This window comes from Haliotis rubra, unplaced genomic scaffold (assembly GCF_003918875.1).
Source record: "Haliotis rubra isolate DU_JTF1 unplaced genomic scaffold, ASM391887v1 Scf41, whole genome shotgun sequence".
Lineage (NCBI taxonomy): Eukaryota > Metazoa > Mollusca > Gastropoda > Lepetellida > Haliotidae > Haliotis > Haliotis rubra.
In genome coordinates this window covers 942,783-996,574 of record NW_025767091.1, presented here as the reverse complement: position 1 = coordinate 996,574, position 53,792 = coordinate 942,783, and the positions used below count along the sequence as shown (strand labels likewise).

At 42.0% G+C, this 53,792-nt stretch overlaps 3 protein-coding genes and 1 long non-coding RNA gene across 30 annotated transcripts in view; all 4 read right to left on the bottom strand.

Annotated features, from left to right (window-relative positions):
* Window positions 1-414: 414 nt before the first annotated feature.
* On the bottom strand, window positions 415-2,797 carry LOC124288020. Its single transcript, XR_006901360.1, has 3 exons — window positions 2,737-2,797; window positions 2,147-2,223; window positions 415-859 (listed from the first exon to the last, which is right to left on the bottom strand). It is a non-coding gene; the product is annotated as an uncharacterized LOC124288020 (long non-coding RNA).
* Window positions 2,798-12,091: 9,294 nt separating this feature from the next.
* Window positions 12,092-26,826, bottom strand: LOC124288000 (carbonic anhydrase 1-like). Its single transcript, XM_046724511.1, has 7 exons — window positions 26,530-26,826; window positions 25,953-26,117; window positions 21,438-21,583; window positions 19,954-20,046; window positions 19,074-19,146; window positions 15,514-15,662; window positions 12,092-14,262 (listed from the first exon to the last, which is right to left on the bottom strand). The coding sequence occupies exons 1-7, from the start codon at window positions 26,768-26,770 to the stop codon at window positions 14,149-14,151; spliced, it is 981 nt and encodes a 326-aa protein (XP_046580467.1). The 5' UTR covers window positions 26,771-26,826; the 3' UTR covers window positions 12,092-14,148.
* Window positions 26,827-47,471: 20,645 nt separating this feature from the next.
* LOC124287970 lies at window positions 47,472-49,564 on the bottom strand. Its single transcript, XM_046724474.1, has 6 exons — window positions 49,266-49,564; window positions 48,792-48,848; window positions 48,547-48,549; window positions 48,011-48,067; window positions 47,697-47,777; window positions 47,472-47,546 (listed from the first exon to the last, which is right to left on the bottom strand). Exons 1-6 carry the CDS (start codon window positions 49,335-49,337, stop codon window positions 47,472-47,474), a joined length of 345 nt encoding a protein of 114 aa, XP_046580430.1. The 5' UTR covers window positions 49,338-49,564.
* A 1,188-nt stretch (window positions 49,565-50,752) lies between these two features.
* LOC124288024 (glutamic acid-rich protein-like) overlaps window positions 50,753-53,792 on the bottom strand; it is a 9,533-nt gene continuing 6,493 nt past the window's right edge. The window contains exons 2-10 of one of the 27 annotated variants that reach the window (XM_046724560.1): window positions 53,624-53,792; window positions 53,381-53,392; window positions 53,318-53,347; window positions 52,809-52,865; window positions 52,563-52,574; window positions 52,026-52,082; window positions 51,781-51,792; window positions 51,208-51,264; window positions 50,784-50,974 (exon numbers count right to left, since the gene is read on the bottom strand). The exon at window positions 53,624-53,792 is cut by the window's right edge and continues 119 nt beyond it. In XM_046724560.1, coding sequence (XP_046580516.1) covers window positions 50,895-50,974; window positions 51,208-51,264; window positions 51,781-51,792; window positions 52,026-52,082; window positions 52,563-52,574; window positions 52,809-52,865; window positions 53,318-53,347; window positions 53,381-53,392; window positions 53,624-53,693 — 387 coding nt within the window. In that variant the 5' untranslated portion in view covers window positions 53,694-53,792 and the 3' untranslated portion in view covers window positions 50,784-50,894. The other 26 variants (XM_046724563.1, XM_046724565.1, XM_046724562.1 and 23 more) reach the window with 26 other exon arrangements.

The following is a 53,792-nucleotide window of genomic DNA, read 5'->3' as shown; positions in this document are numbered from 1 at the left end:
TGAATGATGACAAATAGCGATGTAGGTTTATACCACCTAACACGAGGTTACAACAAGGGAGTATTAATTGCTGTATTGCATGTGAAAACTTATGGGCCGACACTGTTTTGAGAATACAAACAGATTTTTACATGACATGCTTTAAATCAATATTTTTGGGGGTCTGTAGTAAATTTAGTATTGTTTAACACATAGACTCTAAAGTTAATTTGAGAAATCATTTCATAATTTATGTCAAGATAACATTTTTATGTTTATTTTATTTTAAAGCTAATCTTTCATCCAAGGAGAAGAGGGATGTAGTGTTATAACGCTATTAGCGATATTATTGTTTAACGGTATGCAAAAACAATTAAGAGCAAGGGAGTTACCTCCCTGGAGAATGTAAAAAACACTGGAATAAAAGCACGTGAATTCCAATGCACGTTTTGATTTATTGAAATCAAGTGCCCTGATAACCCATCGGTCATCAAAAACAGTACAATGTTCTCCACCGTCTAGTAATCAAGTTTAAGACACACAACACACAAGAAGTATGATCACAGCCAGGAACGCATTCTTGTACAATCATCTCAGTTCCTGAATAACTTGTCACAACATCAACAAACCAACTGATGGTATTCCCTGATAGACAAAGACAGTTAGACCTAGCAGTGAACTAGGGTTGTTTAGTTCATATTGTTGCATGGTGCTCCTTGATCATTCTTGACAGGTGGGTATCTGCACTTGTCCTTGTAAATCTCGACCTCGAATGGATGTGACTCTTCTGATCTCTCTTCTGTGAGTGAGGGAAGTTTCTCACCCTGGGAGATTCATCAGCAACTACAGCGAGTAACTTCCGTGTCAAGCACCAGCTCATCTGGACAGGTAGGTACAGAATTAGTTTTCTTTGATATTTAGGAGTGAGTGAGTGAGATGGGTTCAATGCCACTTGGAAAAGTATTTCATTTAGTCTGAAGTGATGCACGTTTTAGATGGTCATGACTTTAATGAAAACCCACAAGCACAGAAATATAATCAGGATAAAATGGGATTTCAATACAAGATTCCAACCCATGATAATAGTTTTCTGGTTTGTAAAAGGGAGAAAACTTTTCACAGTAGATTGTGGCACCTCAGACAACTCTCAGACACATATTAAGATACAAAAAAGACACAGACATAAATGCTCCTAATTTAGAAAAATAAACGTAATATTCACAAAATACCCATGTAAATATCAACTGTAACATCCCGAAGATTTTAACCCATTCTTGATCACAGTACTATATTATCAAGACCACGTGGTAGTCCTATCTCTCAGGTATATCTAGGTTATCTGTGACCACACTTGACCATAGTCACACTATCTACACACTTCCCAATTATGAATTAGATATACTCTTCAACTCAAGCACTATAAGCAGATATCATATTCTCTGTATTAAATGCTCTGCTACCACAAGTGTACCATGACAGATTTTTAGACCGAACTGTCAGAAATCTTTACAAGTACCCCTACAAAGGCCATATTAACATGACAGCATATATATACTTGTGTACAATTTACAAAAAAAACCTGTTCAGCTGCTCAGGGTGTATCTGCCTCCTTTTAACTAATGACAAAAGGGTTAATTTCACCAGTGCCTATTCCTAAAATACCCCACCACAAATCCCTGTATTTTCTTTGTGTCATGTGTGTCATTATGGTGAATACTGTATGATTTTATTTTCATATGTGTATGCATTATTTTACATATACTCAACTCTGATATAGGGGCGGTGGGGTATCCTTGTGGTTAAAGCATTGGCTCGTCACGCCGAAGACCCGGGTTCGAATCCCCACAAGGGTACAATGTGTGAAGCCCATTTCTGGTGTTCCCCACCGTGATGTTGCTGGAATATTGCTAAAAGCGGCGTAAAACCAAACTCAGTCAGTCAGTCAACTCTCATATATCGAAACATAGCTCTGACTCTGCAGACCCTGAGATACAGTGGCTTGTCCTTATTAAGGGCGGTGGGGTAGCCTAGTGTTTAAAGCGCTCACTTGTCACATCGAAGGCCTGTGTTCGATTCCCCATATGGGTACTATGTGAAGCCCATATCTGGTCTCCCCTGCCATGATATCTTTGGAATATTGCTAAAAGCAGCGTAAAACCCAACTCACCCAATCAATCATAAGGGACCCCATTTCTGGGGAGAACTCAGGTTCTTGCTGTGTCTCTGGCTAGTACAATCTGACATCTGTAAACGTGTAATAACAAAAAGATGTTGATGAATGGTAGCAGCTATATCCCACACAACATTTGCTAAAGATTACATATTTGATGAAGATGACCATGGTCAGCAAATGTATTAAAGTCACAAGTGGTTTATTTTGCAGCTGATACTCTGCTGAACTAATTTATTCCACACAAGATTCCATACACCTCAAAGACGTCATAATATGTTTGTGTGATCTGACAACCTTCATGTTTTACTCTAACTGCTGTTGGTATTCTTTAACACTTATTTCTATTCATTCTTATTTCGTATATTTTCCCAGAGCATATTTCGTAAACACCACCCCTTTCCGAAATGACAAGCCCAAGTCCTTGTGCCCGATATGTCCCGTTTGTGAATCAAATAATTTGCCGAAATGGAATCTTTTGTCGCCATGTTGGACTAACACCCTTGAGGTACATCCTTGCATCTTTCTAACCGTATACATGCATTTGTGTGACAACACATAGCTTGAACATTGCACCCAATACTTACTGACAACAACGTAGATTTCTGAGGCAACTAAACATAGCAACCTGGAAATGAGAGTTACCTCCCTTAGATCGAGAAAGCCTATGGCGCAAGTTGAATAGTAAGATCCAGCCTCAAATCCGCATTGAAGTACTGTAGGACAAAAACCTGTTTTTAGGCTTTTACTCTGTATCACTCAAATTTACACAATTGCAAATATCATATGTCGAAATAACCCACATCGACCTAACTTGGTGTTCAGTGAGATGCGTAATAGGATATCCAGAAAAGCATGTTTACTTGTAAAATCGGGCAAAACCTAAGGGTCCTTCACACTTATTTCGAATTGACAGGAATCAAGGAGAATCAGCCAGAAAATATTTTTTACCAAAATTCGACGAGCATTTAGGAGAGAATGTCAAAATAAACAATTTTTTCAAGCTTTGTAAGAATGCTGTTGGAGTACTTAGAACGCACTTCGAACCCGCTTCCAAATGTACTAGATCACGAATGCAGCTCGAATGAATCGGAATACAGTAGGAATAATTAGAATGCCGTTAGGATACACTAAGAATACTTAAAATGCATTTCGACTGCCGTACGAGGCCGGTTCGATTGCTGCGTGAATAGCACTCGAATTCCAGTTGGAACGTACCTCGAATGCTGCACGCATTTACATAGAATGCATTCAGAACTCTCTTGGAATGACCCCCAAATATGGATCGAATATTAAGGAATTAAAATAGAATGGAGCTCGAATATTTCAAATGTCCTTCAAATGCACTTAGAATGTAACACGAATGTCCGGTATGCATGAAGAATGCTGCCGGAATGTTCCACGATGGGGTATAAAAACCTGTTGAATCTGGAATATTCATCAGTCAATGCCCAACTCACATAGAGTATGGACCACCTGGATCATGTTGCGTTGCTGCAGATTGCTGTCCTCCAGCAAGCCCAGACTGAAAGAGATGTGGAGAAGACCAAGAGAAGAAACAGGAGAAGACCCAGGAGAAAACCCAGGGGATTCCAGACCAGACCATGGCTGACAGAGGAAAGGAGGAGGCTGTATGGACATTACGAAAGACTGATGGAGGAGCTCAGAGTTGAGGACACGCAGTCATTCTTCAACTACCAAAGGATGGAGTCTGCCATGTTTGATGGGTTGGTGCAGAAAGTAACATTCGGGCATGTTACAAGAATTGACACGAATAGTTGGAGTGCATTCGGAATGGAGTAAGAAGTTTTAGAATGCAGTTCGAATTTCCAGGAATCTCCAGAAAGTTTCATTCCGACGGCATTCCGGCTCATTCCGCCTCAAGTGTAAAGGGGTATTAGAAAAAATACGAACAGCTGCTGAAAACAATAGATCAGACTATAGATGGCAATTAGGTCGCTCAGCCAGGTATGACGATGAACCGTTGACTCACATGGCATGAAATGCACGAGCTGCCCGCAGGCACAAGGGGTCATTTCAAAGATGTGTATTGAATATGTCTCATCTATTGATTATCTTATCATAGCTAATATCTCAGTTCCCCATCCCGACCCCAACCACCGTCTGCGACACCCGTCCTGGTTTTGCTTTTGAGACGACCCCTCCTTCCTGTTTCTTTTTATAGTGATGGTGAGACGCCATGGTAGCTACATCCTTAATAGTTTCAGTATTAAAGTTATTATTTTTTACGTCTGCTATCGTTTATAATAAAGCTAAGTCTAATTTCAAAATGATCATTTAAAAAGTGTCCTTTGTAATACAATATCATCGCAAACTAATTTGCATGAAGCCATGGTCTGTTCTAAATAAGTCGCTTTGGACTTCTCATTTCTGCCCTAATCTCTCCTCTGTAAAGACCCTGTAAAGACCCCCCACACTGCGACTGTAGTTAGGCCGAACTTAGTTTAACAGATATTTCACACTTTCACATATTAACTACCTAAATTGTAGATATAAATGTGAAAAAAACAGTTTTTTTCTATTTCCGACGGTACTTTAGTGTGATACTTTGTCGGTGTGTTTTTGTTCGTCTTTGCTAGTTTGTAATTAGAAGAAACTTTACCAACCTACGTGGTCGAGCCTATCAGACTGTATTAAAAAAAAGATGTAATAAAATATATATATATAATTTATCATAGAAACCAGAGACCATATACCGATCGGTATATGGCCTCTGTAGAAACTGAACAAAACATGTCAAATATGTATTACACTGTCAGACACTTATGTGTATGTATGCATTCTGCCTCCTGACAGATCCGTTGTTGTAAAACCGGAAAAGTTTGAATAGCTCTTTTATTAAGTCATCATCTGATCAAACCACGAACACAGGATACAAGACAATCAGTCCGATGTATTGTCTATGATATTCTGACACATTCTTTCAAAGACTGTATACTATTCCTGTGTTACCTGTACACATTTTTAGTAGCCCCCAAAGGCTGTATTCGGCATGGCAAGGATATACTAGTCAACTCATGTGACTCACTGACAATGGCAATGTGACTCACTGATGGTGGCAGTGTGACTCACTGATGGTGGCAATATAACTCACTGATGGTGGCAATGTGACTCACTGATGGTGGCAATATGACTCACTGATGGTGGCAATGTAACTCACTGATGGTGGCAATGTAACTCACTGATGGTGGCAATGTAACTCACTGATGGGACTCACTGATGGTGGCAATATAACTGACTGATGGTAGCAATGTGACTCACTGATGGTGGCAATGTGACTTACTGATGGTGGCACTGTGACTCACAGGTGATGGCATTTTGACTCACTGATTGTGGCAATGGGACTCACCCTTTCAAATCTATTATAATGCCATTGCACTTATCAGTGACATTTGAGGCAATTCATCTAGATTCCCACTCTCGCCGCTCACTCAGTCACTTGTTAAAGTGGCACTGAACCAGGATATGCAACAACCAAACCCCCAATCCTCTACCCCCCATCCTCGACCACCTCGTTAAAACTATGTTTGTGCAATATTGTGTTTTATTATGTGATATTCATATAATCTTATTGTGCTTGATAAACTCCAATGATATTGGCTAAAGTGAAGACGACATACAGTACCACAGAGGCCATATCACAGGTCTATTATATGACCTCTGCTTACAGTTACAATATGTCTAGACAGTGACGCTCACCATGCCTGCAGCAGTCTACACTACAGTATATTTAATTATTTCAATTATAATGCTGCAGTTCTATCGAACAAACTCCCAAATGAACTCAAAGAACTCGAAACACTCTCTTCAAGAGCCAGCTGAAAACATATCTCTCACGACAGCCATACCTGGACAAAAATTACTGCCTTGAGTTTAAATTGACATTGTAGTATAATTGTAGCGCTATGGGCATACACAAAGTGTAAGGTGTTGACGCCATACAAATTGACTCATTATTATTATTACTTATGGAACCAGTCCTGTCCCTATTGGGCTGGGGATTATCTCGGTCTGGGGATTTTTAATATGAGGACAGTACCTGCCAGCAAGATGATATGACGCCCATACATGTCAGCCCTGTGTATATAGGCGGGTCGTCCTATTGGAATACTACACTCAAGATCTCTGGTGTCATTCACTCCTACATCTTAACATAGGCTCAATACAATCGTAACACCATGGTCGCTTTGTACCACATAGCAGATCGTATGTGTCACCAGACAAATCTAACATCCATATATTACTGGAATAGTTAATATCAACAAATTGACCATCTGCACATTTAACTTTAAGTAAGTGCTTGAGTGAGTGCTTGAGTTATTGAGTGGGTGGGTGGGTGGGTGAGTGAGTGAGTATGTGAGTGAGTGAGTGGGTGAGTGAGTGAGTATGTGAGTGAGTGAGTAGGTTTTAAACCACTTTTAGCAATATTCCAGCACTAAGCCAGGGTACACCAGGAATGAGATTACACATTGTTACTAAGTTCAGAATCGAACCAGGGCTTACCCATGAAGATCAGGGTTAGAAATGATCTTCAGTAACCCATGCTTGTCGCTAGACGCGACTAATGGAATCGGGTGGTCAGGCTTGCTGAGTTTGATTGTCAGACGTCATCGTATCCCAGTCGATGGACGCGGAAGATCAGTCACGGGACAGTGTCTTCCAGACTAGTAAACTCTGTCAAAAAAGAAACGCAACCCCTGTCCTCAGATATGAAAAATTCGTTTGAATGAAGTTATTGCTTCCAAACTAAATTTTATTCGAATGTATTGAAATGATACACGTAATTAATGAAGATTACCATCCAAACAACTGCATTTGTACGCATAAGTGTATTTTATTGCTTATTCCGTCACAACGCATGAAATGACCCTCATGGTGACTTCGCACAAAAAAACCACATGCAAATCATGAAAATGGCAGTTAATGTAGGGGTGTATAAAAGCCCATGTGCTTCCGTATTATATTCATTCATTTGTCGCCGAAAAGCTGTGTTAAAAATGCCACGATTGAGTGCTGCCGACCAAAATATTGCCATTGGTCGTGTTCAAGCCGGAGAAAGTTTTGGAACTGTTGCACGGCACCTAAATGTTCACAAAACAACGATATCCCGACTTTGGAGCCGCTACAACAACTTCAATTTGACCAACGATCGCCCGAGAAGTGGAAGGCCAAGAATCACGACCCCCCTTCAAGATCGGTACATCCGGGTCCATCACCTGCGTAATCGGCATGCCCTACCAACCGTGACTGCCACACAAATACCAGGTTTGAGGAGAGTGTCAGCTCAAACGATTAGGAACCGTCTGAAAGAAGCGGGTTTACGTGCCTGTAGACCAGTTGTTGGACCTGTACTACGCCCCCTACATCTCCGCCGACGACTCAGGTGGTGCAACAACGTAAGGATATGGACTTAACAAAACTGGAGGCGCATCTGGTTTTCTGATGAATCCCGTTTTCTTTTGCAACATCACGACGGAAGAAAACGTGTGTATAGGAGACGTCATAAACGTTTTGCGCCCATCTGCGTCCGACAGGGGGACAGATTTGGCGGAGAAAGCGTCATGGTTTGGGGAACCATCTCATACAACCAGAAATCAGACTTGGTGATCGTTCCAGGGAACCTGACAGCCCAACGTTACATCAACCACGTGTTACAGCTTCACCTTCTCCCGATTATTGACCAACAGACACAGATTTTTCAACGGGACAACGCCCGGCCTCATACTGCACGTGCAACAATGAACTTTCTGCAGAATTCCAACGTCAATGTCTTGCCATGACCCTCTAAATCACCAGACCTCAACCCTATTGAACACCTGTGGGATACTCTGGATCGACGCGTACGTCAACGTCAGCCGCCGCCACAGACGCTGCAACAGCTCGCCGTTGCACTGCAGGAGGAGTGGAGAGCCATTCCCAGGAAAGAATCCGGCGTCTTATCCGTTCTTGTCCAAGGAGATGCCGTGCAGTGATTGCAGCGCGTGGTGCTCATACGAGATACTGAGAAAGACGCCCCCCTGGTGACAAACTGGTGTCTGTGAGATGACTTTTGAAATGACAATTTTAAACATGCCCATCTGGGTTATTATTCTGCCAAATTTCAGACTTCTGTCTTAAATAATAAAAATGCCGTGTCGTCCTAAAACTTCAGGTCAAAATCTCTAAAATACAGGGGTTGCGTTTCTTTTTTGACAGAGTTTATTTACAGACCGTTGCTGAGTGAGACGTTATACACCAAACAAACGTTCAGAATGATGGGCTACCTTTCCGCCATGTGGAATATTTACATACCTTGAACGGCTGCAAGTGCGAATGATTTCAGTATTTGACAACCATTTACACCCTTCGGGTTACTGGAATAATAACACCCGAGAAGATCCGGGTTAGAATTGATCTTCAGTAACCCATGCTTGTTGTAAGAGGCGACTAATGGGATAGGGAGGTCAGGCTCGCTGACTTGGTTGACACATGTCATCGGTTCCCAGTTGCGTAGATTGAAGCTCATGCTGTTTATCACTGGATGTGTCTGGTCCAGACTCGATATGATACAGACTGCTGTCATATAGCTAGAATATTGCTGAGTGCGTCGTAAACAGCAAACCAACCAACCAAACTGGAATATTGAATGGTGCAATATCTTGCGCTTTAGTTACTTTTGTATTCATGATCATATGATGATGATGATGATGATGATGATGGTGATTATCTTACCATTTTTGCTGCTATGGTCATATCCGAACGTCACATTTGCTGCATTGCACAAACTCAGAGTGTCCGACGTGTTGGAATATGTCTGATTTAACCACACGCAGAGGATTGCTGTTCCGGTCGCGGCTAGCACCAGGCCCACAGTGATACCCAAACAGGGTTTCGTCTCACTTAATCGTTCATACTCCATCACAGCAATCCTGCACACACCTGCTAGCCAAGGCATGAAGATCTCAGTGTGCTGTCAGAACAGCTGCTACGAAGCCCGCGACCTGATTGGGTTAATTAATGTGCAGAACGTTCTCTTTCAACGCACCAGTGATGGTTATAGTGAGTGAGTGAGTTAGAATATCTAGGGAGACTGTGCTTCACGTTCTGTTGCACAATGTCAGACTGAAACATTGATTCTACAGGCGGACTAGAGGGCACTTTTTTTTTTCTATGGCTATTCATTCACCTTTTGTCTATGTTAAGTATGAAGTGTCATTAAACAAAGAAAACGATGCTTGAACGATTTAAATCAAACCTGCTTGGACAATGAAGTTGCCTGATCCAAATCTGTATACTGCCTGCATCTAAAGAACCAACTGCACATAGATCTGGTGTACATGTTCTACACAGAAATGTTCATTTCGAACTTCATGTTTCCGAGGCAGAGCCAAGGGTTTGTTGACTCTTATACAACTGCTGTCTCATTTACACTAGATAGATCACCACATTTGCCTACATATTTCTGTTGGCTCGGGGCAGGTCATACTACAAGCATGGGTAGTCTTCGCCTTGATGAACCTAGAGGACGCCTGTTTGCTTTCACCTCCTAATATAACCCTGGATTGGATTGTTTGTTGTTTAACGCAGTATTCGCACTCAACAGTATTCAAACTATATGGCGGTGGTCTGTAAATAATCAAGTCTGGACCAGACAACCCAGTGATCAACAGCATGAGCATCGATCTGCGCAACTGGTATTCGATGACATGTGTCAACCAAGTCAGCGAGCCTGACCACCCGATCCCGTTAGTCGCATCTTACGACAAACATGGGTTGCTGAAGATCAATTCTATCCCGGATCTTCACGGGTCAATGACGCCCTAATCACCCTGAAGTGATTAGTTTTAATCTATCTGTATTTTCTGCGATTCATATCCCAACTGCACTGCTGCGGAATTAAAGTAAGTAAAATGGAACAGTAAAAGTTCCTCTTCTGCAGTGACATCCTTTGTCCTGAAAATATTTGATAAAGAGACAAAATCTCTTCCCTAAGCTACAAAGACCACTCACCCACCTATTCCACCCCCAAGAACACAAATATATCCTTGCATGTCGAGCAATATTCCAAAAGTTCCAGCTGCAGCCTTTGGTGTTTACATGTCACACCTTTAGGGGTACAATCGGACATGCTCTTTTTACCAAGATTTCAATGTCGTCCTCATCGTGCTCAGAAGTTGTCCAATCAAGGTTACAACATTCCAGGCCTCGGAAGGCTTTCAAAAGGTTTTATATTAAACATGTTGGGGACATTTCACAATTTGATGCATCAGTGCCACCGGTGGGGCAGGATACACTCACCATTTCACGAACACTTTGTCTCATCACATTTTGTGTTGCGATTCATAAACACATGCTCTGTCAACGTGTCTGATTTTGTCAATCACTGGATTGTCTGGGCCAGACTCGATTGTTTACATACCACGCCGTACAGCCGTAATACTGATGAATGCAGCCGCACATTAACTCATGATACAGTCAGAATTGTATAATCGACTAAGAGATTTCTTATGGATGTGGAAAGGGTTTTGTCGTTTCTATTTCTGCTGCCAGTGCCTCATCTTCTACAGGTAGAACTGACATTTATAAACTAAAAAAATTAAAGCAAACAAACAAATGAAATCCAATATTCATTTCTCTGCATATGATCAGCTACAAGGCACATGTGGCACTTACAGTTACAGATGGATCTGAGGGTTATCCACTTCATCGTTATGTTCCTATAAATTCTCAGATTTTCACCCACGGTTCAATAGAAAGCTTATAAAGCAAAAAGTCAAGTAACCGTTGGACTTTCTTTTGTTCGGTTGTTTGTGTCAAGCAGTATATAGACATACATCTAACTATGAATCAGATAGGGTGGCTTCACTGGTCTTATATATTTCTCGGTCAGCTATAAAACCCAGAAGGCGAAAATTGGCACTGAAACCGTTAATGGTGTGTGTGTGTGTGTGAGAGAGAGAGAGAGAGAGAGAGAGAGAGAGAGAGAGAGAGAGAGAGAGAGAGAGAGAGAGAGAGAGAGAGAGAGAGAGAGAGAGAGAGAGAGAGAGGGAGGATAGAAAATAGTCCAGTTTCTTTTGTATATTTTGTGCATTTGTGTGTGTGTTAGTCTCTGTGTGTGTTAGTCTGTGTGCCATATATGGCCACCTATAGTATACATTCATATCTATCTGACAGCCTGCCAAATGTATTTTATATGTTTTTACTATGTTTGTTATTACTGACATTGTGGGTTCTTGGCCTCAGAGTCACAACCCTTAGTTCACGACACTCAAGCCAATAGTCTGGACAACACCATGAACAAGACAGACACGCAGTGTAAACCAGCAAACCTTTGGTAGACGACGAGTTCTGAATCAGTTCACCGACATTTCTTTTGGTTAAGCTGAACAGCCATTCACACTGTCTGTAAGGAGTGCGAATAAGGTCACGTGACCAGGCCGAGGGCGGAGTCAACTGCCGGAACCGCCTACGTCAAACGCCGAGACAGTACTGTCCACACTGACGTGCTACGGGCTGTGTGTGTTTCCTGCTTTGGTGAAACCGGCGAGCAAGGTGTAACAGGCCAAAGATTGCCCATCTAAGATTCTAATTCACAGATAACCGACCCTGGTACGGTTAAGGGTTGCATCTATACAACAGAATTCCTTAGATCACTAAGCCACGTGTGCTTCCCAATGAAACATCCTATATGATGACGGGACCAGTGTGTTAATGCCGATTTCCACCGCAGCAGCAACAACCAGCATGTCACGGATGCTTGTCATTGTCTTAAGTCTGGACCAGACAAACCAATGGTTGATATTATGAACAACGCCTAACCTGGTTCGATGCTACAGGTTAAAACACACAGCCTCACTAAAGTGGCCTCGTACAGGTGTAGCTTACTTTGAACAAATTGTTCCCCGAAGTCCAGATATGAGTGAGATACAACGGAAACCGATATTGGTAAAACGACTTTATTTACACGAAGATATTCGTGGCCTACTGGAAATATGCAGTGACGGAAGCAACACGAAGAAATTATTGAACTGGTCCCCGTTGTTTGCGCCTTCATGGATTACAAACAGTGATAAAAACAAACAAAAATGGCATATTAGATGGCGATGTCTTAACTTTAATCTTCTACCGATTTGATCTTTGTTTGGTCAAATCCAATTTTCTCTTGTATTCTTTCTTTTGCCCGACAGTTTTTTTAAACAATCCGAAAAAGCATCAGTATGGTCTTCGTTTCTAAATTATAAAGGCGTGCAAATTCCGACGAACCAGTTTGTCTATGTACAGGTTTCGTTGTTAGCTTCTAAACTGGGTGACCGCCTATAAGAGACAAACAACGGCTACCAGTAAAACAATGGAAATAACGACTGATAGAAATGACAGAGAAATATAACAATACGCAGTGACGCCGATACCTCTCTGGAGCCTCATTTTCCAGATATGTGTTGTTTTACGCCGCATGTTTCCATTTGTCATTGGCAATTCTAAGTACCACTGGTTGGTATAATGAACGATGTGTGGAGATTATTCTGCAGGTTTTTGTCCAAAACAGAAATAGGATCTGCTTCACTGATCAATGTAACGGTGCCAATACGTTACTCGTACATTGCCGGAAATTACCATTTGCGCATACGTTTCAAGGGGAAATTTGCATGAGTGCAGAATCTTACGTGGTTTTCCAGATATGCCTTGCGTGTTGCCGCCCGATTTTGTAGGTAAACAATGAATTCGAGACTTAGGAAACGAGGCTGCCCCCCAAAAATATACCGATGGTAAAAATAAGAGAGCAAGTATACCTATGTTTACAATATATCTGATGAATATCAACAGAATAAGCAGGACCATCATTGGTCATCATCGGCTATCATCGTGAAACTGTGGATGTTGTGTTAAACATCCTTTCTGTTCATATACGTTCTCTTATTTTACGCCATCAGTATATGAGTATCGCGTCAGTTATATCAAGATGGTGAAAGTATATCATTCATCAGATGAAGAGCTAACTACAAGACATGTGCTAGAAGCGTAACCATGACAACGAACACGATGTGAGTGGCGCCACCTATTGGCAGAGGCTGCGATAGGCATGTGTAAACTGGAATATCAGGCTTTAATATAACAATTATTAACAATGCAGACCAACCCTTCGAAGGTCGAGAGTAAGTCAATGCTGAGTTGAATAGGTAAATTGCATATGTGTTATTACATCATATCGTAAACGTACATAGACTAACACGCCCTCCTAAATATAACATCTGGCTGAGTATTAAATATATAAACCAGAAATCGTTGTACATTTTGTTGGAAACATTTGGAAGGATTGGAAGAAATTCGGAGTATGTAGGCATTCACAGGAATACTTGGATCAATAGGAATACTGTTTGATTTGATATAAGGAAGACACATCATATACAAGAATATACATGATTACATTTCAACAGCTTATAATTACGATGGTTATATATTGGCCTATAAAAATAGATTCTTGATTCTCATGACAACCTCCCCAAAGTTCAATCTGTAAATACTCAGCACAATAAGTTTCTTACTTGTTTAGCGCCGTTTTAATCCTTTTTTTCGTTTTTGCGCCAGATTCCAAGTTACATGTTACATTTGTTACCTTATTAGGAAAGAAACTTAACAAATCAACTAAACTTTACCGACAGTTTTGAAAATAATGTCATGAGAAACAGGAATATTTGTTTAAGTAACCTTAAGAGGAAATTAAGATTTATGACTGAATCTGTTCACAACCGCTGTGGAGAAACTCCTGACACGTGTTATAAATAGTGAATGTGCAAACCGAACCTTCTGACCCCGCCTTCTTCATTCATGGCGTCCTAGCCATCAAGGTTACGCCAAGGACCTACAACTGCGACGTTCGCGGAAGTCGTTTAAGAAAATATACGTGAAACAACAACTGTCAGTTAACATCAAGAGACAAAGTAACCTACTGACAGAGAAACATGTTCCTGGAACAATGAACATGCTACCAAAACACAAAATCAACACGTGTTGGAGTGGACAGTCCGACCGTTGAGAGGTTGCACGTGTCGTTCGTTGCCGTAGGTGGTGAGAGTGCCGCCGCTGAAGACCTCAAGTGACTTCAGTATAAGTACCTGTGAGAGGAAAGACACGTGTAGATCGTAAATCAATATGTTTATTTGTTGTGAAACACTGCACTTAGGGATCGTTCATAATATATTGCTAGGGGGGATGATGATGATTTTAAAGGGGGAGGGGGCTTCACCCATTTTGTTCTGGGGAGCTAGGGGGCACAGCAATTTTGGACACACATACTAGGGGGGTTCAGCACATAAAATATGTTTAAAATTATGCTTAGAAATTATGGGAAGGGGAGGGGGGGTCATTGATTTTGTACATGGCATGCACTGGGGGTTGTCACTTATTTCGCAGATAACTTTTAGGGGGTGTCATTCACATTGTACATGCTCCTCCATAAAAATCATCATCACACCCACCCCACCCCACCCCCAGAACGGTCCTTATCTGTATTCTGTTTAAATGCACAATGTCACACCACACTTTTCTAAAAATAATGCATTTCTCCCAAGAACACAAACTATCAGCCCAGGGAAGCTACCATATGATTTATTCCAAAAACAATTACGCATTTAGATTACAGTACCAAATCAAAAGGTTCGAATGAATTAATGCAACATCGATGTACGGAGCAATTCTTAACATTCCACATATGGCAAGTGTTCTCTGTTTGGAAGTTGTTCTCCTCGAAGTTTCAATTATCGATTTCAGGCAAGTCGTAAGGGATAATAGGTATTTTATTGCATTAATAGGATATATGCCCCAATATATACAATATAGGCCACATCACAGCCACTTCCAAGGTCAAAGCGCAGTTTGCCATGAGTTGGAATCCAAAATTTGCCCGAATTATGATTCTTGGTGTGTCAGCAAATAGGTAAACGTCTAAGGCCTGCTTCGGGGTTCCCTCCCACATTTGGCTGACAGGCCGTGATAATTTGTGCCGTCGACAAAGCATCGACATAAAACTCACTCACGCACTCACTCACTCACACTGACAGGAGTAAACCTTTGCATCAGTCCGCTATATTACCCGCTGCATCGGTGTCATTAACACACTCATCGACCAAACAAATCAATAGCTGATAGCATGAGAAAGGGTAAGATCGGTCGTGTGAATAGTCTAGTGGATAAAGCGTTTGCTCGTCACGCCGTCGGGACGGGTTCGATTCGTGATGACCATTTCTGGATCCACAAACACGGGGCAAAAACATATTCAGGGAAGATGACAGATAGTCTAACAACCAATACCATGTTGTTCGGCTCAAAACAAGGCGTACTAGGGACCTAGTGGATCAATGACTTACGTTTGCCTCCGTGGTATGTATAGCATTCTTCATGACGACCCATCTGACAGACTCCGAGCAGGGCGGGTTGGTGAGCGATCCCTTGTACGTATAGAACCCCCCTGCCTGCAGGAGGAGCTCACGGGGGTCAATGGTCACGTTGACTTTACCTGCGATCCGAAGTGAAGAAATTCTGTCATCAGTGCAGGAATACAACCAACAATGTCGACATACAACCAGCAGTGTAGAAATACAATCAACAAGGTAATTGAACATACAATCTTCAGTACAACGTCTCTTTTTGTCAAGGTCATGAATAATTTATTTACATCGGTGTTAGTTACCTACAGTCATACATCCTAAGAATCAACTCCAGCGTTCGAAATTAACGTCGGTCCTGACTGAAAACCACTCAGACCCACAGCTTTTGTTTTCTGCAGGTCCTTATGGCCGACAGCTTTTTCATCCCAATAACTAAGAGTATTATTTCCATATTAAAATATAGGGCCTACACATTCTGATCAGGACCCACAAGTTGTTATGGTTCTGGGTCCTTGGCTAAAGGATCCGCAGCTTTTCAGGGTTAAGGGCGAAGACTAATCAACTCTGGCCTTTATCGTATACATTGGTAAGGGAAAACGACACATCTTATCATGGTGGTACTATTCTCTACGTTGGTTTAGATGAGAATCCCCAGAATGAGATTTAGTGGCATTGACGATTAGTCAAGAGAGGATGGATTATTCGTCAGTTGAGCAGAGCGCCCGACCTGTTGCTACTTTTTATCATAAAGTTGTAGCAACAGCGAAGAAACCTTATCAACAATGTTGAAATACTATCTACAATGTAGAACAAATATTTACAGTGTAGAAATACTACCAACGTAGCAATACTATCAACAATGTAGAAAAGCGAAACAATTCTGTCAACAATCAAAAAGTAGTTTTAGCAGTGTAGAGAATAGAGAAACATTATTTTTAATGTTGAAATACTATCTACAATGTAGAAATACTACCAACGTAGCAATACCATCAACAATGTAGAAGTGCATTTAGCAGTGTAGAAATACTATTAACAACGTAGCAATACTATCAACAATGTAAAAATGCTTTCAAAAGCGTAACAATTCTGTCAACAATGAAAAAGTAGTTTTAGCAGTGTAGAGAATAGAGATGCTGTTAACAATGCAGAAACACTATCAACAGGGAAGAAATAGACATGTAGAGATACAATGAACAGTTTGCAGATCTGCAGATTGGGGCGGTTGTACATGTGTCAGATTAGGCGTGTTGTACATGTGTCAGATTAAGCGTGTTGTACATGTGTCAGATTGGGGTGTTGTACATGTGTCAGATTGGGCGTGGTGTGCATGTGTCAGATTGGAGGTGTTGTACATGTGTCAGATTGGGCGTGGTGTGCATGTGTCAGATTGGGGTGTTGTACATCTGTCAGATTGGGCGTGTTGTACATCTCTCAGATTGGGCGTGTTGTACATCTGTCAGATTGGGCACGTGTACATCTCTCAGATTGGGCGTGTTGTACATCTGTCAGATTGGGCGTGTTTACATCTGTCAGATTGGGCGTGTTGCACATCTGTCAGATAGGGCATGTTGTACATCTGTCAGATTGGGCGTGTTGTACATCTGTCAGATTGGGCGTGTTATACATCTGTCAGATTGGGCGTGTTGCACATCTGTCAGATAGGGTATGTTGTACATCTCTCAGATTGGGCGTGTTGTACATCTGTCAGATTGGGCGTGTTATACATCTGTCAGATTGGGCGTGTTGCACATCTGTCAGATAGGGTATGTTGTACATCTCTCAGATTGGGCGTGTTGTACATCTGTCAGATTGGGCGTGTTGTACATCTGTCAGATTGGGCGTGTTATACATCTGTCAGATTGGGCGTGTTGTACATCTGTCAGATTGGGGATGTTGTACATCTATCAGATTGAGGGTGTTGTACATGTGTCAGATTGGGCGTGTTGTACATATGTCAGATAGGGCCTGTTGTACATGTTATATACAAAGGAGCAAAAGAAACGTCACTTTGGAATTTTCCTTCGCAGAAACAGATAACTGTAAACTCATGTAATGTATATTCTTGACAACATCTCCAACAATACCCGAGCAAAGACATTCTTTCCCAAACTCAGAATGGAACCCAGGAAATGGTATCAAAAACGCAACCTGATCTCGGAGATGGTTCGGTGTTCTCCATGTTTTTCATGCAACTCATGCTGCACGTGCTGTTCACAAGGACCAGCCCTATAAAATGCACCCCCAAACCTGGTTGAAACAATCACATTACAACGTCAGCAGGATGGCGCGACTCACGACAGCTCAGAGGAACCAGGCGCTAGGAAGACTGGAAGCTGGCCACACTGCACAAGCCGTTGCCAATCACTTCCAGGTCAATGTTCGGACCATTTACAGGCTGCAGCAACGTTTCCGGGCCACCAACACCACAAATGATCACCCCCGTACTGGCAGACCAAGGGTGACCACAAGACGACAAGACCGCCATGTTTTTGTGCGACAGTATGTACAGAATCCCTTCATGCAGGCATCAGAAACAACACGTCAGACAGTGGGAACACACGGAAGACCAATCAGTACTGATACAGTACGCCGACGTCTTAACAGCGGGAACCTCCATTGCCATAGACCTTACCGTGGACCTATCCTCACCCCTCGTCATCGGCGTGAACGTCTACAGTTTGCTCTACAACCCCAAAACCTGCGATACAGGCAATGGAGAACTGTTCTGTTCAGATAAGAGTCGGTACTGAGTATCAACTGCAGATGGCAGAACAAGAATATGGCTACGGCGTGGCCAGCGTTACTCAGACCAATGTGTTTTGGAAAGAGGCTCACGGGGAGGTGCAAGCATCATGGTATGGGATGGAATAGGCCTGAACCAGAGAGTGGGTCCTGTGGTGTTTGAGAACCTTGGTCCAGGGTCAGGAGGCGGCATCACAGCGGTGCGCTACATCGACCAAGCTCTCAGACCCCACGTCATACCACATTTCGCACGTCACCGGAACAACATTTTCCAGCATGATAACGCCCGGGCCCATACTGCCAGAGCTACACGACTTCCTACAGCAGAACGGTGTCAACATTATGCAGTGGCCAGTCCTTAGTCCTGATTTTAACCCAAATGAACATCTTTGGAATGAAATTCAGAGAAGACTGAATAATGTGATACCAAGGTCGAACACAGCCGATTTATTGCGCCAGGCCTTTCTCAGAGTGTGCTTCAAGGTGCCGAATGGCCTTCATCAATCGATTGGTGCACTCCATGCATAGACGCTGTGCTGCAGTTATTGCCGCTCGTGGTGGTCACATTAGATACTGAAGTCAAGGGTCTGAATGGACTGCAAACGTTCACGCAATGTCTTGAAATTGTGCTGAGTTATTCATTGATGTGTTAAGATATTGTACACAGAAAATGTTTTCATCCGCTTATTATGTCCATTTCTGTAATGATTTGATTACAGTGCCTATCTAATTATGAATTCATACTGACGTTTTCTTTGCTGCTGAGTATAGTTTGGGCGTCACATTCTGCTACTTACTCTGAGGGCTGCCGAGGTTTGATATCCCGTCAATGAGAGTGTTGAGGGCAGCATTATTGGATACGTTGTCCTGCTGTTGGGGGAACAGAGGGACATTAGACTGTTTCCTGCAATTGATCTAATAGCTTGGTCGACCATGAAAAGGTCTGCCTTGTATCCCCAAGTCAGTTATTTCTACACATGTATATGATGAATACCAGAGCCATTCACTAACATACCCTCGTTTTCAAACCGGGTTATCCGTTGTACTGTATCTCCATTCTATAAATGATGAATACTATGGAGACATCCGATTACTTAGCTCCGATTGTAATGGGCACTGAATGAATACTCTTCTCGCAAACACCTGACATCATCACGTTTTCGGGGCGATTCATGAACACATGATTATGATAGAGTCGGAATAGTGCAATCAACTCTGCATGCAGTAGAGGTTTCCTGTCATTGTGTGAATATTTGTCTTTTCTTTATCACTTTCAACTACCTAAATATAGCCAAACACTGGCCTAGAGTTGTCTGAGGTTCGACACAGTGATGATTGATAAGTGAGTGAGTGAGTATGGTTTTAAGCCGCTTTTAACAATATTCCAACAATATCACAGCAGGGGACACAAGAAATGGGCTTCACACATTGTACCTATTTGGGGAATCGAACCCTTTTAGAGTGACGAGCAAACGCTTTAACCATTAGGCTACCCCACCGCCCCTGATGATTAATAAGGATTGCACTGGGACCAAACGTTTACTTCGAGACAAACCCTAAATTCCACACATCAGAATTCCACACAGCAGCGTTTGACAGTACAATAATGTTGTGACAATTACATTAAAGAGTGGGACCCCCCGAGAAACTGGGACAGCAGTACACAACAGAACCTACCTCGAGGATGATCCCAATCACAGCCAGCCCATCATGCATGTGTATGGCTTCTGTGATGTTGCCATACTTCTTGTTGTAGTGGACCAGATGCAACTACAACAACGACGATGTTACATGTACATCAAGAAGAATCAAACACATTTCACCGTATATATCGGTGTAGTCTATAATGTAACATATGTTCCAGCTGCGGTGGCTGAGTGGGTTGGATCGCTGACTGTGCGTTCTGGCGATTAGGTGCCTGACTCTGACTGTAGGGTTCGAATCCCGCCAGGGACTCAACCTGATCCAAGTACCAGTATCTGTATTTTACTGAGAAGGTGTAATCGCAAATATAACACGTGTTACATTGTAACTTTCTAAATGACATTGCATATTTATAAGAGAATGTTTGATGGGTACTAGTAAGGGAGGGAGTGAGTTTGAATCTGTGAATGGTATCAGCTGTGGTGAGCCATGTCACGGTATGTCAGCTTCATCTAGAAGGGAAACCGGAGTCCTAGACGTTCATCACTTTGATGAAACTCCTGGCTGTGGTGCCAACACATCTCGAAACATAATCCGGGCAAATCTGGGATTCGCATACACACATCATGGGTGTCTCGGCCGCGTAAGCGAGTTATCTCTACATAGCGAATAACAGACCTTGAATCCTTATAACTGAACATATAGAATAAGGTGGGGCACACTGTTTCTGCACACCACATCCTAACATATGCCTGTTCATTAAGAGGTATAACCATCTCAACTAAGTACAACCATTTATAATAACAACAATTGAATGAATGCCAAAATAGCTATAGGCTTGATATATGTGACTACACACATTCATCACCCGTAAAGTTCCTGGCCCTAGATTTTCAAAGCTCTCCTAGTGTTAGGATGGCCGTAAGTGCCATACTTAAACATTAACTTACGACTATCTTAGCTCTAAGAGAGCTTCGAAAATCTTGGCCCAGGTTAAAAGCTCATGCTTGTCTGGGTTGGCAGGTCAGACTTGGTTGATGCATATCACGAAATCCTAAATACGCAGAATATATGTTCATTTATGCTAGTAGTTATCAATCATTGGATAGCCTGTTCCAGATTAGACTTTTTTAAAGAAAAAAACATTCCTAAATTATCCTAAAATATTATAAAAAGGAGACCAGGGACTTTCTTCATTTTCCTGAAACTGTTGTCATCTAGACTTGCCACATGGCTGCATTGGGTATATTTGTTTCAGGGTCTTACACTTACAGTCGTGGAAACAACAAACCAATGAATGTTTTGGCAAGGAATAATCTACCAACCAACCAACCAACCAACCAACCAAGCAATCAAGCAAGCATGCAGGCAACCAAGCAAGCAAGCAAGCAAACAAGCCAGCAACAAACCAACCAACCAACCAGCCAACCAACCAACCAACCAACCAACCAACCCATCCATCCAGTAACCTCCAAGTCTGAAATACACGTAGGTAAGTATACAGAATTTGGGCCTACCTCTGCCGGCCTGAAGGTTCCGTTGATATGATGCTCCGATGGTTCATGGAAGTGCATAGATACCAGGGCGAAGTCGTCGCCGTTGGTGAAGGGGAAGTCGTCAGTGACCAAATCCTCACTGGAGAAGGACAGAGTTGCTCCCTGACCTGCAATGCACAACGACATTATTCATATTAGCTCGAAATGTCTTAGATCTGAAAAGGTCTCTTTTTAAACTGGGGCAAGGGACTGCTATTGACGAAGTATTTAACATGCTATTCGTCTTTTTCTATTACAAAATTGCATGATCGTCAAATGTGCCTGACAAATGTACCTCTACAACTGTTGGTCCAAACTTAACACATCCTCGAGTATCCACGGAATTAGGTATTCATTCTGCTCAGATTTATTTCCATGCCTCTGTCTTTATTCGCACAGTATTTACTGGGTTTTATGAGTGTATTTATAGTCCGTTTGGCTCAAAAGCGGACCGATGAATTGCAATCGAAAACAAATAAACATAAAATACTCAATGAAACGCTGATCATAATCAAAACATCATACCCACTCTGTGAGGTTTTTGCAGAATTTTTGTCCTAAAAATAATAACGTTGTTTAACAAACTATCATTAAAATATTGACACAGTTCACTGTTTGTTACGAGGGAGGAGTGCAGAGAAAGGGACAGCCAGGGGTTCGCGAAGCACGTTCACAGACAAAGTTATTTATTCATTCACCTGTGCTGTGCCGTCTCCATCCGTTCTCGAACACCTGGCTGTCCCTTTCTCTGCACTCCTCCCTCGTAACAAATAGTGAACTGTGTCAATATTTTAATGATAGATTGTTAAACAACTTTTTTATTTTTAGGACAAAAATTCTGCAAAAGCCTCACAGAGTGGGTATGATGTTTTGATTATGATCAGCGTTTCATTGAGTATGTTATGTTTATTAGTTTTCGAGTCAGATTGCAATTCATCGGTCCGCTTTTGAGCCAAACGGACTGTAAATTGCGCGGAAGTTTAAAGCACCGCACCATTACAACAGGCTCAAAATGAACCAACGGTTTCACTGTATCTATTGTAATCGTGAGTGGATATGGTTTTATGTGCAATATTACGAGAGATACCAGGAATGGGCGCCATACATTGTACATATCAGCGGGGGGAGTGAGTATAGCTTTACGCCGCTTTTAGCAATATTACAGCATTGTCATGGCGGGGGACACATTGTACTCATGTGGGGATTCGAACCAGGGTCTTTAGCGTGACGAACATACCCTTTGACCTTTAGGCTACCCCACCGCCCTTCACATCTGTGAAACGAATCCCATGATGAGCGAACTTTTCAACTTTTACAAAAGATACGAAAGAGTGCAATCAATCGTTGTTACAATGTTTGTACCGTACAAGGAACCATCTTAGGCATAGATAATGAGTGCCCCCGCACTTGGAGCTCTCTTGTCTCCGAGACGTGCTACGTCACCGGCAGTAGAAAAGGAGGAACAAAAACGTCGGAAAATCTTTAGCTAACCACAGAGCTTTTGACCTTTCCTACTGGAGTTTCCATTCGAATAGATAAATCGTGACTTGGGACCTCACTAAACAATGAATCCTTTCAAAAATGAGGACTGCGAGCTAGAATGAATAGTCGTTTTGTAAGCAGGATCGGGTGGTGAGGCGTGGTGACTTATTTGATTGCACGTCAACCTACTGTGGCAGCTCGGGACCTGGTCTCTTTAAACTCTTTCACCCTCATGTAATGCATACAAGATCCTGTATAATGCGAGAGTCATTTGAATCTATCTCGGTTTAAGTAGGCGAGAAATTGTTCAGCTGGATTGTAATGGAGATAAATAAGTTAATTTGATAACATTTGTTAGCACCTGACAAATATCAAGCAGGAAGTGGTGTCAGCTGTAATCTTCGGACGAATTTACACATTATACAAACCTTACGACATCGCCAAGGTCTCTTCGTGAACATTGCCACCCATATGGGTGAGTGAGTTTAGTTTTACGCCCCACTCAGCAATGTACCACCTATATGGCGGCGGTTTGTAAATAATCGAGTCTGGACCTGAGAATCCAGTGATCAACATCATGAGCATCGATCTACGCAAATGGATACGATTTCATGTGTCAACCCAGTCAGCGAGCATGATCACCCGATCCCGTTAGTCGCCTCTTACGACAAACATGCCTGGGTTATTGGAGACCAATTCTAACTCAATATTGAACAAACTTTATGGATAACAATTTCATTATTTCATGAGTCCGACGTTTAGATACAGATTATTGTACCGTTGCTAAGCAGGAATGATGCATGAAAGGAGGAGACATAATAGGCCAGGCAGTGAGCTGATTAAACCAGTGGGTAGACAAAGGGACGGGCGTGAAGAGGAGGAGACATAATAGGCCAGGCAGTGAGCTGATTAAACCAGTGGGTAGACAAAGGAAAGGGCGTGAAGCCAGAGGTGTACAAATCAAGGAATAGTTGAAACAGAAGGAGATGTTTATACAATAGATTGGAGGAGTGCATCATAAGCGGATTGGTTGAAGTATCCTTGGTCTCGGTTGATGGCGGGCCAAAAGCTTCATCAGCTTACTGCCTAGCCTATTATGTTCATCATGTTGTTTACTTCGTTATATTCAGTATATATACATCTCCTCCTCTGCATGCATCAGTCTGCTTGACAACCGTACAAAGATCTGTATTCGCACTCGTCGCAATCACGAAATAAAGAAGTTGTTATCAATAAAGTTTGTTCAATACAGTACGTCCCAACTTCTAAAAATGCCACTGAAACAAGTTAAACAATTCTAACCCGGATCTTCAAGGGTCACCACCCATATGAAACGTTACAGTTTTGTTATTTATTTGTACAACATGGCTGGGCCATAGTGTCGGGGAGTGTGTCCTACTACAGTGGAGACAATGGTTGATTAAGTCGCATTCCGCTGATGTGAGAACCTAAAGATGTGAAGAGCTCTGAGCATGAGATATTATTTTGAATAATACATTCAATACCCAAGTGAACAGTATTAATCCCATCTGATCCACATTTCGTGTCTTGTTACTAGTTCAACAGTAACCAGCATACAGTCAGTTGTATACTCAAGGAAAGATTAAAGGGAAAGTGGAAATATAACAAAAGGAAGACTACAGTAGTGGTTGGTTCTGGATGTTCCAACATACTAGGGTAGCCTAGTGGTTAAAGCGTTCTCTCATCACACCCGGGTTCGATTCCCACCATGGGTACAATGTGTGAAGACCATTTCTGGTGTCCCCCGCCGTGATATTGCTGGAATATTGTTAAAACTCAACTCACTCATTCCAAGAAATGATACAAAGAAGATTCTTAATACAAGTAGACTCAACACATTGACAACAGAGGCAACATTGATAACGCCTCACATGTGTTCCTTCCAGTTTGTTCCCTTACTTTTCATTTTCAGTATATATGCACCTAAACCGTGTTGAGGTATAGTGGGGTTTAAACTTGCCTTCGGGATTATTGGACCTGTACTGCGCCTGTTTATATACTTGCAGTAGTCCGGCTTCATAGTGCTAACCCGCTGATGTACCATGACATAGTTTAACATGCACACACCTACTCCGATACAAAATACTGACTCCGAGCAGACAAGTCCTTGTTTTCAACATAGGCAGGAAAATAATAAGGACCATTTTATAAAGGACAAACGAGAGGATCATGGGTCGAACCACTGACGCTCTATTCAATAGAGTGAGTGAGTGTGGTTTTACGCCGCTTTTAGCAATATTCCAGCGATGTCACGGCGGGGGACTCCAGAAGTGGGCTTCACACATTGTACCTGTGTAGGGAATCGAACCCAGGTCTTCAGCGTGACGAGCAGAAGCTTTAACCACTAGGCTATTCCACCAATACCTATTCAATAGATCACAGACAATTATGATACCTCACCGCGTTAAGACCAGGTTTTAATAATTTGACCTGATACGTCGACGGTGCTTATAATATCAATAGTATTTTTTTCGAAGCGCCTCGGTTATTTACAGCAGCGTTCGAAATACCTGCTTGCCCGACAGCCCGGGACGGGTTATTTTCAACACGGACTGCCAGATTTTCACATTCACCTGCCCGACGGTCGAGTTAATATTTAGAGATGTATATGAAGATATTAATCATATTTCAGGATAATATCATTATTAGTTCACTCGTAAAAATAAATGATGAATTCTAATTGGATGATAAACTACGTCGCTTGTCAAACCTAAATTATTTGCGGGCAGGTACGTTTTGGTCAGGGCTGGCAAGTTTTACATCTAATCAGCCCTGTGGTCTGGCTGAAATTTTGGGGAGATTTATACTCTGAACCACTGCTATAATATTACTTGATTATTATTTGGTGTTAAAAAAACAAACAGTTCTGTGGTTTGGTTCATCGTGAATCAAGACGCTGACTGGTTTAGAAATAACTAACACAGAAGATAAATCAACACCACCAAAGCCTATCACTGTGGCTTGGTTCCACAACGTCTTAAGACTTCTTCTTACCATTGTTCTTGAGACTGCCTGGCAGAGCGCCTTGTCTGTCAGTGTTGTAGCTGATGTTGGAGAGTTTTGTACACGTCAGATCTTTCCGCAGTAGATCGATAGGCGACTGATGGGTTCCTCCGCAGCAGCGTGTGTTCTCCGAGATGTGCATCCAGTGGGGAGGACCTTCAAATAGCGCCATCATTACCTCCCAATATATCTTAATTAGTCATTGATTTCTTGACACAACGGTCAACATGATCCGTAGACATGTCAGTGATATTATAGAAGCGTACGTACAATATCGAAACATTTTTTACCTGAGCTCATAGTGTATGTATTTATATCAGATTGTAAATGGCTTCTGCATGAATTGGCAAAGCGCAAGGAAGGTGGGTCAGTCTCAAGTGGAAGAGGTGAATTGGAAACCTGGCGGAATTATCTCGGTCGATATTCAACATGGCCGTAGATTCAGCCAAGAAAAGTAAGCAAGTGTGATTGCTGACCTTAATGAAACAAGTACGTCAGTCGAACATAATTTCAAAATTAAATTTTCTAACCAAGACTTCAAAAACCCAATTATAACCACGTAGCTTACCGTCAACGTCGTCGTGATTATAGCTGAACGGATCCTTTGACATTGCACAGAGGAACGGATGATCGTCATCCTTGTCATCTGGTGAAGACGGCAGCACAGCGACGCAAATAATGGCGACGACGACGCCTACGATGACAAGAGCACCCAGCACAAACAACCCCTTCTTCACTCGCCCAGACATCCGTGATTTCTTGGTCGTTGTACGAGCTGGATCATCTGGCATTTGATAATAATCGTTCATGATCTGCTGGCCGGGGAAGAGTCATCCTCGCGCGTGGGTTGCATATGGTCCCCAGCCTTCCAGCGCTCACTGACATTTATTATAGTAAATGTGGTTGTTATTGACCGAAGCGTTGGAGGCAAGTCGGGCCATCTCATCATGTGAATGGGCAAATCTTATTACCTTTCTGCGAGACCATACATTACCCTACGATTTTACATGTTTAAAAAATAGTCCCATTTATATAAAGGTTACGTTTTTTGTAACACGACTGCATTGCTATAGAATGGAGGACAAAGAGGGTCTGGTCGCGAATGACATCGCAAGGGACGGGATGAGGCGGGGATTGGAGGGCTTTTTCTGTTTTGTACCGAAATATCATGAAATATTTTTACTTTGAATGAATTGGGAAAATATGTCAAAAAGCAATACTTGATTTGTTTGTCCTCCATACATAAATGGACTCACCCACTACTAATTTCGTACCTGTAACATATACGCGCGTTTCTATATCAAGACGAAATGTATTTATACACATTTTCAGGTTAAATTTCACATGAGAAAATATGAACCATTATTATCATGTCAATGATGTGTAACATTTCCAAACGACGACTAGGACATTTCCTTCAATTAATAAACATGGACGAAATGGAAACATTTTATGTTTAAACGATGCATGCTGTATTTGAATGCTTGGTGTTTTGAGTAATTGCCTGCAGTGTGAAATACGGAGAAACTAACAACCAAACTGGGAAGGCAATTCAGGCAAAACTGAGGGTCAGTATCTCTCGTTTTGCTGGTTAGATGGGATTATGTCAACAGTTGAGATGTTTACACCTGTATCCACAGTTAAGGCTATGGTCATTATCTAGCATTGCGTATGTACATTCAAGACTACATTCAAGTAATGTCAGAAACTGGTTACCTTGTCTTCGTCATATCGAACTTCACACGTAAACACATTTAGCACGAATGCCTGTCAAATTAATATATACAGCTATGTGGAGATAAATGTCACCAAAGTTCACAATAACAACGTCGTCGACAGTTAATCGGACAATTAGATTATATGTGTTAACCAGAATGGGTATAAATAGACAGTCAGATATCACTCTCCGGCTAATACACTCAGGTCTTGTGTTACTGTGTTGGTTGGTCGTACAGTGATACACGTGTTTCACTTTAACGAGTTCATCCCCGATTAATATATATGCTAATACTATGCGGAGTACGGGTTCGAGTCCCATGTCTCACGTTTTGACATCACGTTAATGTAACGTCTATATACCTATGCTGGAACTGGGAAGACGAGGAGCCTGATGTACTCAGGTGACTGAAAAGTTCTGAGCCACTAAGCGCCAAAAGAAACGTTACCCTCCTACCTTTATGAATTACTTCAAAACTATCAAAGATATGTTAGAAGGTATTAGTTTAGAAGAAAGCTTAACAACACAGCTTTATGAAAATCACGAAAAACAATTCTCAAATGCATTCATTTTTAGGTGAAATGCATCTTTTTCAGAAGAGTTAAATTGTCCTATTTTCGTCCATGCCGAAATAAACCAATAACAGTGATTTAGATGTCCAAAGAAAGGTTGAAATAAAATTCTGCTTTGAGACAAAGATAAACCATTTAAAGTCACCATTTTTCAACTATTAAAACAAGAAACAACTGTTGTAGAGTGTGTAAAATTGTAAAATAATCACTCCTATGATTTCAGTCTTTTAAAACATTTTCTACTAATTTGCATTAGTGAAAACAAGTAAAACGTGTCTTTGATATTGTGAAAAAATGTTTAGGAACATCTAAAATTATCTTTGTTAACATTTTTGCTTGCAAAGTAACATTTTTCCATTTTCTGTTTACACATAGCAATATCAATCGCCAAAACGCAGCAATATTCAAGCAGTATTTGCATCCATTTCACATGTAGAATGATTCTATAGGGTATAAAGAGAGACTAGAATGCATGATATGATACACAAGTACGAGAAATATGCCACGATTAACAGCTGAAGAGAGAAAAAGAGCCATTGGGATGGTGCAGATGGGGTCGACATACAATGCTGTTGCCAACGCCCTCGGATGCCACCGTATCACGGTTATAAGACTTATTCAGGGCTTCAGACAGACTGGGGTCACCGTAGACAGACCAAGAAATGGACGTCCACGCATCACAACGCCAGCTGTAGATAGGTACCTCCGTCATTAAGGAAGGAGGGTAACGTTTCTTTTGGCGTTTACCCAGAATGATTATTGCAACGACGTGTGCCTTCGGATGAAACCTGGATTCATCGCATCCAGTCCAAACAACAAATAAGATAATGGAAGCATTTAATTCTAACCCTGATTGCTTTATAGCGCCAGGACGTTTGGATTCTAGGGACAGTAATTATGTAACCTAAATTAATATCTCCCATTACAAATGTCTCAAATTTGTTTGCTGAAGACCATTTTAAGTTTATTTTATTTATTGCACAACGTTCTTGAGTTTTGGTTGTGATTGGTGCTTTTGGCTAAAATGCACAGGTAATTTATTGAAGGGTCGCCCATGGAGAGTACAATATATGCTATCTGAAAAATTAGAGGTAATGAAAAGGAACAGCTGACAAGTGTAAACTAGTATACTTGCAGTTGGTGCAATTCCGGACTATTCTTCGGAACCTCGAAACCCAACGCGACAGCACAACACGTGCCAAGTGCAGCCACTAGTCATGACTCGAACTTCAAATTCTGCCGAATACCCGAACATTGTAATCCCTGATTAGTCGAACACATAAACGTGAATGATTTCTTTTCATATTCTGTCTTGTAAAACACCATGCCATCTCGCAGACCCTTCAATAGTTGTGATAAGAATACAATTAATAAATGTACCTTTGCCACTGTCAAATCTCTTCTCTGCAGGCATGTTGACAACTTCTGTTCACAGCAGTTGACTGTAGGACAGCTTACCCGTTCAATCTCGCTAGTATGTTCACAGAAGAAAGAGTCCTTATATCGCTGGGACAAGGCTATTCATTGGATGACAGTGAACCTGTTGACGTAGGTGGTATATGTTAGTGGCTAGTGTCAATGACGGTGCAAGCCTCTGCACGATGCCCAACCTCACCCACCCTCTTTAGGCATCTGCATACCATTTAATCTGTCTCGATATGCAATTTAGTAACTTAGTCATATCAGCGTACACAGCTGGGACAGGCATATTTCACATTGAAGTCGTCACTCATAAGCGTAAGAATGGGAATAAGAACAGACATATGTTTGTTGGCTTAGACCTTAATATTTTACTAATTTGTTACACTTTGTAAAGAGAAAAAGATGAATATTAATATTTAACTAATTTGTACCACTTTGTGAAGGGAAAAAGATGAATATTAATATTTTACTAATTTGTACCACTTTGTTAAGGGAAAAAGATGAATATTAATATTTTACAAATTTGTCACGCTTTGCAAAGGGAAAAAGACGAATATTCATATTTTACAAACTTGTTACGCTTTGCAGAGGGAAAAGGACGATTATTAATATTTTGCAAATTTGACACATTTGCGAAGTGAAAAAGACCAATATAATATTTTACTAAATATTTTTAATTTGGCATCCATGTATAACATATGATATTGACGATCCTAAATTGCTGTACGTACGTATTTATGTAAATATTTCATGGCATCCTCCATACTACAACATGGGATCGTGAATATTTTTGGGTTCGGGTCCTGACCATTCTCTTCCCGCAGAGGTTACTAAAGTCATATCTTCCCACGACTTGAGTAACCTCTGAGAGAAGAGAATGGGTCCAGACGGGTGCAGGCGCCCTTGGTATTACTTCCTCCTGCAGGTTAACCGTGGATGAATAGGGTTCACTGTCAGCTGACCCGTGAAGGTCCGGGTTAGAATGAGCATTCAGTAACCCTTGTTTGTCGTAAGAGGCGACTAACGGGATCGGGTGGTCAGGCTCGCTGACTTGGTTGACTCATGTAATCGGTTCCCAATTGCGCAGATGGGTGCTCATGCTGTTGATCACTGGATTGTCTGGTCCAGACTCGATTATTTACAGACCGCCGCCATATAGCTGGAATATTGCTGAGTGCGGCGTAAAACTAAACTCATTCACTCACTCACTGTCAGCTGTATATAGGTGGGTCTATATACTGGTAAGCGGGCAGCAGTAGAGGTTCACAAAGGTGGTTTTGTGAATTTTACGTGGACCTATCTACCGGTATCAGTCAGCGTGGAGAAGTCCTTTGAGGTTACCCAGTGTGTTGTTAATAAATCACCGTTTGGATATTCAACGGTTATTCAAAGATCTAGATAAAGGTTACTGATCTTTGTTATGGATCAGAAATTACTTCATTTTAACAGCACCTGGTAGGTGTATATTCATGTACAGGTCTACATTTGGTCCTCATATTTCATGTAAATGACAGCCGTTGGTGTTTTGTGGATAGACTGTCCGCCCAGGGAACGGAAGATGGGTGGTTCGATTCCAAAGTCATACCAAAGGGCGCTGAAAGATGGTACTTGTTGTTAGCTTGCCTGGTGCTAGGCATTCACGGGATACATCAAGGACTGGTGGACATATATTATATACTGAATGTATTGTGCATTGGGTACCCACGTTAAAACCACGACGTAGTATCTCCAGTATGGTACAGGCACACACGCCCGCACAAACCCTCCATAATCTAAAAGCGATGTTCAACCTTACATCTCCTTACCGCCATCTACAGCAAAACGGAAATAGTAACTTCATGAATCTCATCTCTTCCGAGTACAATTGGCTAACATGTACTGCTGAATTGTAGTGTTTAAAGAATAGATTTAATTTGCTTACACTTTCTTAGCTTTGATGAGCTTGGAGTCTACCTTTCTGTATAACGAAAAGCAAGATTTATGGATGTCATCTTCTTTATTGTGAATAACACCACGTTTCATCAGGTCTGATGAAGGAGCAAGCATACACTCTGAAAGGTCGTGTTATTCACAATAAAGAAGCTGACATCCATAAATCTTGCTTTTCTAATGCATTCCACTTCTAATGCCCTTCAAAGATTTCTTTATAACGATTTAAATATGAATTAACTCGTATATGGAAATAATGTACATCGCACAAGTTGGGTTTGCTTAACGCCTGCATGAATATCAGTTAGGTCACGTGTCAGCTCATAAGGAAGACGAGGTTACAAAGACTGACTTGCAGTCAACTTGTGATGATCTTTTTCAATAATATGATATACCTTTGAAGCTTCACGTGTAATTACTTTTTCAATTTCAAACTGAAATCCTTGAAGTGGACGCAAGAACGTAATCGAAATGCTACAGCTATAACACCATTTACAAAGATCCGCTTTCTGAGATTTCTATAAATCAGGGTCGAATCTATTGTTTGCATTGACGTACAAGGACACATTAGGGAGTGTTTCACAAGCGCCAGCTTACTGGGGATCATTTGTTAATCAGTAAGTCAACACTGAGCTTTCTATAGGAGATATCACATTGTATCACCCGGTGCCAGGCAAAAGACTAACAACGATGTTTTCAGGTGTAGATTTCTAAAGCTACACCTTTTACCGCCTTGACATATATAGTCTGGTAGTTCTCGTGTTATTACAAGATAAATGCTGGCAAATAAATACAACCTTTATAGACTGGGTGTCGTGCGGAGATTTGATCATTGAGTCTGTTTTATACAGGCTCCTTCATCTGGTCGCGATGTGCCGACACGGTGAATGCTCAAGCTGCACACAGAATAGTGGTTTGTTCAGGGCTTATGTTTGTTTTTCAAAAGAGATTTTGTAACGGCTCATGCAGCATCATAGTCACATACACACAGACACAGACACGGACACGGACACGGACACGGACACGGACACGGACACGGACACGGACACGGACACGGACACGGACACGGACACGGACACGGACACGGGCACGGGCACGGGCACGGGCGCGGGCGCGGGCGCAGGCGCAGGCGCAGGCGCAGGTGCAGACGCAGACGCAGAGACAGGCACAGGCACAGGCGCAGGCCAGGCACAGGCACAGGCACAGGCACAGGCACAGGCACAGGCACAGGCACAGGCACAGACACAGGCACAGACACAGACACAGACACAGACACAGATACAGACACACAGACACAGACACAGACACAGACACAGACACAGACACAGACACAGACACAGACACAGACACAGACACAGACAGACACAGACACAGACACAGACACAGACACAGATACAGATACAGACACAGATACAGATACAGACACATACAGATACAGACACAGACACAGACACAGATACAGACACAGACACAGACACAGACACAGACACAGACACAGACACAGATACAGACACAGACACAGACACAGATACAGACACAGACACAGACACAGACAGACAGATACAGACAGAGATACAGACACAGATACAGACAGATACAGACACAGATACAGACACACACAGATACAGACACAGACACACATACAGACACAGACACAGACACAGACACAGACACAGACACAGACACAGACACAGACACAGACACAGACACAGACACAGACACAGACACAGACACAGACACAGAGACACAGAGACACACAGACACAGACACAGACACAGACACACAGACACAGACACAGACACAGACACAGACACAGACACACAGACACAGACACAGACACAGACACAGATACAGACACAGACACAGACACAGACACAGACACAGACACAGATACAGACACAGACACAGACACAGACACAGACACAGACACACACAGATACAGACAGACAGAGACACAGACACAGACACAGACACAGACACAGATACAGACACAGACACAGAGACAGACACACAGACACAGACACAGACACAGATACAGACACAGACACAGACAGACAGACACAGACACAGACACAGACACAGACACAGACAGACACACACAGACACAGACACAGACACAGACACACACACAGACAGACAGACACAGACACAGACACAGACACAGACACAGACACAGACACAGACACACACAGACACAGACACAGACACAGACACAGACACAGACACAGACAGAGACAGACACAGACACAGACACAGACACACACACAGACACAGACACAGACACAGACACAGACACAGACACAGACACAGATACAGACACACACACACACAGACACAGACACAGACACAGACACAGACACAGACACAGACACAGACACAGACACAGACACAGACAGACAGACACAGACACAGACACAGACACACACAGACACAGATACAGACACAGACACAGACACAGACACAGACACAGACACAGATACAGACACAGACACAGACACAGACACACACAGACACAGACACAGACACAGACACACACACACAGACACAGATGCAGACACAGACACAGACACAGACACAGACACAGACACAGACACAGACACACACAGACACAGAGACACACAGACACACACACAGATACAGACACAGACACAGACACAGACACACACAGACAGATACAGACACAGACACAGACACAGACACAGACACAGACACAGACACAGACACAGACACAGACACAGACACAGACACACAGACACACAGATACAGACACAGATACAGACACAGACACAGACACAGACACAGACACAGAGACAGACACAGACACAGACAGACACAGACACACACACACAGACACAGACAGACACAGACACAGACACAGACACAGACACAGACACAGATACAGACAGACACAGAGACACAGACACAGACACAGACACAGACACACAGACACAGACACAGACACACAGACACAGACACAGACACAGACACACAGACACAGACACAGACACAGACACACAGACACACACACAGATACAGACACACACAGACACAGACACAGACACAGACACAGACATGCAGACACAGACACAGACACAGACACAGACACAGACAAACACAGACACAGACACAGACACAGACACAGACACAGACACAGACACATGCAGACACAGACACACACACACAGACACAGATACAGACACAGACACAGACACACAGACACAGACACAGACACAGACATACATACAGACACAGACACAGATACAGACACAGACACAGACACAGACACAGACACAGACACAGACACAGACACAGACACAGACAGACACAGACACAGACACAGACATAGATACAGACACAGACACAGAGACAAATACAGACACAGATACAGACAAATACAGACACAGACACAGACACAGACACACACACACAGACACAGACATAGATGCAGATGCAGACACAGACACAGATACAAATACAGACACAGACACAAACACAGATACAGACACAGACACAGACACAGACACAGACACAGACACAGACACAGATACAGACACAGACAAGGGAGACAGACACAGATACAGACACAGATACAGATACAGACACAGGAACAGATGCAGACACATACATAGATACAGACACAGGCACAGAGACAGAGACAAATACAGACAGACAAAGAGACAGATGCAGGTACAGATACAGACAGTGACACAGATACAGATACAAATACAGATACAGACACAGACACAGATACAAATACAGATACAGACACAGATACAGACACAGATACAAATACAGATACAGACACGACACAGATACAAATACAGATATATAGACACAGACACAGACACAGATACAAATACAGATACAGACACAGACACGACACAGATACAAATACAGATACATAGACACAGACACAGATACAAATACATAGACACAGATACAGATACAGACAGAGATACAGACACAGACACAGACACAGACACAGACACAGACACAGATACAAATACAGACACAGAGACAGAGACAAATACAGACAAAGACACAGATACAGACACAGATGCAGACAGACACAGACACAGAGACAGAGACAAATACAGACAGACAAAGAGACAAATGCAGGTACAGATACAGATACAGACACAGACACAGACACAGATGCAGAGGCAGACACAGACAGAGATGCAGAGACACCACCATCAACATGATACTCAGGCATAATTAGAATACGCATTGCTAGCTACCGATGCACAAAGATCTGACGATCAGGTCACACCAGAGCGACCTTTATCCGACCAAATACAGCGTCGCTAACGAGATTCCGAAAGTCAATGTCCGAGTGTGTTTTCCAATCATTCAACTTCGAAAAAGTTAACTCAGGGAACCCCGAACGACAATAACGAGATGGACGAAAAATTCGAATGACAGACATTTGTCTTTGGCTTCAAATTTATCGGAACGTTGCCATACAGTGACAGCTATCAACTTGACAACCTAAAATTTCTTTTCGCTCATTTTCAAATTTTGACTCGAGAACTTTGTCGACTGTTTTTCCTTCGCGTAGTCAGGAATGAAACTCGCCATTTTGAACTTTTCAGCAAAGCTACTTTATTGTCGACTTCATTTCGTCAGTCCGTCAAAGATAGCGAACGGTGATCCTGATTTGACCTGAAATGGAAAGTCCTCAGCTCTTTGTAAGTGATGGCGAGAACTTAGATCAGTGTGTAATGGGATTGTGCACGCACGCCCACACACTTTCATTCAAACTCACCATTTGTTTCACACAAAGATACACACAATCACTTTCACCTCCCACCATACACACGTGTAAGTTAACATTAATTATATTCAATTAAATATTTAATTAGGTTTTTCTTTTTGTTCTATGCACACTTCACAGTATACCAATTCCACATATGGAGTGGGTGCAGTTCTCCTTATAACTTTTTTCAATTTTTACGCCAAGTCAGAGATAGTCTATTCAATACTTTTCTGCCAAGAAAAAAGGTCCTTTGCTTCACCTGATTAAGGTTATTTGACAGAAAAACAAAGGTTGGTGAAAAAACTGTTTCATTAAGAATTATTATCGACCATGATGCACAAGGTGTTCAATCACTACATAATATATACCTTGGAATTGGAATCAAAGAAAACCCATTGTTCTCTATTGGAAGATTTGAAGGGAACCATGTAGAATGAAGGTTTTTGTTCAACATATTGCCAGTTGAAGTCCGTTGAAAGGGATATCTTTAGAACTCTTAGAAATGTGTCTGTAGGAGGTGAGGTATGATAGCACTTTAAGGGGATAATGTCGCTTAGGAAGTATTTTGATCAGTTTGTTTGAGGCGAAGAACATTTGGTCAAAGAGACACTCGCCTGAGCAGAGCGTCATTGTAAGGGTGGTCACATGGCAGAGGCATTAACACAGTAACGTTGTCAGTAAATAAACATGGATCTATCATACATTATTAATATATCTTGTTTGTAAATGGCGGAGCACGGCAACTTAATATTATCATCATGATTAATTCTATTCTTGTGATCATACGCTTTACTAAGCTATATCCGTTTGTTTTGTAACCTCAAATAAAGTCTAAAGGTGTCTAATTGTTTGTGTGATAGATAATATAAGAGAAACAATATATATAATAGTTTCTCTTATATCATCTATGATAAACACCAGTAAAACTCAATATATCCCATGCCAAATTCTATTCCTGTTTTATTCCTACCATTTTTCGCGAACACCTGCTGTCGCAACTGGTATCCACTGACAACTTTCACCGCTGTTGGATGTATGTACCTTTCCGGACAATGGAATTATCTTAATCGTTATTCTTTGTCGTTACCCTCCTGCCTTTAAGGACTACACCCCACCAGTCAGCCACGTAACCACAGACCCCGGCAACAGGATACCATCTTGTCGCCTCTTACGACCAGCAATGAATTCTAACCTTGTACAGCATTACACAAAAAGTGAAAATCTTTGGAAGTATCAGTTATTAAGGTTCTATAGAAATAGGACACCAATGTCAGGGAAGCACTTTCAAACATATTTTAAAGACTCTCGGTTTCATTCGACATATTTAAACGTTCGCACATCATTCAGTGAATCAGATTTGGTTTGTTTGTTTGTTTGTTGTTTTACGCCGCACTCAGCAATATTCCAGCTATATGGCGGCGGTCTGTAGATAATCTGTGTGCACCAAACAATCCAGTGATCAACAACATGAGCATGATATACGCATTTGGAATACGGTAACATGTGTCAACCAAGTTAGTGAGCATGACCACCTGATCCCGTTAATCGCCTCTTACGACAAGCATGGTTTACTGAAGACTTATTCTAACCCGGATCTTCACGGGTCAGGGAATCAGAATCGATAATATCGGTGTAACGTGCAATTCCCAATAAATGTCTCAAACCTTTGCTGTAAACCCCTTTAAGATTATTATATTAATTGCACAAACGATCTTCAGATATGTTTTCGAATATACTCATCATACATATGTAAGGGCCTTCCACTAATGTTACAGGGACAAGCTGACAACTGTCATTATACAGATTACCTAGGTATACATGAAGTTGGTACAATTCTTACTGGTTTCCGGGAAACCCTACGTGAAAACACCACACATGCCAAACACGTTCACCAGTCATCAATCTCATCCCACCGGGATGCGAACGGGAGTGCCGTAAAATATTTGTCGTTCTGACACCTGGGTATACTTGAATGACATGAATCAGATGCATCCTAACACATTTACATGATTAATTTATGGTATGAAGGCAAATAAAAAGACTGAAACGTACATCTTTTCGTTTTTGATTCTGTTCCTCAATATCCTGTTTTGTAAAACACCACGTTATGTCGGGTACTCTTCAGTAGTTAGATAATTCTAATTACATTTTTGTACCTTTGTTGCAGCCACTCCCCTTCTGTTCTGCCATCCTGACAACACAAATGCCTATTCACAGTCTGCGTCAGCCAGACATGTCACCTTACGAAAGAAATTGAAGTCCAAACAATTTCCTAAATCAAACCGGATCTATTTTTTCGCCTCATATTGACATCAATAAAGTGCGTGTGATCTATTCAGACATAGACCCAGTGCCGTAAAGCCAGCATGAATAGGAACTAGTGAAATGTAAACTTTGTTTCTTGAAATATCGACACCAGCGTGAAAGTATCTCTTTCAAACATTTTCAAAGAAACTCACATTTGACACATTTGAATGTCTCTCATATCATTCAGTGCTTTTCCCATTGTATGTAACCGGAATTCGTTGGTGGCTACATAACAAAGGGAGAAAAACGTGATCAGATCCTGGTCTATCAGAATGGCTCCATTATGTCTATGTGAATATACACTATGGCTTACAAAAGACTGTGCATTCAGAAAGATCCATAGTCTTCAGATATAACAGTACATGTGGCTGAAACATAACAAGTATTATAGTTCGTGTACCTTAAGCATAAGACAGCCTCCGTGGTGTAGTGGTTAGAGCGTCCGCCCGGACAGCGGAAGGTCGCGGTTCGATCCCGACTGCGTCATACCAAAAGACGTTAAAATATGGTACTTGTTGGTCCCTGCCTGGCGCTCGGCATTAATCGGTACAATAAGGACTGGTCCGCTCGGAGTCAGTATAATGTGTCTGAGTGGGGTATTCATGCTTCATGTATCTCAGTGGGCTAGCACCATAAAACCAGCTTAAGTCTGGGCTAGTACAAGCAGCCGCACATACACATACACACGCATGCACGCCGTCATATGAGCGAAATATTCTCAAGCACGACGTTAAACCCAATTTCACCTCACCTTTAGCATAACACGTATAACAGTTCGTGTGCCTTGAGCATAACACATTTAACAGTTCGTGTGCTATTAAGCATAACACTTATAACAGTTCGTGTGCCTTAAGCATAACACGTATAACAGTTCGTGTGCCTTAAGCATAACACGTATAACAGTTCATGTGCTTTAAGCATAACACGTATAACAGTTCGTGTGCCTTAAGCATAACACTTATAACAGTTCGTGTGCCTTAAGCATAACAATTATAACAGTTGATGTGCTTTAAGCATAACACGTATAACAGTTCATGTGCCTTAAGCATAACACGTATAACGGTTAAGGTGCTGCTAGTAGAACAGATGTCACATATCATGTACTTCCCTATGACAGATAGAATATTGCATGTACTACACGTGTACATATATCCGATGTGTTATTTATCATTGATTTGTATGGGTAAATATCTTGACATACATTTAATGTAGGATGGCGCAGTAGATAATACCCCTCTTGCCTGGCCTTTGCAGCGCACCTCACATTAATCATGAATGTAACAGGATGCACCAGTTCACAAACCGAGAAACATATATGTCATGGATTGTGACAGGTTTTAAGGTCATGTGGTCACAAGGATGCATGTTGGGTACAGGATGTCTTTACAAGACGCTGTGTTCAGCTTTGACACACAGACGTGGCGGTTGTTCAGCGGTTGAACTAGTATGAAGTCTGTGAGCAGGGGAGGGGTACACGTTACTGTCTGGAACAGCCCGGGGGAGGGGTACACGTTACTGTCACGAACAGCCCGGGGGAGGGGTACATCTTACTGTCTTACATCTTACATCTTACTACATCACGGAGCCACAACAAAGAAACAAAGAGCCCGGGGGAAGGGTACACCTTAGTGTCTGGAACAGCCCGGGGGAAGGGTACACGTTACTGTCTGGAACAGCCCGGGGGAAGGGTACATCTTAGTGTCTGGAACAACAAAGAAACAAAGAGCCCGGGGGAAGGGTACACCTTAGTGTCTTACATCTTACATCTTACTACAGCACGGAGCCACAACAAAGAAACAAAGAGCCCGGGGGAAGGGTACACCTTAGTGTCTGGAACAGCCCGGGGGAAGGGTACACGTTACTGTCTGGAACAGCCCAGGGGTGGGGTACATCTTACTGTCTTACATCTTACATCTTACTACAGCACGGAGCCACAACAAAGAAACAAAGAGCCCGGGGGAAGGGTACACTTTAGTGTCTGGAACAGCCCGGGGGAAGGGTACACGTTACTGTCTGGAACAGCCCAGGGGGGGTACATCTTACTGTCTTACATCTTACATCTTACTACAGCACGGAGCCACAACAAAGAAACAAAGAGCCCGGGGGAAGGGTACACCTTAGTGTCTGGAACAGCCCGGGGGAAGGGTACACGTTACTGTCTGGAACAGCCCAGGGGTGGGGTACACGTTACTGTATTACATCTTACATCTTACTACAGCACGGAGCCACAACAAAGAAACAAAGAGCCCGGGGGAAGGGTACACCTTAGTGTCTGGAACAGCCCGGGGGAGGGGTACACGATACTGTGTGGAACAGCCCGGGGGTGGGGTACACGTTACTGTCTGGAACAGCCCGGGGGATGGGGTACATCCTACTGTCTTACATCTTACATCTTACTACAGCACGGAGCCACAACAAAGAAACAAAGAGCCCGGGGGAAGGGTACACGTTACTGTCTCGAACAGCCCGGGGGTGGGATACACGTTACTGTCTGGAACAGCCCAGGGGTGGGGTACATCCTACTGTCTTACATCTTACATCTTACTACAGCACGGAGCCACAACAAAGAAACAAAGAGCCCGGGGTAAGGGTACACCTTAGTGTCTGGAACACCCGGGGGAAGGATACACCTTAGTGTCTGGAACAGCCCGGGGGAGGTGTACACGTTACTCACTGGAACACCCGGGGCAAGGATACACCTTAGTGTCTGGAACAGCCCGGGGGAAGGATACACCTTAGTGTCTGGAACAGCCCGGGGGAGGGGTACACGTTACTGTCTGGAACAGCCCAGGGGGGGTACATCTTACTGTCTTACATCTTACATCTTACTACAGCACGGAGCCACAACAAAGAAACAAAGAGCCCGGGGGAAGGGTACACCTTAGTGTCTGGAACAGCCCGGGGGAAGGGTACACGTTACTGTCTGGAACAGCCCAGGGGTGGGGTACACGTTACTGTATTACATCTTACATCTTACTACAGCACGGAGCCACAACAAAGAAACAAAGAGCCCGGGGGAAGGGTACACCTTAGTGTCTGGAACAGCCCGGGGGTGGGGTACACGTTACTGTCTGGAACAGCCCGGGGGGTGGGGTACATCCTACTGTCTTACATCTTACATCTTACTACAGTACGGAGCCACAACAAAGAAACAAAGAGCCCGGGGGAAGGGTACACGTTACTGTCTCGAACAGCCCGGGGGTGGGATACACGTTACTGTCTGGAACAGCCCAGGGGTGGGGTACATCCTACTGTCTTACATCTTACATCTTACTACAGCACGGAGCCACAACAAAGAAACAAAGAGCCCGGGGTAAGGGTACACCTTAGTGTCTGGAACACCCGGGGGAAGGATACACCTTAGTGTCTGGAACAGCCCGGGGGAGGTGTACACGTTACTCACTGGAACACCCGGGGCAAGGATACACCTTAGTGTCTGGAACAGCCCGGGGGAAGGATACACCTTAGTGTCTGGAACAGCCCGGGGGAGGGGTACACGTTACTCATTGGAACAGCCCGGGGAAGGGTACACGTTACTCACTGGAACACCCGGGGGAAGGATACACCTTAGTGTCTGGAACAGCCCGGGGGAAGGATACACCTTAGTGTCTGGAACAGCCCGGGGGAGGGGTACACGTTACTCATTGGAACAGCCCGGGGGAAGGGTACACGTTACTCACTGGAACACCCGGGGCAAGGATACACCTTAGTGTCTGGAACAGCCCGGGGGAAGGATACACCTTAGTGTCTGGAACAGCCCGGGGAAGGATACACCTTAGGTCTACACCACGTTAGTGTCTTGAACAGCCCGGGGAAGGGTACACGTTACTCACTGGAACACCCGGGGCAAGGATACACCTTAGTGTCTGGAACAGCCCGGGGGAAGGATACACCTTAGTGTCTTGAACAGCCCGGGGGAAGGGTACACGTTACTCACTGGAACACCCGGGGGAAGGATACACCTTAGTGTCTGGAACAGCCCGGGGGAGGGGTACACGTTACTCACTGGAACACCCGGGGCAAGGATACACCTTAGTGTCTGGAACAGCCCGGGGGAGGGGTACACGTTACTCACTGGAACAGCCCGGGGGAAGGGTACACGTTACTCACTGGAACACCCGGGGGAAGGATACACCTTAGTGTCTGGAACACTGGAACAGCCCGGGGGAAGGGTACACGTTACTGTCTGGAACACCCGGGGGGAGGATACACCTTAGTGTCTGGAACAGCCCAGGGGTGGGGTACATCTTACTGTCTTACACCTTACATCTTACTACAGCACGGAGCCACAACAAAGAAACAAATTATCAGAATAACGGGAATTGCGACTGGAAGGTTTCATCAATAAAACAAAGACCAAAGTAATTACCGAGACTATATTTTGATAACTACCCAGGTCTCATTTGCTACTGTTGCTCCATTCTTAGTCCGATTCACACTAAAACAACCCTCTAATCAAATTAGACAGATAAATGCTTTTTTTACACGTTAGAAATAGGACTGATGGGGATGCCACTTGCGAAACGAACCTTGTGAGCGAAATGGTCCAGGTTATTGTTCTCAGCCGATTAGAGATTAACTACCCTGGTTAATTCAGGATATGGCGGTACAACTACAAGAGGATGATTATACTGTATAGCTATAATCCAGGTATGATGAAAATAATACCGTGAAAAGTGAATTAACTGGCGGGCGGGCGAGATAAAATGTTCACTGTACAATTTGATATGAAATAAACGTTACTATCGTTTTCGAAATATTACAGTTTGATGAGAACAGTTGATGCATCACTGGATACGCAAGGTCCAAATTTTATCCGTATCAAGTTCATTACCGTCGAATAACTGTTATTTGATTGTCACGTGCTCACTCACCTTTAAACAAGGAGGTACGCTTCATTTTATCCGGCAGCGCTTCTTAAAAACAAAATGGAATGCGTCCCCATGTTCACATTTGGTAATTGCGCTCAAACTAACGTACCACCTTCAAACGAATGGGGCGGTTGGTTAGCCTAGTGGTTAAAGCGTTCGCTCCTCACGCCGAAGGCCCGGGTTCGATTCCCCACATTGGTACAATTTGTGAAGCACATTTCTGGTGTCCCCCGCGTGATATTGCTGGAATATTACTAAAAACGGCGTAAACCCATACTCAGTCAGATCAGTCAAACGAATGGTGTTTAAACACAGAGCCTCTGTTTCCTTGTATAAATCTGCATTCCGTTCAGTTTCATTTACAAGGAAAGTACAGATTTGATGTCCAAGCACCTACCCCCAGCATTTCTTTAACAATTAGTTCATCTGACATTTAGTCCGGCACTATTTGTTTCAAGGCTAACGAAACAGTTAACGTAACGCACAACCCTCAAACGAATGCAGGAGTGGTTGGGCAGCCTTGTGGATAAAGCATTTGCTCGTCACACCGAAGGTGCGGATTCCCTACATGGGTTCAATGTGTGTTGTCCGATATTGCTGGAATATTGCTGGAATATTGCTGGAATATTGCCGGAATATTGCTTAAAGCTAAAAAGCTGCCAAAAGCTGTTCATGATTAGGGTTATACTTACGTACTTCTCTGACTCTGATTTAACACACAATTATTATCATTGTGAATAAACATATTGCAGGTGATTCTGTGGCTTTTGATTGGCTAAAGTTTTTCGAGGTTTTGTTTCTACAAATCGACGAAACATTGTTTCTCCCGACTGGCTAGGAAATCGAAGGGGCACTGCTTGTATCACCGAACTGAACTATGTCATTTGTTTCAAAGTACTGCCCACAGTTTCTGTTTTAATGATTAAACAAGTCGCTGTGAAGTTAATGTTGAAATATTTACTTTGAAGATCTGACTTCAATTGATTGGCGGATTTATGCGACTTCACACCGGTTTATACTTCTATTAACGCAAAATAGTGAGTGAGTGAATAAGTTTTACTCCGCATTTAGCAATATTCTAGCAATATCACGGCGGGGGACACCAGAAATGGGCTTCCCATATTGTACCCATGTGACATTGTATCCATGAGGGGAATCGAACCCGGGTCTTCCGCATGACGAGCGAACGCTTTAACCACTAGGCAAATCCACCACCCCGAATGCAAAAGTCAAGTTGTACATGGCAGATCACACATGTTCATTGGACAATAAGTAGTGGAAGCAACTGACTGATGATTCTGTCTCTCTGCTACTTCACATTATATTTCAGCCTCATTCGCAACGTTGCATAAGGGCCGAGGAAACATTTGTTTGAAATGACATTTTAATCGCCAAAGGCTCGATATGGAATCACACGCCGCTAATGATCAAATATTATGAATGTTCCTTAAGGTTAACACAAAATACCTGAGCTAGATAATTTACGGTATAAGTATACAAAGTGAAGGTCAAGGCTTCCGATGTATGTTACATATGTCGTTTGTATAACATGCCAATATACTTATCGTGGTGTGCAACCAAACCAACAACCGGTAGCAGTGGCAGCTCATTGGTATCTTCCGAGGTTAACGATATCATGTCACGGTATAGGATTAGCCTTGTTTTGTTAATACTAACGCTACTTCAGCTTAAACTAGTATGAGGAGAGTAACCAGGCGAAGTCAGCGAGTCTTTTACGGTAAGGGACAGTGGGGTAGCCTAATGGTTACAGCGTCCGCTCGTCACGCTGAAGACCTGGGTTCGATACCCCACATTTGAACAATGTGTGAATCCCATTTCTGGTGTCTCCCGCGGTGATATTGCTGGAATATTGCTAAAAGCGGCTTAAAACCATACTCACTCCTTTGCGACAAGCATGAGTTGATGAAGATCCATTCTAACACGGACGTTCAGAGTAGTGTCATTGTACTTGAAGGTAAATGGATACTACATAACCTTGTGTAAATATTTAAATGAAAAAACCTGACTGAGGTAATGTAGACAAGTCAGCGAGCTTTGCGTCTTTAGTAGACTAAGGCTTAGTCACTGAATATATATAATTTTGATAGTAACAAACAAGCCAATTTATATTGAAAAGTGAGACCAGAGATTCAGAGCCTGAGGAAATCTAGACTTGCTTTATTTAGGGCTTTAGCACCACAGATAGGGCTTGGCAGTAGGAAATTAATGTGGTTCAGGGACTGTGAGACAGACTACGTCTTTAGATACGTTTACAAATGCACGGAGATATATCGGAGATGAGTGTAATTATTCAAATATCATTCAGTTTCTGAGAGCGTGGGCTCAAATACAGGTTGGAACTCAATCTCCCCAAAGTAATAGAATCTAAGCTTTACTGTGAAGATGTAATCCCACATATAACATATCTTACGTTCCAAGTTTATGCAATTTAAAAAGGAATAAACAAAACAGTTTCAGTACCATCCACATGTACACAGCAACCGAGAGATAGAAAAAAAGTAACAAGAGCGGAAGTCAGTGATTTCATGATGCTGTCAAAAAGTTTCCCGTTCTAATACTGTAAACGACTAAATATGTATCATTATCAAAGTGAAAGGCCATGTTAGCGCTTTATCAATGCAATAAGGCTCTCTCATACCTGATAAAGCGCCAATTTGGCATGTGCAGCGAACAGCGAGCTCCAATTTGACTTCCAATATTCCACTTAGAGAGGTCTTAATGCGTCTTCTGAAAATGTCAGCACAGTCCAGTCTGATAAAAGCAGTGTTTCAAGCGTGTAATTTACAAGTAGACATATATATCGAATTTTCACGGACAGTTTATTGGATGTTCTAGTGGATATCTGTGACTCGTTTATTCACCCTTTTTACCCCAGCTAAAATCACGAACAAAATGCCTGACGCTGCCCTCTGTTCCACTGCATGGACACAAATAATGCTACGTGAAAACGATCTACATTATCGCATGTCCTGATAATGTTGATACCCGTGAAGTCCAGGTTAGAATTGGTCTCAAGCAACCCATGCATGTCGCAAGAGGCCATAACGGGATCCGGTTGTCAGACACATGTCATCGTATCCCAATTGCGTAGATCGTTACTCATGCTGTTCTTCACTGGATTGTCTGGTCTAGACTCGAATATTTACAGACCGCCGCCATATAGCTGGAATATTGCTGAGGGCGTCGTTACAAAACAATCAACGTCAGAGGCGACCAATGGGATCGGGTTGCCATGCTCGCTGACTTGGTTGATACATGTCATTTTATCCCAACTGCGCAGATCGAACAAACAAAATGGTACACATGCATGGCTTATACGTGCAGAGTTTTCCTATCACATGAAGCTGACATAAAACCAAACGGATTAACTGTTAGTGTGTGCAAGTATGATAGTACCTGAACCACATTATTTTCCCTACTGCCCTTTTGTCGACCGTTTCGGCTAGATAGTATCAAGTAGCTTATCGTAAAAATGACCATGACCAAATTTTTTTTCATAGGTACCATGGATACATTTACAAGAAAATCAGGAGGTTAGACTGCTTTAAGGAGCATACGTTTTGCTTATACCATCTCTAATTTGTAAACTAAATTATAGAAATATGCCAAACATTTCGATCATCAAAGATCCGGACGTTTTGATTGTCAAATCATCACTTTATTGAAGTGCTATTATATTAATATGACAGATAAATAATAAATGAGAGTATGTAGCAGGTTTGATAGATGATTTGACAATTATGTTACACCACACACACTCAATCCTCACTAAAAATAAATTGAATATCCTTAATAAGGGTCAAGCCGGGTAGTGTCAAGCACTGTAATACGGATGTTGCTCAGTGTGATAAATATGATGCATAACATTTGACAGGAACAATCATTAATTTATTCTTAGTTATAATCTTCTGATTACAAAGCTTCTGATTTACATTCATTCTTCGCCATCTCCTTATTCTTAACGTCTTCTGCGCTCTTCGTCTTGATCTGAAAGAATGAAACAACTATGAAGGTGCTGTTACAAACAAACATGACATATTTCATTAGTTGAAAGTCTGTGGTGTGCGAGTACTGATTATTCAAAAGAAACACAATAACAAATACTCTTGTCTGTGAGAATGTGGTAGCATTTCTAACCTTCTTCCTCCTCATCTTCTTCGTCCTCCTCATCTTCTTCGTCTTCCTCATCGTCTTCGTCTTCCTCATCTTCTTCATCTTCTAAACATATTGGAAGAACATTGTATTTCAAATCTGGACAAGATCCATCCAAAACACCATGCGTTTAAATCAAGGAGCTGAATTGGCCTTGGTTATATTTACTAGTATACAGTGTGTTATGACAACAATCTTTATATCTTGTCTTTCACTAGTTGACTTTTTGTGGCATGTGGGAACTGGAGGAAAAGGGAATGAACCAGGTGAATATGGAAGTAGGAAGTAGTTTTGCTAACCGTCTTCATTTTCTTCATCTTCGTCTTCCTCACGTTTTCTGCTTTCTTCACCTTCATCTAGAACAATCATACACAATTGTATTGCATCTCTCAAGAAACTATATTCAAAACATCATACGTTTCCATGAAAAGAGTGAACGGGACTTCATGGCACTGCATGCGTTCAGTCTTGTTTCATGTCAGTATGGGTAGCATGCTTCCTTTCACTTCTTGAATTACTCTTGAATGTGGCAAATGATACTAATGGAGAATGTGTATTGCCACTCTACAGAAGTTGCATCTATAAACCTGTCTTTTAAAGCAAGGGCCAGAACTTGCCATCCAGATATGTGCAAGCCTACAGTGTCAAAGGACAAAATACATCATAGTCTTTCTTCCACCAGTTGAATGTCTGTGGTGTGCGAGTACTGATTATTCAAAAGAAACACAATAACAATTACTCTTGTCTGTGAGAATGTGGTAGCATTTCTAACCTTCTTCATCATCTTCGTCCTCCTCATCTTCTTCGTCTTCCTCATCGTCTTCGTCTTCCTCACCTTCTTCATCTTCTAAACATATTGGAAGAACATTGTATTTCAAATCTGGACAAGATCCATCCAAAACACCATGCGTTTAAATGAAGGAACTGAATTGGCCTTGGTTATATTTACTAGTATACAGTGTGTTATGACAACAATCTTTATATCTTGTCTTTCACTAGTTGACTTTTTGTGGCATGTGGGAACTGGAGGAAAAGGGAATGAACCAGGTGAATATGGAAGTAGGAAGTAGTTTTGCTCACCGTCTTCATTTTCTTCATCTTCGTCTTCCTCACGTTTTCTGCGTTCTTCATCTTCATCTAGAACAATCATACACAATTGTATTGCATCTCTCAAGAAACTATATTCAAAACATCATACGTTTCCATGAAAAGAGTGAACGGGACTTCATGGCACTGCATGCGTTCAGTCTTGTTTCATGTCAATATGGGTAGTATGCTTCCTTTCACTTCTTGAATTACTCTTGAATGTGGCAAATGATACTAATGGAGAATGTGTATTGCCACTCTACAGAAGTTGCATCCATAAACCTGTCTTTTAAAGCAAGGGGCCAGAACTTGCCATCCAGATATGTGCAAGCCTACAGTGTCAAAGGACAAAATACATCATAGTCTTTCTTCCACCAGTTGAATGTCTGTGGTGTGCGAGTACTGATTATTCAAAAGAAACACAATAACAATTACTCTTGTCTGTGAGAATGTGGTAGCATTTCTAACCTTCTTCATCATCTTCGTCCTCCTCATCTTCTTCGTCTTCCTCATCGTCTTCGTCTTCCTCACCTTCTTCATCTTCTAAACATATTGGAAGAACATTGTATTTCAAATCTGGACAAGATCCATCCAAAACACCATGCGTTTAAATCAAGGAACTGAATTGGCCTTGGTTATATTTACTAGTATACAGTGTGTTATGACAACAATCTTTATATCTTGTCTTTCACTAGTTGACTTTTTGTGGCATGTGGGAACTGGAGGAAAAGGGAATGAACCAGGTGAATATGGAAGTAGGAAGTAGTTTTGCTCACCGTCTTCATTTTCTTCATCTTCGTCTTCCTCACGTTTTCTGCGTTCTTCATCTTCATCTAGAACAATCATACACAATTGTATTGCATCTCTCAAGAAACTATATTCAAAACATCATACGTTTCCATGAAAAGAGTGAACGGGACTTCATGGCACTGCATGCGTTCAGTCTTGTTTCATGTCAATATGGGTAGTATGCTTCCTTTCACTTCTTGAATTACTCTTGAATGTGGCAAATGATACTGATGGAGAATGTGTATTGCCACTCTACAGAAGTTGCATCCATAAACCTGTCTTTTAAAGCAAGGGCCAGAACTTGCCATCCAGATATGTGCAAGCCTACAGTGTCAAATTGCCATCCAGATATGTGCAAGCCTACAGTGTCAAAGGACAAAATACATCATAGTCTTTTTTCCACCAGTTGAATGTCTGTGGTGTGAGAGTACTGATTATTCAAAAGAAACACAATAACAATTACTCTTGTCTGTGAGAATGTGGTAGCATTTCTAACCTTCTTCATCATCTTCGTCCTCCTCATCTTCTTCGTCTTCCTCATCGTCTTCGTCTTCCTCACCTTCTTCATCTTCTAAACATATTGGAAGAACATTGTATTTCAAATCTGGACAAGATCCATCCAAAACACCATGCGTTTAAATCAAGGAACTGAATTGGCCTTGGTTATATTTACTAGTATACAGTGTGTTATGACAACAATCTTTATATCTTGTCTTTCACTAGTTGACTTTTTGTGGCATGTGGGAACTGGAGGAAAAGGAATGAACCAGGTGAATATGGAAGTAGGAAGTAGTTTTGCTCACCGTCTTCATTTTCTTCATCTTCGTCTTCCTCACGTTTTCTGCGTTCTTCATCTTCATCTAGAACAATCATACACAATTGTATTGCATCTCTCAAGAAACTATATTCAAAACATCATACGTTTCCATGAAAAGAGTGAACGGGACTTCATGGCACTGCATGCGTTCAGTCTTGTTTCATGTCAATATGGGTAGTATGCTTCCTTTCACTTCTTGAATTACTCTTGAATGTGGCAAATGATACTGATGGAGAATGTGTATTGCCACTCTACAGAAGTTGCATCCATAAACCTGTCTTTTAAAAGCAAGGGCCAGAACTTGCCATCCAGATATGTGCAAGCCTACAGTGTCAAATTGCCATCCAGATATGTGCAAGCCTACAGTGTCAAAGGACAAAATACATCATAGTCTTTCTTCCACCAGTTGAATGTCTGTGGTGTGAGAGTACTGATTATTCAAAAGAAACACAATAACAATTACTCTTGTCTGTGAGAATGTGGTAGCATTTCTAACCTTCTTCATCATCTTCGTCCTCCTCATCTTCTTCGTCTTCCTCATCGTCTTCGTCTTCCTCACCTTCTTCATCTTCTAAACATATTGGAAGAACATTGTATTTCAAATCTGGACAAGATCCATCCAAAACACCATGCGTTTAAATCAAGGAACTGAATTGGCCTTGGTTATATTTACTAGTATACAGTGTGTTATGACAACAATCTTTATATCTTGTCTTTCACTAGTTGACTTTTTGTGGCATGTGGGAACTGGAGGAAAAGGGAATGAACCAGGTGAATATGGAAGTAGGAAGTAGTTTTGCTAACCGTCTTCATTTTCTTCATCTTCGTCTTCCTCACGTTTTCTGCGTTCTTCATCTTCATCTAGAACAATCATACACAATTGTATTGCATCTCTCAAGAAACTATATTCAAAACATCATACGTTTCCATGAAAAGAGTGAACGGGACTTCATGGCACTGCATGCGTTCAGTCTTGTTTCATGTCAATATGGGTAGTATGCTTCCTTTCACTTCTTGAATTACTCTTGAATGTGGCAAATGATACTGATGGAGAATGTGTATTGCCACTCTACAGAAGTTGCATCCATAAACCTGTCTTTTAAAGCAAGGGCCAGAACTTGCCATCCAGATATGTGCCAAGCCTACAGTGTCAAATTGCCATCCAGATATGTGCAAGCCTACAGTGTCAAAGGACAAAATACATCATAGTCTTTCTTCCACCAGTTGAATGTCTGTGGTGTGAGAGTACTGATTATTCAAAAGAAACACAATAACAATTACTCTTGTCTGTGAGAATGTGGTAGCATTTCTAACCTTCTTCATCATCTTCGTCCTCCTCATCTTCTTCGTCTTCCTCATCGTCTTCGTCTTCCTCACCTTCTTCATCTTCTAAACATATTGGAAGAACATTGTATTTCAAATCTGGACAAGATCCATCCAAAACACCATGCGTTTAAATCAAGGAACTGAATTGGCCTTGGTTATATTTACTAGTATACAGTGTGTTATGACAACAATCTTTATATCTTGTCTTTCACTAGTTGACCTTTTGTGGCATGTGGGAACTGGAGGAAAAGGGAATGAACCAGGTGAATATGGAAGTAGGAAGTAGTTTTGCTCACCGTCTTCATTTTCTTCATCTTCGTCTTCCTCACGTTTTCTGCGTTCTTCATCTTCATCTAGAACAATCATACACAATTGTATTGCATCTCTCAAGAAACTATATTCAAAACATCATACGTTTCCATGAAAAGAGTGAACGGGACTTCATGGCACTGCATGCGTTCAGTCTTGTTTCATGTCAATATGGGTAGTATGCTTCCTTTCACTTCTTGAATTACTCTTGAATGTGGCAAATGATACTGATGGAGAATGTGTATTGCCACTCTACAGAAGTTGCATCCATAAACCTGTCTTTTAAAGCAAAGGGCCAGAACTTGCCATCCAGATATGTGCAAGCCTACAGTGTCAAAGGACAAAATACATCATAGTCTTTTTTCCACCAGTTGAATGTCTGTGGTGTGAGAGTACTGATTATTCAAAAGAAACACAATAACAATTACTCTTGTCTGTGAGAATGTGGTAGCATTTCTAACCTTCTTCATCATCTTCGTCCTCCTCATCTTCTTCGTCTTCCTCATCGTCTTCGTCTTCCTCACCTTCTTCATCTTCTAAACATATTGGAAGAACATTGTATTTCAAATCTGGACAAGATCCATCCAAAACACCATGCGTTTAAATCAAAGGAACTGAATTGGCCTTGGTTATATTTACTAGTATACAGTGTGTTATGACAACAATCTTTATATCTTGTCTTTCACTAGTTGACTTTTTGTGGCATGTGGGAACTGGAGGAAAAGGGAATGAACCAGGTGAATATGGAAGTAGGAAGTAGTTTTGCTAACCGTCTTCATTTTCTTCATCTTCGTCTTCCTCACGTTTTCTGCGTTCTTCATCTTCATCTAGAACAATCATACACAATTGTATTGCATCTCTCAAGAAACTATATTCAAAACATCATACGTTTCCATGAAAAGAGTGAACGGGACTTCATGGCACTGCATGCGTTCAGTCTTGTTTCATGTCAATATGGGTAGTATGCTTCCTTTCACTTCTTGAATTACTCTTGAATGTGGCAAATGATACTGATGGAGAATGTGTATTGCCACTCTACAGAAGTTGCATCCATAAACCTGTCTTTTAAAGCAAGGGCCAGAACTTGCCATCCAGATATGTGCAAGCCTACAGTGTCAAATTGCCATCCAGATATGTGCAAGCCTACAGTGTCAAAGGACAAAATACATCATAGTCTTTCTTCCACCAGTTGAATGTCTGTGGTGTGCGAGTACTGATTATTCAAAAGAAACACAATAACAATTACTCTTGTCTGTGAGAATGTGGTAGCATTTCTAACCTTCTTCATCATCTTCGTCCTCCTCATCTTCTTCGTCTTCCTCATCGTCTTCGTCTTCCTCACCTTCTTCATCTTCTAAACATATTGGAAGAACATTGTATTTCAAATCTGGACAAGATCCATCCAAAACACCATGCGTTTAAATCAAGGAACTGAATTGGCCTTGGTTATATTTACTAGTATACAGTGTGTTATGACAACAATCTTTATATCTTGTCTTTCACTAGTTGACTTTTTGGCATGTGGGAACTGGAGGAAAAGGGAATGAACCAGGTGAATATGGAAGTAGGAAGTAGTTTTGCTAACCGTCTTCATTTTCTTCATCTTCGTCTTCCTCACGTTTTCTGCGTTCTTCATCTTCATCTAGAACAATCATACACAATTGTATTGCATCTCTCAAGAAACTATATTCAAAACATCATACGTTTCCATGAAAAGAGTGAACGGGACTTCATGGCACTGCATGCGTTCAGTC

Bases quoted from the DNA above. Each gene is read 5' to 3' on its own strand.
- LOC124288000 (XM_046724511.1), bottom strand. From the start codon at position 26,770: ATGAACGATTATTATCAAATGCCAGATGATCCAGCTCGTACAACGACC. The intron at 26,118-26,529 runs GTAAGCTACGTG...CGCTATTTGAAG, and splicing joins TAATCACGACGACGTTGACG to GTCCTCCCCACTGGATGCAC. The intron at 14,263-15,513 runs GTAAGTCATTGA...TTCCTCTCACAG, and splicing joins TACATACCACGGAGGCAAAC to GTACTTATACTGAAGTCACT.
- LOC124287970 (XM_046724474.1), bottom strand. From the start codon at position 49,337: ATGAAGAAGGTGAGGAAGACGAAGACGATGAGGAAGACGAAGAAGATG. The intron at 47,778-48,010 runs GTTAGCAAAACT...CAATATGTTTAG, and splicing joins AGATGAAGAAAATGAAGACG to AAGATGAAGAAGATGAGGAA. The intron at 47,547-47,696 runs GTTAGAAATGCT...TCATTCTTTCAG, and splicing joins AGAAGATGAGGAGGAAGAAG to ATCAAGACGAAGAGCGCAGA.